General features: G+C 37.0%; 4 protein-coding genes across 4 annotated transcripts; 1 reads left to right on the top strand and 3 right to left on the bottom strand.

The window, feature by feature from the left end:
- The first annotated feature begins 18,115 nt into the window (after positions 1-18,115).
- LOC117403342 (cystatin-F-like) lies at positions 18,116-22,765 on the top strand. The gene is made up of 4 exons (XM_034005418.3): positions 18,116-18,374; positions 19,986-20,161; positions 21,330-21,446; positions 22,269-22,765. Exons 1-4 carry the CDS (start codon positions 18,314-18,316, stop codon positions 22,344-22,346), a joined length of 432 nt encoding a protein of 143 aa, XP_033861309.2. The 5' UTR covers positions 18,116-18,313; the 3' UTR covers positions 22,347-22,765.
- A 589-nt stretch (positions 22,766-23,354) lies between these two features.
- Positions 23,355-34,820, bottom strand: apmap (adipocyte plasma membrane associated protein). Its single transcript, XM_034005416.3, has 9 exons — positions 34,596-34,820; positions 32,753-32,869; positions 31,849-31,964; positions 31,332-31,424; positions 30,673-30,789; positions 28,687-28,861; positions 25,531-25,665; positions 25,133-25,325; positions 23,355-23,681 (listed from the first exon to the last, which is right to left on the bottom strand). The coding sequence occupies exons 1-9, from the start codon at positions 34,682-34,684 to the stop codon at positions 23,472-23,474; spliced, it is 1,245 nt and encodes a 414-aa protein (XP_033861307.2). The 5' UTR covers positions 34,685-34,820; the 3' UTR covers positions 23,355-23,471.
- Positions 34,821-37,798: 2,978 nt separating this feature from the next.
- LOC117403330 (acetyl-coenzyme A synthetase 2-like, mitochondrial) lies at positions 37,799-57,202 on the bottom strand. The gene is made up of 14 exons (XM_034005398.3): positions 56,650-57,202; positions 55,241-55,337; positions 53,133-53,332; positions 51,431-51,606; positions 50,694-50,846; positions 48,808-48,955; positions 48,213-48,350; positions 47,845-47,937; positions 45,948-46,060; positions 44,003-44,129; positions 43,278-43,405; positions 42,667-42,730; positions 41,696-41,817; positions 37,799-40,664 (listed from the first exon to the last, which is right to left on the bottom strand). Exons 1-14 carry the CDS (start codon positions 57,002-57,004, stop codon positions 40,482-40,484), a joined length of 2,097 nt encoding a protein of 698 aa, XP_033861289.1. The 5' UTR covers positions 57,005-57,202; the 3' UTR covers positions 37,799-40,481.
- Positions 57,203-61,895: 4,693 nt separating this feature from the next.
- Positions 61,896-65,480, bottom strand: vsx1 (visual system homeobox 1 homolog, chx10-like). Its single transcript, XM_034003534.2, has 5 exons — positions 65,036-65,480; positions 64,050-64,131; positions 63,309-63,432; positions 62,905-63,085; positions 61,896-62,653 (listed from the first exon to the last, which is right to left on the bottom strand). The coding sequence occupies exons 1-5, from the start codon at positions 65,418-65,420 to the stop codon at positions 62,406-62,408; spliced, it is 1,020 nt and encodes a 339-aa protein (XP_033859425.1). The 5' UTR covers positions 65,421-65,480; the 3' UTR covers positions 61,896-62,405.
- Between the last annotated feature and the right edge of the window lie 6,609 nt (positions 65,481-72,089).

Below are 72,089 nucleotides of genomic sequence, written 5' to 3'. Positions count from 1 at the left end.
TTTATTGAAGCCGCTCATGCAATTCACACTCACTTTACTTACTGATTTAAAATAGATTTGTGGTTTAGAGGCGAGATTAAAAACCTGACCTGTCTTAAAGAGTCCTGGAGTTATGGGGTCAGTTGGCAACCCTACCCACACGCTACACAAGCCATCTATGACACTGTTATACATCAGCCTCATCATTCACAGTAATCCCTGCTTGGATTGATAAAAATTGTGCCTGAATATTAAAATATCAGGCCAGGTACATACTGATTGTAACAATATATGAAATCTTTATTTTTTCCCACAGCATCAGCTATATGGTAATGTTGTATTACTGCTCACTGGAATTAAATTATTTTCCACCACTTTGTTTTTACACTGTCAACATTAAGGTAGAAATACATGATCTTAACATCTGAATCAAGTAGCAGACATGTTATAACAGCTGTTGGGTAATCTATTTATCAGAAGGAGTGTAAACGGTAAGTCCCAGAGGGTAAAATGTAATTTTGCATTTTATGACAAAGTAATTTTAGTTTTTTTCTCGAGGAAACATGTTTTGCAGTTTGTCATGTGGGGCTAATTATGTTAGTTTGTTTAAATAATTAATTTAAACACTTAATTAACTTGTATAATTAATACAGTTCAAATTAACGTGCGTTAATCAACTTGAATGAATACTATATGACCATTACCATATTAGATCACCGACTAAACACAGACAATCTATTAGTTATCTGTTAAATAATCGGAATATTCATTCACGTTAATTAAGACCTCATCAATATTATTTTATTTAATGACGTGTATAAGATCGAGGAATTACAATGAACACACAAAACACCCTCAACCACAACAAGGTAGGTTAAAATATTGTAGCGGTTTATTAGATAATAAGGGTACAGAAAGTAAAAACTTAGAACATCATCATGAGGTAACAATTCTCATACATATCAATGCAGCATACGTCAACACCTATTCTTTGAATGAATGTATATGCTTCTATAGATATTGTTTTTCAATAATGCAATTAAGCTACAGTACAAGTAGAATCCTATTGCTCTCCTAACATTCAGTATAGGTTCAACATCTCATTCTAACACAGTACATCAACTCGTCTGTCTCAATCTCAGTACGGGCTGCGTGGATCTGCCGGCAGGTGATGACGTCACTCTGCAGACAGTTCCCTCAGCTCAACTACCTAGGCAGTGGCCCTGCGTCTACTGCTCACAGGCAAAATAATTTATGAAACACAAGCACTTATTATTGAAATGCAAAACCAATTTCACAATTACAATTCTTCTGATAACATATCACAGCTACTGCTGGACTACAATTGCTTACTTACAATTACACAAGTATACTTTTGCAACACGTCATATGACAATTTGAGTTAATCAACTTAGTTACTTTTTAACAAGGTTCAAACTATGAGGTTTTTCATACGTGCGTTAAAAGCGCAATTTAAGATAACTATTTTATCAATTTCTATGTGTTGTAATTATCATTAATTACTCTGGTTCCACAAGGGAAAGGTAAGGGAATTATACTCAACGGTTCCTTTGAAGAAGACCACAAAGTCTGCTGAACAAATCTTCCATTGTAGTTATATTCTCGCTTCGTCTCCGCAATTCTTCAAACCCAAGTTGGGCTCCTTTATCTTCAAAACCAAAGTGGGGGTTTCACACACGTCCTGTGTGGTTTCTTCTTTGAATACTTCGCCCCAAAGGTGGACACAGTCTCGTTATACTATGTGTTTCTTCTTTGAATGCTTCGCCTTGCAGGCAGACACAGTCTCGTTATGCTGTGTGTTTCTTCTTTGAATGCTTCGCCTCGCAGGCAGACACAGTCTCGTTATGCTGTGGTTACGACTGGGAACAGAAGCTTGTATCCGAGCCGGGAATGGTTCGTTTCGACGCGTAGATAAACTGACTCACAGACGTCTCTTCCTATTAGCAGGAGTAGGATTTTCGCACAAAGACCTATAAATTTCCCCTATAACTGTCTTCCGTTGTTTTTGGACTATGATTGACTCACCCTGCATGGGATGACTTCATTATCTAATTTATGACTTCCTTCAGTCGTCTCCAACTTTTGCTTCCTCAATAAATCCTTATCTCGGGCCCCAATCTAATTATTATCTTGTAGAGACACTCGGTGTTAGGTTCAGCTAAAGTCCCCTGATTCTCCGCTCATTAACCCCCCTCCTCCTTTGTGTAGGATGTTTGAGGAATTTCTCCAGCCAAAAGTCCACAAGCTGCACTGCATCCTACGTGTTGAAGAATGAATCCAACAGATTAGTTCAGATATGTCCTTATATCAAAAATAGTTATTAGTTCCAGGCAATTGTGCCTACAGTCAGAAGGCTAGAAAAGTATAATGATGATTTTACAATAAATGTCTCCTAGTAATGTAAACTAGTTAAGCAGGAAGCATTACAAATGTTGGTCCCATGCTTACCTGAAGAGTTCTAATGTGTGTAATAAATGTGTTTTCCAAACCCATAGCATAGCCTTCATTCACATAAAAAGTTATTTTACTTTTTTCTTTCTCTTTTTTTATGATAAACATACTAGTGGCTACAGCCCCAACTAAAAAACCTCAATGGAAATCACATTGAACTCTTAATAAAAACACACTATAATTACTCAAACCAACTTTAATGTCAAGGTGCCGGTATATTACATTAAGTCACCACAGTAGTAGCAGTCTTTGTATTTTAGCTGAAGTTATAACTGGAGCATGGCAGCAGTTCTAATGCAACTTCTAAATGCAACCCCATAAACTAAACCTGCTCGAGACCTCATTGAGGTGGCTTTTGCAAGCAGCGCTCTAGACATAATGCATCTCACAAATCACAAGACCTTCCCTAGATGCTCTTGAAGTTCAACTGATGCCAAACTTGTCAACATATAAAACATTAACAGCATAGTAAAGAACATAGACGCATCACAGAAAAGAGTAACTCCAACAGGCAATATAAGAATGATGGACTGCACAATTACCATGCAAATGCACCATTTTGGGTGTGGCCATTCACAGTATACTTCTCATGATTTGAAGGCCCTGATTCAATATGTATCACAAAGCATGTTATGGTTCTGATGGATTAATTTGTGATGTGTAATAATATATACATATTTTCTGAAAATAAAAGATTTTTTAATCTTTTAAACTTTTTGTGTAATTTTTTTAAAACCCTTTTCTTTCATATGCCTTCAATTTTGTACACTGCAGCTTATATATATATATATATATATATATATATATATATATATATATATATATATATATATATATATATATATATACTACCGGTCAAAAGTTTTAGAACACCCCCATTTTTCCAGTTTTTATTGAAATTTAAGCAGTTCAAGTCCAGTGAATAACCTGAAATGGTACAAAGGTAAGCGGTAAACTGCCAGAGGTTAAAAAAAAAGTTTAGGTTACCAAAAACTGAAAAATAATGTACAATTCAGAGTTATACAAAAAGGCCTTTTTCAGAGAACAAGTAATGGGTTAACAACTTACAGCTGTTCTGCAGCAATGGAAGTATATTAAGCCTTGAAAGTTGATGCTAACAATTCCTACAGGTGTCCCAACTTTTGTTGATTACTTACAAACCCTCTGTCTGTATAAAAGCAGTGTTGGAACAGACTGTGTTACTACACCCTCTTAAGCATTATTTGGACAGTATTGTACTGCAGGAAGTAGTATATTGCTCTCATAATGGCGAGAAAAAAGGCAATTAACAAAGGAAGAAAGACAGACCATTATAACCCTTAAAAGTGTAGGTCTTTCCTTTAGAGAAATTGCAAAGAAAGCCAAGGTGTTAGTGAGTACAGTTTCCTACACCATCAAAAGGCACTTGGAAACTGGAGGAAACTCTGACAGGAAGAGGTCTGGCAGACCCAAAGCCACAACAGAATCAGAAGACAGGTTTCTGAGAGTCAACAGCTTGCGTGATAGGCGGCTCACAGGACAACAGCTTCAAGCACAGCTTAACACTGGTCGAAGTAAGCAAGTCTCAGTTTCAACTGTGAAGAGAAGACTTCGAGCTGCAGGTTTGACAGGTCGAGTGGCAGTAAGAAAGCCATTGCTAAGATGGCAAAATAAGAAAAAGAGGCTTGCCTGGGCCATGAAGCACCGCCAGTGGACTACTGAAGACTGGAAGAAGGTCTTATGGACCGATGAATCAAAATTTGAAATCTTCGGTTCATCACGCAGGGTTTTTGTACGCCGTCGAGTAGGTGAAAGGATGGTTCCTTGGTGTGTGACACCAACTTTCAAACATGGAGGAGGAAGCGTGATGGTCTGGGGCTCTTTTGCTGGATCCAGAGTCGGCGACTTGCACAGAGTGAGTGGCACCCTGAACCAAAACTGCTACCACAGCATTTTGCAATACCCTCTGGTATACGCCTAGTTGGTCAGGGGTTCATCCTACAGCAAGATAATGACCCAAAACATACCTCCAGGCTATGTCAGAACTACCTTAGAAGAAAAGAACAAGACGGTAGGCTTCAAATCATGGAATGGCCAGCACAGTCTCCAGACTTAAACCGCATCGAGCTGGTTTGGGATGAACTGGACAAAAGGGTGAAAGCAAAGCAACCTACAAGTGCAACACATTTGTGGGAACTTCTGCAACAGTGTTGGGAAGAACTTTCCGAAAAATATTTGATTTCCATTGTAGAAAGAATGCCACGAGTGTGTTCGGCTGTTATATCTGCAAAAGGTGGCTACTTTGATGAGTCAAAAATTTAGATTAAATTTTGTTAAACAAAACGATTCCATGATTTCTTTTTTATCTCCAATTGTTTATTTGTTCTATGCTTTAATTTCAGAGTACATTGAGACATTAAACTGCGTAAATTTCAATAAAAACTGGAAAAATTGAGGTGTTCTAAAACTTTTGACCGGTAGTGTGTGTGTGTGTATATATATATATATATATATATATATATATATATATATATATATATATATATACAGTGCCTATAGAAAGTCTACACCCCCTTTCCAAATTTTCACCTTTTGTTGCTTTATGGCCTGGAATTAAAATGCATTAAAATAGTATTTTTTTCATTTATCTACACATCCTACCTAAAATATTCTAGAAATTTGTAGAAAATTAATTAATAAAAAAACCTGAAATAGCTTGGTTGGATAAGTGTCCACTCCCCTTGTAATAGCAATCCTAAATTAGCTCAAGTTAAGTGGCCTCCACCTGTGTTAAATTGTAGTGATTCACATGATTTCAGGATAAATTCAGCAGTTCCTGTATGTTCCCTCTGCTGGGTAGTGCATTTCAAAGCAAAGACTCAACCATGAGCACCAAGGTGCTTTCAAAAGAACTCCGGGACAAAGTTGTTAAAAGGCACAGATCAGTGAATGGGTATAAAAAAATATCAAAGGCCTTGAAAATCCCTTGGAGCACGGTCAAGACGATTATTAAGAAGTGGAAGGTGTATGACACCACCAAGACCCTGCCTAGATCAGACCGTCCCTCCAAACTGGATGACCTAGCAAGAAGGAGACTGATCAGAGAGGCTACCAAGAGGCCAGTGGCAACTTTGCAAGAGCTACAGGCTTTTATGGCCAAGACTGGTCAAAGTGTGCACGTGACAACAATATCCCAAGCATTCCACAAATCTGGCCTGTATGGTAGGGTGGCAAGAAGGAAGCCATTACTCAAGAAAGCCCACCTTGAATCCCGTTTGAAGTATGCAAAAAAACACTCAGGAGATTCTGAAGCCATGTGGCAAAACGTTTTGTGGTCTGACGAAACTATTATCTTATGTTTGGCGCAAAGCCAACACAGCGCATCACCCAAAGAACATTGTCCCTACTGTGAAGCATGGTGGTGGCAGCATCATGTTATGGGGATGTTTCTCATTGGCAGGGACTGGGGCACTTGTCAGGATAGAAGGGAAAATCATTGGAGCAAAGTACAGAGAAGTCATTGAGGAAAACCTGCTGGCCTCTGCAAGAAAGCTGAAACTGGGATGGAAGTTCACCTTTCAGCATGACAACGACCCAAAGCACACAGCCAAAGCTACACTGGAGTGGCTAGGGAACAAAAAGGTAAATGTCCTTGAGTGGCCCAGTCAGAGCCCCGACCTAAATCCAATAGAAAATTTGTGGCGTGACTTGAAGATTGATGTTGCTGTCCATCAACGCTCCCCAAGGAACTTGACAGAGCTTGAACAGTTTTGTAAAGAAGAATGGTCAAATATTGCCAAATCTAGTTGTGCAAAGTTGGTAGAGACCCCTGACCAATTCAATTCTCTCATATTACTGAATTACAAATGGTACATAGAAATTTCGTTCTGTTTGATCTCAAAATCAATTATTGTAAGGTAACATTGGTTTTATGTTGGGAAATATTTTTAAGAAAAATAAAAAACTGAAATATCTTGCTTGCATAAGTATTCAACCCCTGTGCTGTAGATTAATCGGACCGATTAATCAACAAAAGATTTGATCGCAGATACATTTTTTTTACAATTTAATCGTGCAGAATCTGATTTTTTTTCTGTCATTATAAATTATTTTGGAGTAGCAGCAAAGAAGATTAGACTACTCAATTCAGATCATTGAAAAAAAGAAGAAAAAAGTAATGTATTGCATGGTCTTTACAAAAAGAGCCAGGGATAATTATGCAGTTTAACTCATTGAGGTAACTTAGATACATTTCACCCGCTTTCCACAAAGAATTGCACTTTGTATCAAATATAAACCAATGAACATAAACTGCTAAATAAGCACCACATTCCTGTGAATGTCTCACTTTCATCTAGGCAAATTTGTCAACAACATCCTGTAAGTCTAATGTTTTTGCCAAATAATACCAACATTTGCATACAACGAAAATATGTTAGAAAAAGAAATCCATTTATTTTCATGAACATTGCCTAATCATTTTTTCCATATTTAAGCAATTTTAAAACAGTAATTAGCATCATGAATGAAAAAAGAAAGAGGCAGTAACTGACCAGTTTACAATGAGATAGCGTGCCTCGCTTTGTCAACGTCGCTCTTATTCTTAAAATAAATGATACAAAATGTGCAATGCAAGTATTTTTAAAGCAAAGCACTGGTTTATAACAAATTCAAAAAAAAAAAGTTATGTATTGTATTGATTTTCATGTATAACATTGCCTACCAGAATGCATCTAATACTGTAGTGTACCACCTTAAATATTATTTTCTGCCAATCCACTGTGAAAAAGTTGAAGAGTTTATTGAGCAGCTATGCAAACCCGAAAACGCACAGCACACCCCTACACATGAGCCCAAATTCGTTTTCAAATCTATGGTACCTTTTCAAAGTTTAGAGCATATATAAATAATTGCACCTGGGCAGAAGCAATATTAATAGTTTCTTCCGCAAATGAATCCCTCCTTGTTGTCTCGCTGTGTTTAATATCTTTCGTTTTCCACTTGCTGTGACAAACATATCCGACATTTCACTTTGATTCATCATGAAGTCACTAATAGTATATTATTATTGAAACAATAGAGTGCAATGTAATTCCGTGTTGTCTATATAATCACTGGACAGTGATGAACTATCAATCAAAAATGAATGAATGTCGCAGATGCCTTGAGGCTCTAGGCCCTGAGTTCAAGCAATTACATCACATAGCAACCGTCGCCGACTTCATTCCAGATCCGGGTTAGATTAGAATAGAATGAATTTATTCGTTTGTGAAGAAAACTTAGACCATCTTATATGTGATTATGTGTCTGGGAAAAGACATAATGTCATGTAGATCGTCTGGGGGGGGGGGGGCAAACTAAGGTCTGGCAAATTACGCCCCATGCCCCTGCTAATACTACAAAGTACGTATTAGCAGATTAATAAACAGAACCTTCTAGATGGCGACTGACATTTATTTAGCTCTTACACCCCTGTAAATTTGTATAACAAGATTTTAAAAGGAAGGTTGTTTTTTTTCAATATTATTTAAGAGAACGCATGTGTAAATAAATTATGTGTAGGCTTTAATTTACCAGTAGACTTTTATGCAAATCGTGTGTTTAAAAGAATAAATTAATAAATGTCATTGATATCTTGTAATATGTCAACACAAGGGGATACTGTTTTTTAAAAATGGATTTCCCATTTCTGGCACTAATCCCTGAACTGTAGAGTTAATATAACAACATATTGGAATCTGTAACATATGTAAGCTGAGTTTTTTGTTTATTTATTATTATTAATGGTTTTGTTTTGTTTTGTTATTTGAATATAATATAAAAAAGGTTGTTTATAAGGAGCCCATACAGTGCCTTGCATAAGTATTCACCCCCCTTGGACTTTTCCACATTTTGTAATGTTACAACCTGGAATTAAAATGGATTTAATTGGGATTTTTACCATTTGATTTACACAACATACTTAACACTTTGAAGGTGCAAAATATTTTTTATTGTGACACAAAAGTTAATTAAACAAAAAAAAGACATTTGTTGGTTGCATAAGTATTCACCCCCCTGAGTCAATACTTGGTAGAAGCACCTTTGGCAGCAATTACAGCTGTGAGTCTTTTTGGGTAAGTCTCTACCAGCTTTGCACATCTGGATCCTGCAATTTTTGCCCATTCTTCTTGGCAAAATTGCTCAAGCTCTGTCAAGTTGGATGGGGACCTTTGGTGAACAGCAATTTTCAAGTCTTGCCACAGATTCTCAGTCGGATTGAGGTCTGAGCTTTGACTGGGCCATTCCAAGACATTCAGGTTCTTGTTTTTAAACCACTCCAGTGTAGCTTTGGCTGTGTGTTTAGGGTCATTGTCCTGCTGGAAGGTGAACTTCCGCCCCAGTCCCAGGTCTCTTGCAGACTGAAACAGGTTTTCCTCTAGAATGTCCCTGTATTTGGCTCCATCCATCTTGCCCTCAATCCTGACCAGTTTCCCAGTCCCTGCCGATGAAAAGCATCCCCATAACATGATGCTGCCATCACCATGCTTCACCGTGGGGATGGTGTTCTCAGGGTGATGTTGGCTTTGCGCCACACATAGCGTTTTGCGCTAAGGCCAAAAAGTTCAATTTTGGTCTCATCAGACCAGAGAACCTTTTTCCACATGTTTGCTGTGTCTCCCACAAGCCTTTTGGCAAAATCCAAACGGGATTTGATATGGGGTTTTTTTCAGCAATGGCTTTCTTCTCGCCACTCTTCCATAAAGCCCAGCTTTGTGGAGCATCCGGGTTATAGTTGTCCCATGGACGGTTTCTCCCATCTCTGCTGTGGATCTCTCCAGCTCCTTCAGAGTTACCATTGGCCTCTTGGTTGCTTCTCTGACTAATGCCCTCCTTAACTGGTCACTGAGATTTGGTGGATGGCCTTCTCTAGGCAGAAACACGGTTGTGCCATATTCTTTCCATTTTTTAATAATGGATTTAACATGTACAGTATATATATGATATCATGGGGCAAGTTCAGCAAGGAAGAGGGGGTCTTGGTCTCAGTTCAGCTCCTCCTACATGGCACAAGGCAGCCCCAGCTCAGCGGAGGAAGCTGGTAGTCAATGAGGTGCAAAAGCAGGACGTCGGATTCAGTGGCCAAGAGTTGCGTCGCACAGTGAAGAACGTATCTGAAGCAGCAGAGAGGAGCAGCAACTTGCTGTGGTTGAGACGAAAGGATTCTGGTTGGGGATCTCAAGCATGGGCCCTAAGCATTACTTTACTGTAAAGCTAGTTGGTAGTCTTAATTGCTAGTCTTAGTTGGTGCTTATCTTGGTCAGAGCCAAGTTCAAATTAGCATGAAGTTTTAACATCTACTCTCATGTAATGGAAATCATGTAGTGGGAAATATGGGTGAGTGGGATAGCCTACCAGTATTTAAAAAATGTGCTGTACTAAACATTTTGACAAATCATATTTATATCATTAACCAAAAGTACTGGTGTTTATAGTATATATGCACATGTATAATAGGTTAATAATAAATATATATACAATCAAAATAAAAGCAAAGCCAGTCTGATTGAATTAAATAGTTAATATAGGTAAAGAGTTAATACAGTATTAACATTGCAATACTAGGGATATTTGGGGTTTCATAACTGGAATAGCATTATTTTAATATGAAAGCAGTCTGCAATAAAGCTTTATTTGGCACAGATTCAATTGAATGACAGTCATGTAATATATTTAATGCTTGAAGTGTTTGCAAACTGCAATTTTCTTGCCAAGGAAAAATGTTATGGGTGACAATGAAGTCTATTTCCTGGGGGTTTCCAAGGTCCATTTAGTTTAATATTAGAACAAAAATGAATCTTATGATTTGACAGATAATACTATTGTACTTAATTGTAAATGTCTGTGTTTGCAATACAATTTTTTTCTATCTAATGTTGGTCTAGTAGAAACCCTTAATGTGTTTTTCTATGCCTTTGATTCCATGTCACCATGTAAAATACAGTAGCTATTCTCTAGAAATTTTAATCTGCGTTTTTCTTTTCCCCCAGACTGAATGAAACATAATTTTCAGACGATACATTTCTGAAGCACTCACATCTTGCTAAGTATGTTATGTTCTACTGTTTGTTTTTCCAAAGGTGGTTTCATTATCGTCATTTTTATTTCTGTTGTTGGTAGGCATGACAACAGCAGTGGCAAACATATGGAAACAAGCTAATAATATATATATATTAATATTTCAGCTAGTCTAATGGATTAGCACTTACTCCGGCATCTCTATTAGCCAGATGAGTATTAGCTAGTTTGTTGTACTGGCTAAAATGTGGTTTAGGGCTTTACAGAATTATACCCATATATATATATATATATATATATATATATATATATATATATATATAATGCTTCTCATACTGTCTTATTTACTGGATTACAAGATTTACAACGCTATATTTAACATTGAATTGGCCAGAAATTGTGAGAAACATGTTTGGATGTTGGAATCAAACATCTGTTAAACAGACTTGAAAAGGCTTGAAAAAAATAACTTGTCATTTAACCTTGGTGTGCTACAGAAAACCATGATGTGTGTCAACAGCATATAAAAAAAAAAAACTTCCTGTGTAGATGAATAAGGATGCTGTTAATCTTGGACGTTTGCCATTAACTCGTTTAATCATATTGTATCCATTTTTTTTTATATTTCTATCTTAACTTGAGATAGAAAGTACTGGAAAGGATTTCTAATTTTACTGTACCTACAGTATACCATGTTACATCTCCTGAGGGCCATCAGTTCTAAACATGTGTATATTTGATACAGATGCAAATCATAAAAACACTTGCTACACATGGTTCATTCCACAATGATTAATGGCAGCAATCTCATGAACATATGTTACTAAAAAGGTCAAAAACAGCAGATCAACCCAGCCAGCCAAGCAGATGCAGGGCATATATTATTTTATTGAGAGATACCAGCTGAATCACTATTGAGGAACAAAGAGGAGGACAAGGATAAACGAGAAGGAATATAGTTAGCTGAATGACAGTTCTGATATTGGTGTGAAATACATGGTGTTCTTCTAAACCTAAAAACTAGAATTGGAACAAACCCCCTATTTTGAGAAATGTAAAGGAATGTCAATGCTATAATCCTTGTTCCACTTCATTTCAAACCTTTAGTTATGTAAATGGCAGCTGAATCTTTGAAATAAAAACATAATACAGTTTATTATTTATACTGTGCTACAAAGTTACATCTGTATTTTTAGACCCCAGCGGATATTCAAAGCAAATAGCAACGTGCTTTCTAATCCTGCTTTAATTCATTTTGCACACCACATCAAGCTGGCTCCCGTAAGTTTCTCCATGGAAAAATATTTGATGTGGAAATAAAATATTAGCATTCAGCATTTGCGTTTAATCCCACAGGCATATTAAAACCATTTTTTAAAAAGTAATTAAAATGTCAACAACCCTAAAGCAACTGCTGATATTATTTTGTATATGAAAATAAGGGGGGAATCACCCAGGCGGAATATTACATGACAATAAAGGGAAATAAATAAGCTTATAACACAGTGACTGGTTACCATGGTATTTTTCTGAGATTTATACTTCAATGGAAAGAAAGGATGTGCTTCCATGTGTGTGGTTACTTTTTTATTAACGGGTATTAAAATATTCACTTACAGTCAAGTCACCATGTGGACCTGGTAACGATGTCCAGTAGTGGAGGAGCATAAAATGGAGCACTGGCAATCACATAGAGAGGTGATAGTGTTGTTTATGCAGCAGTCGTGCTTGGAATCTTCCTTGAGGAGTTTGCATGTTGACTTACTAACCTGACAATGTATCCTTGCTGAGTGTGCTGGAGAGTCCTAATAATCAACACAGGACAAAAATCAGCTCAGCATAATAGGTGAGAAATGGAAGAGGGAGCTTTTAATTATGAAGCCTGCTTGTAAGCAACTTCCAAGCATATCTATGTAGCGACACAAAATGAAACATGTGTCATCACTTATTACAGTATGTGTGCACTGGAAGCTCAGCGCATGAAATGGAATACATTAGTAAAGGTAATTTGCTTAGCAATCAAATGTGGTCAGTAAAATCATTATGGAGTAAAGGCACCTTATACGTTTTAGACTTATTGATGACTACACCTTATTGTATAAATGGTTTATAATTTCACAAAAAGGAAGTACTTTGGGAAAGTCGTTAGTGCTATAGCCTAACAGGTGCTGATTTTGCAGCTATCTTCTGCCTAGACAGCCCAGATCATACCGTCTTGACATAAATAGGTAAGGTTACAGTGTACTTTGCCTATGTGACCAAACAACAAACAACAGTGAGAGACCAATTGGTACAAAATCAACAGCAGGGCTGTGTTGTTCAAAATATGAGTTCAGTTTTGAGCACAACCCTTGAAATATAGAAAGACAAAATAAAAATGAAATATGTGTTCTGAATAATAAACATCTTGCTCTAAATATCTTTCAGTTGCTTGGACAGAGTTGGGCCTCAAGCTTTCTCTGGTCTGAGTACCTTGCAAAGTCACTTTGTGTTTCACTGTAAACATGTACTGTACAGTTTTCTAAAAAATAGTTTAAAAACCCCTAGTATAAAATGCAACATTGTCAAATCAAATAAGAATGTTTATACACCGTAAGGAGTGCTCTTTACTGATGCAGGTTGTGTATTTTGAAACATGTGCCATCTGCTGGAAACAAACACAATTACAGTCATTTTATACTTTATTGTTTATGAATGTTTCCAAATATACAGCCCAGGAGAAATAAGGCCTTGTTTTATCCACAGACTGTGTAGCCACATAAAAGCTCACATTCGCATTCAATCAGAATGGACACTCATATCATACATGCTGTACTCTTTGCATAGTCAGCAAGTCATCTCCTAAGCCATACAAACATGTAATTAAAGTGTATCAGGACAAAAAGTCAGTGTAGTAAGTGTGGTCTACGAGAACAGGAACAGAACCATTTTAACAGTGAAGCAAGCAGGAAACAAATGGTTTAGAAGGGATTTGTGTACTCTATGTAAAGCAAGAACATGTCAAAATGTACATGTCAAGTTTAAATCACACAGACTGATTTGTAACATCAAACAAATCTAAAGAAGCCTAAAGTACAACAATTCCATTTTGTGCAGCTTTTTAAAGATATTACTATTGTTAATGCAGAATAGAAAGAAAAATGATAAACAGTATGTGTGGGAGCTGTGAACAAAGTGCAACAAATAGTGTGGTAAACATGAGCAACAGATGATATCAAAACTGAAAAACTGTGGTTTCTGTTAAATTGCTTGCCTAGATGAAATACAGGAACTGTTCAGAGGGAAGCTCGCCCCTTGGGGGGGGCGGTTATATGCATCATGCACTTGGGGGTCATATGCAAAATAATATAGCCACACGACCTACATGACAGTAAACACAGACGCAATGAAGTGTTCTTACCTTTGTATACCGGTAAATTAGTTATCAGCTGCACGAAGAGCACAGCATGTGGTTTTCACTACCTCTACTGTGCAGTATACATTTTTTTTTTCTATGTGTAAATATCAGGACTTTCTTCCTATGCATCGGGGCGCGGGACATTTGCTAGGAAATCGGGACTGTCCCGACCATATAGGGACTGTTGGCATGTATGTTAAAACTGAAACAACACATTTAAATAAATCATGCGATGAATTGCCATTTGCTACTACTAGGAAATATATAACCTAATTGACTGAGAACGTTAGGTTACTTATTCGCTAAGCATTTTATGTCAGAGCTGCTGATAGGCCCCTCCGTGGAGTGACATACTCGGTCCCGCCTGCTGATGGAATAACTAGTCGCTCCACGGAGCTCACTTCCTCTTTTGCATCGAACCCGCAAATGCGAGTGATGCAACCTCGCAAGGTGTGTTGGTCGTCTTCTCTTTCAGGGAACCAGGGTTACGGTAAGTAATAACATTCCCTTTCAAACACCACCAACCAATACTTTTGGGAAAGTATACCAGAGCCGTCGCAATGGAGCGTGAGCCGACAGCATACGAGGACGCCTCGCTACCGCCAACTATTGTTGGTGGTGTTTGCATATAACCTCAAGGGCCCTTGTGCCTAATGAAGGCTTAGAGAGATCTACCACATTAAGTCAGTAGAACCTGGTGAATGTATGCGCCGTAGCCCAGCTAGCTGCAGTACAAACGTCAGTCAATGAGGCACCTTGAAAGAGAGTCCATGACGACGCCGCACCTCTGGTAGAGTGTGCGGCCACCCTCCCAGGTGTGGGTAGGCCAGCAATCGAATGGGCCAGTCGCTGCTTAGAGATGGCTTGACCTTAGGTCCTTTCACCATGACAGACGAAGAGCTGGTCAGACTGATGCAGCGCTCTCATCCTATCCACATAATCTCTCAATGCCCTAACAGGGCAATGGGAATTCAATCTCTGGTCTGACTCCTCCGCAAAAGGAGAGGGGTGGAAAGCCTCTAGTTCCTCTGATTGATTCAAGTGAAAAGCCGTAATCACCATAGGGAGAAAAGCAGGGTTCGTGCGCAACAATACCCTGTTTCCATTGTCCCAAATACGCATACAGGAACTGTGCACTGACAGAGCCTGTAGCTCACTAACCCGCTTAGAGTAGTGATGGCTAATAGAAAGGCTGTCTTCATAGAAATATATGGAATGTATAGGCTGAAACGGGACCATAGTGAAAGCCTCCACTACCATGTCTAGATTACATTCGGCAAGGACGTCCTATATAGGAGCACCCTTCAGAAAAAGGATCGCTAGTATATGAGCGCCCGGGACACTGAGTCAGTGGGGCCATGGCATGCAGATATGGCTGCTAGGTACACTTTCAACGTAGAGGGGGATCAACCTGCCTCTAACAGATCTTGCAGAAACTGCAAAATATTTGCTGTAGGGCAGTACATAGGGTCATGACCTCTGGTCAAGCACCAATTTTGAAAATACTTCCACTTATAAGTGTACAACGCTCCTGTGGAAGAGGCCCTAGCGTTCTGCAGTGTACTGACAACTGCATCTGAGAGCTCTAAGGTGGACAGACGGTCCCGTTCAGGGGCCAGACCCACAGTTGGAGTCTGCCCGGTTCTGGGTGCCAGAGGGTGCCTTTCGCCTGACAGGAGATCCATGCGCAGTGGGGTCTTCCAAGGCTGGCCCTGCAGCAGCTGGCAGAGGTTTGAAAACCAGAATCTCCTGGGCTATCTGGGGGCCACCAGGAGAACTGTCACCTTGTCTCTCCTGACCTTCTCGAGGAAGGCAGGGAGCAGTGGTATCAGCGGGAAAGTGTACAAAAGTGCTTTAGGCCACTCATGGGCTAGGGTGTCGACGCCTAGTGGACCTTCGCAGCTTCGGAGGGAGAACCACAGGGGGCAATGGGTCATCTATGCCGTGGCAAAGAAATCGACTTGGACTTCCTCGAAGCATTCCCAAATGCGCTGCACCACCTTAGGGTGCAGTTGCCATTCTGACGGGTGAGAACCCTCCCTCGAGAGGTCCACTGCCCAGTTCACCACTCCCGGGAGATGGACAGCCCAGAGGGATATAAGTGCCTCTGTGCCCAGATCAACAGCCGAAAGGCCATGCGGTGTAACCCCAGGGACCGAAGCCCTCACTGGTGGTTCACGTATGTCACTACTGACATGTTGTCCGTGCGGACAAGGACATGCTGGGGCGCTAAAGCACCGAGGCATGGAGCGCCTAAGCACTGAGGGCGCCAAAAAACACAGAGGCGAAAAGAGGTGCCTAGCCTTAACCGTGTGCAGTCAACACAATCCAGGGTAGTGCATAGCATACACTGGGGTGGATACACAGGCTCAAGTGGCTGTGGTAGGCAATCAGGAGAGCAGTACAGGGAAGCGCACAGTGCTGCACTAGGGTGCAGCGCGGCGATAACCTGGTTCTGGACCACGTGCAGTCACATAACAGTGCAGCGCATAGAGTATATCAGAGTGGAGCCCAGGCTCAAGGAGCTGCAACAGGAAGAAAAAGTGTACTGCTTTTTATTTATTTATTTTTTTAACTGCAAAGGAAGTAATAGGAAAAGAAAATAGAGGCTCACACACACACAGCAACTGAGCTATGGGAGAACAACAGTCACCACGCCAGGTGAGCTGTAAAATTGTATTATTATTGTTATTACCAAGCGCACCAAGTAGGCGGGCTGAAACAAGCCAGTGGATTCAACTCAACAGCGGGGTACAGCAGAGCTGTGTCCCGGTGAAAGATTCTCGCTTCTATTTATTTCTTTCTTTTTAAACAAACACATACACGCCTACAGCAGCAAAGCTGTGAGGCTAAATAGAACAGAAATAAATAATAATAATAGAGAGAGAGAGAGAGAGAGAGAGAGAGAGAGAGAGAGAGAGAGAGAGAGATCTGTTTCACACAGGCTCGATCCCAGCAACTGGACAAGGGTGTCTAGCCTGGACTACATGCAGTTACACAACCTGGGCAGCGCGTAGCCTGCAGCGGAGTGGAGCACCGTCTACAGGCAGAGGGCATCGAGACACCGAGGGCACCAAGCCCCATGCCGCTTGCCACGTGTACCGATCATCGAGGCGCTGTGTGCATTGAGGCACCGAAGTGCTGGGGGGCAGCTATAATGCAGCGGTGCCTACCCTAACCGCATGTAGTCATCCACCTGGTCATTGTGCAGCATGCACCAGGGGAGACACAAAGGCCGAAGCTGCAGCGTTATTCCCTTGGCAGGCGGGACCGAGGATGTCACTCCACGGAGGGGCCTATCGGCAGCTCTGACATAAAATGCTCAGCGAATACCTACCTAAGGCAGGCATACCCCAAAAGTATAGGTTGGTGGTCATCTTTAAATTGAAAGGGAACCAAGTTCAGTAATTTAGCTGTTAAAACATATTTCAGAAGGATGTCACCTAATGATCCCACATCTCTGTATAAGTTTCCTGCACAATGTTATCAGCACATGTATTTTGTGTGCACAAAAAGTTGAAGTTATCGCACAACAATTTGCAATACTAAAATATGATTAATCTGTTAATACATATTTTGATACATTTTTCTGTACACTCACATCATCAAAAGGAAACAAAAAAAGTTTGGTCACACTCCCCATTGATACAGGAAATCCAACCTTCCTGTTTACAGGAAATACCAGCAGCTTTTATTTTTTAATTTCCCCCATTAGTATAAAAGTAAACAAACTAATAAATATATGTTTTTAAAACATAATGAACTTCCTCATAACCAGCTTAAAACAACCTGCTCTTGGGTCCTATTTTTAAAACATATCAGGACTTTTTAAAAATACTTTTTTGAGGTTGCTTTAAAAAAAAAAAAAAATAGTTTGCTGTTATAAAATACAAAAAAAATTCCCTTCAATACTAAAATAACTAAATATAACTTCCTCACTGTTTCTTAAACTAGGCCAAAGTGTCAATTAAAGTCTGATTTCACCCACTGGACTACAAGCTTACTAAATTACTCAGCTGCTGAACCACCAAAAAAGAAACAATCATAATTATAAGTGTTAAATTGTTCATTAAAATACAATGGAAAACCTTTAACTCTGATTCACAAAACTACATTGGACTGCTGCTTAACAGTAACAATTACCAATTAAACAAGAGAAGTCAGTTTCAGAGAACCAATGGCTCATCAAGGCCAATAAGATTAATTAACGATCTCTGACACACCCCATATACACATTGCAATTTAAATACTAAGAGGTGGTGATATATGGTTCACAAAGCCACACTATATTATTTCATATGAGCTATCAGACACAAAGATCTATATTTAGCAAGTGTGTATGTGTTAGTGTGTGATGTAACAACAGTTCCATTGCAGGAAATTGAGGGTCCAACCAGCAGTGCTTATGAACAGTGAACACCAACAAGAATGGGGACTGGTACAAAGCTGCTTCTTTTAATTGCATTTGGTTGTGCTGCTATTTCCAATGGTAAGAGAAAACTATTTTGAATGGCATACAATAAAATAAGGTTTTAGTTGATTGGTACTCATTACAGATTGTAAAATGGAATTGTGTGTTGGAAGTAAATTTGAAATTGCATTTTACCTACTTGTAAACAGCGCAGAAACCATGGAAATAGTCCGGTTTGTTGGGAAAATGCATCAAAGGGAATGCTGTAAAAGAAGAAAGCTTTATCTTAGCTGGCAGGATGTATACGTTTATATTTTAGTTTTTGCAGAGTTGCACAAACTGTGGTTTTCCTGCTTGGTTTTTCTATTTGTTATAAGCTTCCGATCAGTTATTATTATTATTATTATTATTATTATTTATTTCTTAACAGACGCCCTTATCCAGGGCGATTTATAATCGTAAGCAAATACATTTCAAGTATCACAGTACAAGTAATAATACAATTAAGAGCAAGATAAATACAATGACTTTGGTTCAAGCAAGTACAAGTGTGACAAAATACAATTCAATAATACAGCAGATAAGTGTCAGTGATAGTTACATCAGGATATGATTAAATACAAAATACTACAGATTAAACACTTGGCAGATTACAGTACTCTGAAGTACAGGATTAAATGCTGTAAAATAGGGGGCAGATAAGAGCAAGTAAAGCACATTTAAGGAAGGGTGATAAGTGTCCCAGGGGAAAAACAGAGGAGTTCTACAGGTGCTGTTCTTGCTATTAATTACTCTGCTAGTGAACAATGATTACTGCAACAAAGCCAGTAATGTAATGCCTTAAACTTCTTTAACATTACTGGCCCATGCTGCTGTAATACTTGACCATTTTAACAAATCAGAACTACCACTGTATTTGCATAAGTTATTCATGAAACCTTTCTTGGTCATTTTATATAATAGGTTCAGTGTTTCTTCTTGTGTTTCAGATGTATTGATTTTCCAGTACATCTGAAGCAAACATCATTAATAAAGACATTATGAATCTACCAATGGCTATTTTGAAGGGATTGTATTTGCAGGGTGTCATTGCAGGCCAAAATAAGCAGAGCATGGTCCTTTCCTGTAACTGCAAAAAACAAAACTTGAGATTCAACAACAGCACATCGCAATAAAAAATACAACTGCAAAGATGGAATGACCTGAGTGTTATTCCAGTTCAAGTCAATCAAATTCTGGTGTTTGTGGATAATGATGATGATGCTGCTCACAGACAATAGAATCTGGAATCAAGAACATGTGGGAAGATAATTTGTATACAGTATCAAGTTGCCTAACAATTCGATTAGCAGTTTGGATATACTGTAGAAAAACAAAATGTGAGTACTCTGTGACATACTAAGTTTAATTTAACTGAGTTGACCCATTGCTAAGATACTGTGTAGCTTTCATGAACCCATCCAATCCCAAGCCGTAACCCATGAATAAGTAGGGAACCATGGCTTAGGAATTGATGCAAATGAATGTCCAGACCATCTTGTATTGTTCTCTAAACAAGAATGAAAGTTTAACACACATGTGTATGTACGAACACACATAGGCAGCCACTCTAGAGATGTGCATCCCCGGTGTGTTGCTATTCAGGAAAAGTTCCTCCTTGACACTTTTTCATTTTCCTGCTCTTTTTAGTACTTCTCCAAATGCACAAGCTTGACATTGTTGATAAACCTGGAACTGATAAGCCTGTCAGTACAAATGATTCAGGGGTTCAGACAGCAGCGAAGATAGCCACCTATGAATTTAACAACAGATCAAATGACATATTCCTGTTCAAAGTATCTGCTATTGACGAGGCAAAGGTTCAGGTAAGAATCGATTCGCACACGCAAGTATTGATATTATTAACAAATACATATTTGGTTATTATGACTATTTCTCCTCTGTGATCCACTTTATTTAAAGATGTATTCAGAACTATAAATGGTGTAATCAGATCTGGAATGAATATTCATATGTTCGGTTCAGATTTGGGGGAAAGCTTTTTGGTACATGTGACAGGGTACACTCCGCCCCTGTGTTTATTTGTATTAATTTTGTATTGTTGGTGTTATTGTTTGGGTGTGTTGTGTGTATTATTAGTGTAGGTGTGTGTGTGTGGAATATTTGGTGGCAGGGAGTGTTAAAATCCTCCCTACAAACACATATGGGAATGTGGCTGGAGCCGTCAATTGAACAAATGTTTAAATGATGAATTAAGCCTCCAGCCATGGGTGTATAAAATAGCTGTTCACGGGTGGTAATTTAGATTTCATTTGGAGAATTTAGGTCTGTGAAGGTATGTGTTTTGAGGTGTGTGTGTAAAGTAGAATGTGTATATATAATTATCGTGGGTGTTTAGGGGCGTTTTGAAGCCGTGAGTGTAAGTGAAATCAGCAGCTCGGTCTGAAACCCTGCAGTTTGGAAGTATATATTCTGTTTTATTTTATCTGTTTCTTTGGCCCTTGTGCCTATTTGTTTTGTGTTTTTTGTTGACTGTTAAAAAGCGCAACAGCATGTTTTTAAACCTGCAGCTCTCTTGTGCCTAAGCCTCTTCCTGGTTAGAAACAGACATTATTCTGAGAAGGCAACAAGGCTGATTCAATAGGATGTGATGTCTGAAAGAGAACATGATGCAGTGAATCTAAAGAACACAAAAATGCATTAGTTAAGATAACTCTAATATTTAACGCCCGTACTCTTTAATCATTAAACAGAGTGATTCAGGGTAACTCAATGTCACACTGAATCACAAGCAGCAGTAGCAATACAATGCATGGCACTGATCAATAATTTAATATGTATTGTGCCTTTTTGAAAGCACCTTGGTGCTCATGTTTGAGTCTTTGCTTTGAAATGCACTAACCAGCAGAGGGAACCTACAGGAACTGCTGAATTTATCCTGAAATCATGTGAATCACTACAATTTAACACAGGTGGAGGCCACTTAACTTGGTAATTACAATATTGTATTTCTATTTATTTTATTTTTTTAAGGTTGTAAAAGGAATAAAATACATCATGGAAGTGAAGATCACACGCACCGTGTGTCGCAAAAAAGGGAACCCTGACCTGGAAAAATGTCAGTTTCAACCAGATGGGAAACTAAAGCAGGTATTTCAGTGATCCCGGCAGCAATGAGAACGGATGGAGTTACTGACTGGGCCGAAGACCCCGGTCTTCAGTTCTGACCTCTAGGCCACACTGTCTTACTGTCTTTATTAACTCTAGCTATGGGCCATGAACTGTGGTAATACTGTAGGCTTAAAATTGAGAGGATATCTTTGCTGAGCAGGAATGGTAAACCTGGGTCATTCAAACTCAGGTGGGGGCTGTTCCTAGCCCCCTTGTGGCAATGGCTTATAATTCAACAGTTTCTTTGGTTGAAAGCCCTTGAATATTTAAAAAAATATATACTAACTATTTTTACTGGCCATTTACCCCTGGTCTAAGGACATCAAAATAGGTAATTCTGCAAATCTTCAACAAACTGTTTCAGGGGGAGAGGTTAGCAGTGGTCCTTTTTATACTGGCCTAATTACATAAATCCTTGGTAAGGCTTGCTCAGAGTGTCCCAAAGTACTGTAAGCTGTAGGCTTTATAAAACATATTTTAAAAATCCATGAATGCAAAAACAGTAATAACTGGGAAAAAAAAAAACATAAATTTTGCAAATTGAGAGGGTTGAGTATTTACACATACCACCTGTTAGGTCATAATATGGTGCTAAACACCATTTTCACTATCTTAGATTAACACATGTTCAAAAAATCAAATGGGAATTGTAGATAGGAAGGTTTTCATTTCCAATATAAAAGGGAGAAATTGGTCAACTTCTCTATAAAGAAAGAGGTATTTGTGATTTGTACAAGAGATTAACTGTGCAAAACAACTGCAATGCAATATAACCTTGCCTTTTTAATTGTGATTATTTAGATATTCAAATGCCATTTTGAGGTCTGGTCCATTCCTTGGTTGCACTGGATGAAAACCACTGTTCTGATCTGTCAGTAAATGGATGCTCTGTGGAGATGCCTGCCTTCGTGAATATCACTTGTGAACTGTTTTACGTACAAGCAGTACTGCGACACAGTAAACCACACTTAGCTCTCAGTAGTTCACAGTTTTCACTGTTCATTTGCTCATGCATATTTTGGGTGCAATCATTACAATCCCAAAGTATAATTATCTATTATCATTTACTGAATTTGAAAACAACATCCAACAGAGACTGTAGTGAATTTATGCTGAAAATGACAAACTCAGAACCATCCTTTTTTATTTTTATTTTATTGGCAAGTACATATTTATTACTTTCTGATGTCGGTGACTTTTGTATTGTAGTTGCTAAAATACAGTGCATATATATTGCCATTTTCTGTGAATCTGACTTTTCATTATAAAATAAAACATTCTCCACTGTTCTAAAGATACACTGAATTCAATTACACTTGATGTTTTGTCATTAGAACTGTGGGGATTTAACTAATTGGTCAAGTAGAGCTTGAGCTCATTAGAGGTACACTTTTAAATGTATTGCTCAGTATTTATCCAAAAAAAAAATTAAAAAGCATCTCACCAGCATAATGGGTCTAACATTAGAAGATGCAGAGGTTAGTTAAACAGACATGTGGACAGTTATGTTGGGGGTGGGAGGGGTGATGCACAGCATATATGCCATACAGCAAAGGGCAGATAGCACTAGGAGACGAGGGAATAATATAGTTGGAGCCTTGCCTCGATATGACAGCTCATTACATTTGCATAAAGTCCTGTTCAAATACAGTTTGAAAGCTGAACACATATAAGAGAAAATGACATTTGTCCAGCCATAAGGAATAGGCTCAGCACTTGGTTTGGTCACAAGGCTAAGGAGCAAATGGTCTATCTGTGCTCTGGGCAGGCAGAAATTAAAAGATTTCCACACCAAAAAGCCAAGAGTAGGAGATGGGTATTGAAAAGCAATATAAGCCCTTACAGACTGAATCTGCGAAACTCTGTCTCTGGTAAAAATGATGAGGATTGCTCAATGGGGGGGGAAACAAAAAAAAAAGTTTAATATTCAGTGCATTTAATTATTAAAAAAAAAAAAAAGCACAGCAACATTGTATAGAAACTGGTTCTCTCCCCAGGCTGGAATCACACTTCATTTAGATTAAGTCTGCAGAGGAATGGTGATCTGAAGGATCCCAGGTAGAGGTACCCGTCCTGTTCATGGGCTTCGCTGACGTACGTTGCCACAGTGCCATGTGGGTCATGGAAGCTTCTCTTACAGACGCCACTGTCATGCAGCTCCACCACAAGACTGTACTTTGGCACAAACTTCATCAGTGTCTCTTGACTAAGAAGCTAAAAATAATTATAAACAAAACAGGAGATATTCAATAGATTTATAAACATCCCATGTGTTAGCATTAAGTGTCACAGTTAAATTGTTATATTGTAGAATTTTCTGGATAATCAAAGCAATAACTAGTTTTGGACTGGTTAATGTTTTTTTAATCTTTTCTAATTACCATGACATACTGAAAAAACTACAATTTGACATAAATACAGTAAGCATGTGCAAATGTGGGAGTTTCAGATTCATTAAACTAAATTAAAAGCTGAGCAAAAGTGTCTGTTAATGACATAGTTTTTAAGGTTGTGCAAGAGTAACTGATAACATTTTGTGGTTTGTAATTGTTTCTAAATTTGAGGTAGTTTTGATGCAATTCCCTCCAGAACCCTTTTAAGAATGGTGTAAGCTAAATCCAGAATATACTTGTTTGTTGAGTTTCTTCATCAGTTTGAATCATATAGCAACCAATAATTCTAATTAAGAAAGATATATCAGTATTTATTTTCTGTTTAAAATCTTTGGCCTAAAAATATCCCTTAAATTTCAACTGGCACTAACTTATATACTTTTAACGAATAGCCACAAGAGCACATTCTCTATATTGTTTGAACTGTTAATTTCTGGTTTCACAGCTGCTTTTTTTGGCCTGATCGAGGCAGTGTCTTGGCGGTGCCAAACTGTTTCCACTTTACAGTGCCTCAAGGGATATTCAAAGCCATTGAAAGTTTCTTATAGCCTTCCCCCAATCTGTACCTTTCAATAACTTTATCCCGGAGTTCTTTTGGCAGCTCCTTGTTCGGTATGTTTTGCCATTTGTTTCAAATTCACTTCATACAACAGAAACAGCTTGATTCTTCATCCAGGAGTATTCGAATCAGTTGAACTACTGTGATTGGACACAGGCGGGCTCTATTTAACTTATGTGCCTTGTTAAACAAATTTGTTGTACCTGAGCTAATTTGAGTTTGCTATGACAAAGGGTGTGAAGACTTATGCAATCAAGACTTTTTGGTTTTTTATTTTTTAATTACTTTTTGAATATTTCTATAATTGTTCTTTCACGTTGAAAGTGTAGATGATGTTGTGTAGATCAGTGAAACAAACTCCTACTTTAATGCATTTTGAATGGTATTTTTTAGGCAGTAGAATGTGAAAAATGTTCATGGGTGTGAAGACTTTTTCAAGGCACTGTATATAGTAAAAGCTGTTTCTATGAAATTAACTTATTTCCAATGTTGTTTGTTATGTATCTATTGTAACACTGCATGTAGCTTGACATTCACAGGTAAATCATGTTTCACTGCTATTTACATGCATTGCTCTTTGGCACCATCTAGTGGGCAACTGGAGATTTCTGTTTTTTGTTTACACATAAAACATTCAACATCGATTTCATATCACCTGGACAACTGGGGTTTTTTTTAGATTATGCATCCCTTTTATTTCTTTTGTTTCTTACCTTGAAAATAATCTTTTTAATCCAAGGCTTTTGAGATAGGAAATCATGCATGGAAAATCCAGGATTGGGGCGCACAGCCGACATTGCAACCCAGTAACCTCCTGAGCTGCTTGAGCGAATATTGTCAGGAAAACCAGGAAGATTTTCAACAAACAAATCGAGACCACCTTTATTCAGCCCTGATACATAACACCTACCAAAAGAATGCAAAATAAGTAAATAAAGTAAATCAGAATATGTGGTTTTACTACAGCATCAGCAACACTGAAATTCACTTTTATTGGCATTGAAAAATACCAAATGCGCTATTGATATTGCAAATTTCATACCTATTACAGCTAACTACAATACCCTAAATCCAATCCCAGTTAAAAACAAACAATCACACAGCACTGTACCTCCGGATCCTTGCCATGGTCAATTCTGCCACCAGCACAAAATCCTCATTTGGGGAAAGCTGGACTCCATTGGGAAATCTTAGATCATCCATAAGAACAGTGACTTCTTTTGTAAAGGTATCATATTCTAAGAGGCTTAGAAGGAAGAAGAAATAATCCTATGTTAGGTTTGTTTACTGTTTAAAACTCTTGATGGAGCAAATAAATGATCTTCAAATTCAGCTGTGCTTCTGCTTATATATATATATATTTTTAAATATACATGTTAGAGTGCCAAGTTACTTTACCTCCCATTCAGAATGCTGAATTAAGTTTCCACAGCAATTCCCCACTAAGCTCAGGAGAACTGAATGGTCAGTGGGCATCCTCTGATCCCACCAATTTCCACTTTTACACTCGGGAAATTGAGAATGGATTTCAGAGAGCTACCACTTGAGCTTACCAAGTGCCTGGCCATTAGGGTCCACTGTAGCACGATGTGGAGAAACAGTCTCTGCTTATTTTGCCTCCCTAACCTGCAGGGTCACCAGAGCCAATGCGACGCAAGCTACGGAATCCCCAGCGAAGACCGGTAGCTTTGCACATCCAGCACACGAACCTGCACTCCCCTGACTGTATAACTCGCCCTGCAACCACTTTGAGGAGGGATTATACATACATATATATATATATATATATATATATATATATATATATATATATATATACATTATTTCTTAGCAGACGCCCTTATCCAGGGCAACTTACAGCTGTATATAAAAAATACATATCAAGAATGACAGTACAATTAAGAGCAAGATACAAAATGCAATGACTTCAGTCCTAATAAGAGCAAATACAAAACACAGTACAATTTGATATCGGGGCAGTTCAAGAGCAGATTACAGTGTTGATAGTTACATCAGGGTTAGATACGAGTGCAAGTGAAATACAAAATACTACAGATTGGGTTAAGTGCAGGATTAAATACAGTAAAATAGGGAGCAGATAAGTGAAAGTTAAGTGTTGTCTGAAGAGGTGTATCTTGAGGAGGCGCCGGAAGGTGGTCAGATATAGATATAGATATAAAACACACTGACACATAAGATCAGGGATAGAGGTTTACAGTACTGCTTTTTTTTTTTTTTTAATAACCAAACTAACAACAATAAAGTATCCCCAGCACAAGCATAGGGCAGCCACAATATTACCTTTCACATTTAAAAAAAACATGTGTACCGTACTGCAGTAAACTAAACAGACTACCTCTCACACTATGTCAGAACTAACAGTCAGAAAATGTGTGATTAAACTACATGTAAACATTATAAATAGAATACAGTACTTTATAGACTTAGCGACCAAAGCCTTAAAAGTTATGTTTTACTGTTAGGTAATGGCTAAACATTTAGTTGTAGTGCTTGTTGTACATGTTTGAACCTGACAGCCTTATTTTTTTGTCTGTTTTTTAAAGTCAGTTTCAACTGATTCTGCAGTTTTGCTGATTAAAAGATTAAAAGAAAAAAATAAAATTTATTTTTCTTGAATTCTTAATGATTTTACAATTGTTTTTTTGTTTGTTTTGTTTTTTATTCCCTTATCAGTCACATAATTTCTGAGATTCCAAACAAACACCAAAAAAAAAAAAAAAAAATCACCAAGACAAGCTCTAAACCTTTTTTTAAGCGCTTCACTTATTTGCAATCTTGTTTGAAGGCCTTGTTGTTTGGTCATGTGGCTCTGATTTATGATTCCAGAGAAGTATTCTAATTTTTTATCTCTGCTGGCATCATCTGTGGTATTGTATTAAAACTAGGGCTGTCAATCGATTAGAATTTTTGATCGGTTAATTTATCGGCATTAGTTGATTAAAATCGGTAGATTAATCTGTGCATATTTTTAATAAAGGTAACGATATTATAGCGGCTTTACTGCATAGTAATACTAAAAAATCAATAGAATCTAAAATAAATAAATATTTGGTCTTTTTAAAAGCATTTTTATTATTATTTTTATTTTAGTAAATGGAACACATTTTCACAGAACATTGGTTGCTTACAAAGCTACGTACTTGGCTTCCTTTTTGTACTTCTGAATCTAGCAGAACCTGAGGCACCGAAGAGATTAAGCCATTTGGAATCCTGTTACAGGTACCCGAGGATACTGTGGCTATTAACAAGTGATTGCTTAACATGCTGTCATAGTCAGAAATCAAAGAAAGTAATTCCACATAATTCCTCTATTTGAAGAATTAGTGCCTTCATCAATTCAGGTATTTCTGATGTATACTGTACCTCCATTTTTTCTGAGAAAGTGATTTGTAGCCAAATCGACTACAATGTCTCTGTTTTCTTTTGACATTTTTTTTTTTTTTTTTAATTTGTAAAAAGCTATTCAAAATATTACTTCTAAGTTCTAAATAACTGTCTCCATAATAAGCAATAGTGTGCGAAATTTAGCTATGCTTACACCCTAACCCAGGGGTGAGCAATTCCGGTCCTGGGGAGCCGATGTCCCTCCTGGCTTTTGTTCCAACTTTGGCCTAAATTACTTAATTGGACAATTTTTTCCGCATCTGCTCACTAATGATTGGACAGCTGTAAAACCAGGGCAGATCTTTGACTTTCCCATTGGTTAAACTCCCAGTTATGTCCTGCCTCTGCTCACTCATGATTGCACACCTGTATAACCAGGGCCAATCTCTGACTCTCCCATTGGTTAAACCTACTAACCTTCAACTGTTTATGTCCCGCCTCCGCTTACTTATAATTGGACTGCCTCAGAGAAAATGCAGATCTTCTATTGGTTGAATTTATTTTATATACAAAAAATTAATCTGCGATCAACTCTTTGGTTAATTAATCGGTCCGATTAATCTATTAAATTGGAGCAGCCCTAATTAAAACAAATGACATTTTAAAATTATTTTCTGGTACAAGGAATCATGGACACATGATCAGATAACAAGGCCTTCAAGAAAGCTCAAAGTTTGAGACAGCTACTGTATAGTAAAAAGGTAATATTCTTAATATTGTAACTCGGAACCAATCAGAAAGTTTGCAAACATCACATGAAAAAGGGAAGGGTGAAAACTTTTTTTTAGAATATATTTTTTTAGCTCTGCACCCTTTGCTGCAAATACGTTTTAGCCTCAGAAACTGAAAACTTAAACATTACCGTCCATCATTAATACCCTCCATGAAAAGGTAAGCGTAGTCCCTCCTCTGCCATTTACTGCTGGAGTCTGTGAAGTAGATCTTTCTACCATCCCGTGTGACATCAAGGTCATTCACAAAGGACAACCTCTTGCCATTGACTGGAATCTGAGTAGAAACCAGCTCTTTCACTTCACCTGAACAAAAGAAGATGGAGTAACAGCAAGCATGATTAACAAATTAATAAATACGAAGGGGTGGCTTTATATGATCAGGTACTTTAATTATAATTACTTTTCATTTTAAAAAAAGTGACCCAGACTGTGTTTTGTTTAAAGACAACTGTACATAACCCAGTTTGAGCAATATAATAAAACACTTTTGTATGCTGTGTAAAACAGTGCTGTCAGCATACACATGGGTGCTGCTGGGATCAAAGGGTTCATGCAAGTCATTCATGAATAAAGATAAAAGATGATTCAGGGGTGAAGAAGAAAAAAGAATGGCAACTAATGCATTTCCAAACGTGCCTAATGGTGTGTGATAATGGGAAATGTCAATACACAAGTCATAATACTTTTGGGTAATGTTAGAATGCTGTGAAAACTTTTAGAATTCAAAGAGGACAGCTATGACATGAAGATGGGAAGGCTAAAGAATGTATCACTAAAACAAATATATGAATTATATTTTATTAGTAAATAGTCTAATCTTAAACCGAACATATAAAATGCCTTGATTGTAGTGTTTCTCTATCTACAATTAAGCATTAAGCAGGGGTCTTTTTGACCATGTAATTCTAGAACAGGAATGTCTATGCAAGTCAAAGTGGCTAAGTTTTAGACTTTGAATCCAACTTTGGTTTAACGATCCATGTATAAAAGATATATAAATATAAATAAGGTTTTGTAAAACTATATTGCTGTAGGATAGTATATTTCATGTCTAATATTCTTTATAACAGTCTTCATAAAATATTTATAGATGGCCAATTGGTTGATTATAATTAGGGATGTGATTTTGTCACGGTAAAAATATGTAAAAATCACAGCATGACTGCTACAAATAGACAATTTCACAGAATAGTCATGGCTAAAGAGATTTGAACTTAAACATATATTATTCCTGTGATATGCTAATTTTTTAGTATTTGTGCAAAGTAAACACATATTTACTTTGCACTTTGTATTTAACATGCATTTAATGTGTTTTCTTTTAACGCACGCTTCTAGTCAAAAGTAAACAGATTTTTTTTTTTAACAGTACCTTTTACAAAGCAACCCTATCAGGAATATGCTTACCTTGTAATTGTAACATGTATACCTTGGTGTCCGATGTAAAAAAAAATAAATAATCTGAACACTGAAATTCAATTTTTCTTTTTTTTTTTTTAAACACATGTTCTGGTTGTAAATTGATAATTTTACAAGATCCTTTTCGTTAATGTCTTTTTAACACAGCTGTGGTTTTGGTATTACAAGATGTAAATTAAAAGAGTAGAAGGATCAACCTGCATTTACACTGTCGACAGGTTAAGCACCTCAGGGGAATGACTGCAAGAGCTGCAAATTGGGGTTCATGCTTCTGCAGAACTGTAAACCCTTTAGGTTTTGCATTATCTAGTGTATGCAGGGGTATATTTTCTGCACAAAAGGCTTCGGTTTGTTTGTCCTTAAAGCTGCTCCTTCCACTTTCATGAAACTGTTTGGGATATTGCTTTGCTAGTTACTTGGAACTTAATTTTGCCACTTTTTTATAGTTCTGTGTAAGTATTCACCTTTATTTGACGTTTGCTAACTGCTTTAACTTTTTACTGGGCAAATTCAAAAGACCTGCTCCTTTTCTATTTTCATGGTGAGTGAAAACAAATGGGTTCCGTGACCGCCATGACAAAATCACATACCTAATTATAATTTCTAGCATGTTACAATACAGTCTACCATTTTGTCCACGGATCACTTTAACAGCATATTCCCTCAGTGAGACGCATTAAAGAAACCACACCAACCTGTGAACGGATTCACTTCAAATAGTCCAAGATAGGCATCAGCAACAAACAAGGTTCTATTTTGACTGGCTCGAATGCCAAGGGGTCGCCCACAGTTTGGTTCATCCTTTTGAGTCCCTAAGGAGAATAAAGAAATCAAAGTGTTACCACTGTGACTTCCTACAGAACAGTCAGCACTGACAGATTTGGTTGTAACGCCCCACCAAATTTTAGAAGTAACCAAGTAAGCCAACTTTTGTTTTTTAAAGCAGCCACAAATGAGTACTTTCATAGTGGACCACCATCACAAAGCACTTTACAGGGGTAGGCTGTGAACTGTGCATTATATGCATAGTCACTTACAATAGGACATTGATTTAACTCATCTCATCCGCAGGATGGAGCACAAGGAGGTTAAGTGACTTGCTCAGGGTCACACAGTGAGTCAGTCAGTGGCAGAGGTGGGATTTGAACTGGTGACCTTCTGGTTACAAGCCCTCTTTAACCACTGGACCACACTGCCTATTAAGGTATGAAGTAAACTCTTACCCTAAACTGGTGTAATGTAACTGATGCTCTAAACCTGATGTAATGCACCTATGTTGTGTGCATTAAAAGGCCCTATCAACAATTTACAGCAGTAGATCAATATTATGCATTACTGTTGATAGTTGTCTTACCACAGGGAGGTCTTCCTAATGTTGCCAGGGTATGAATTTTACCATCTTCTATTTTTACAATTTTCCCATCTGCTGTTCCGGTATACAATACACCTGCAGACAAGACCAATAATAATGGTTTGTTAAGACTGTAAATGCTCTATGTTGAAAATGGCTCAAAAACAGCTGGCACTGGAAAGGCAGTCTGTTTCTTAATCAAGTGGGAGCTGCACTCACAGGAGGGAAAACAGAATTGGAGGTAGCTTAACCCGTAATTTTGTGCAAAATGTGTTACTGCTTTTTTTTTCGTCATCAATGGACCCCACTATGTCTAGTGCACTTCTCTCAGCTCTCACTGTATGGCAGAATCAAGCATCATGGCTTTTCACAGTGAATCAAATTTTGATATTGCAACAGTCAAAAGCTAGATGAAGTTTAAATAGCAAAATCCTAATACAACGTTGACATGTTTTGAAAAACCTTTGTAGAAACCATATCAATTACTATAATTTATAAAACACCCTTTAAAATATTTTACCTCCAATATTTGCCATAGACTCTGGCCCAATAAGTTGGCCTTCAAATAACCTCTCTGCCTGTCTCAGTTTAAAGTTTGGCTCCAAAGCCCCAGACATAAGAGGAGGTTCCAGAAAGCTGAAATCATAAAAAAAGATCAGTAAAGTGTCAAGATACCATAGCATTAGGTAACATAACACCAGCAACACCCCTGGCAGAGTTGTAGCACTTTTGCAACCAGTTGAGAAATAAGAGAGTTCAGGACTAGACTTTGTTTAGTCAAAATAAATGTTACTGTACATACTGTGTTGACAAGGGAAGGGGGGGGGGGGTGTCACACAAAACTTCACAAATTAAAAGGTTGGTGGAACAAAACCTTCACTTTTATCAAAAATGAATTACATATAAGAACAGAATACTGTAGTAACCACCTTGGCTACAAGCTGAATTAGCCTGTAATTTACCACTACAGAGTGCACAAAACACTGCAACAGTACTGGGCTCCAGTCCAAATAAAAAAAAGATGTCACAAAGCCACCCTAAAAGTTAGCATGAAATCGGCAGTTCTGTGGTCTCTCATTAATGCAAAGGTTAGGCTTGACATATAGACTGAACTACCCATCCACCCTCCCCGATTTGTAGCTTTGATTAAAATCATGTACCCAGTGAGTCAGTCATACAGTGCCATGATATTCCATTCATAAAGTTAGAACACAAAACCCCAAATCCTGGTTAAAGGCAATTACCTTGACATAATTATGTTGTTATGCTGGTTTAGTTTGTATTTCTTTTTTTTTTTAACATGAAATCAACCTTTCAATTACGACAATGACAACAAATCTCAAAGAATATCCCCATATAGTATATTGGTCAAAATAATAAATGCTTCAACAAATGGTATCTTCAGAACCTTGCACTACACTCACCTTAAATACTGAGGCTCTATTGGAGACTCCAGCAGAATTATTGCACCAATCAATGGAACTAGCAAAGAGACCGCCAGTGTCACTAGCGTCACACGAAAAACCTTCCCGCTGTAGGAACTGAAAAACATTAGAATACATGCTTTATGCATGAAGTAATGACTCTTCATTTATTCATAACCTTGAATACTCAAGCATAGCAATTACTATGAAAATAAAGAAAGGACAAGCAACTTTAAGTAGAGGCCAGTTTCTCTCAAGCTGTAGCTTTTTGCATTATGTCCCCTTGTAAAAGTTGACTATGGCAAACAGTGGTAAAATCGTAGCAAAGTGTAGTAAAACATAGTGAACACAAGGTAAAGCACAGGCAAGCATGGTGAATAAAGGGTGTCATTTTTACCTCTTGACAAATTTCATTTTTTATTGACCATTACAAATATATTCTTGATACAAAACATCAATCATTTGTGTCCTTTTGTATTTGTTTAGGTATGCCACCTATTTGCTGCGTGTTTATATACTGAACTTTGGGTACTGAAATTTAGAGTAACTGCCTTCAAAGTTTATGGTGCCAATGTCAACAATATATCATATGATACAGTAAACTCCTTATATTACAATAAAACGTAATACAAATCTTGACTGACCAGAAATTATACAGGTAGTTCTGAAAAAAATTTTGGAGAAGTTTCGAATAAAGCCTTCATTTTCTGATTTCAACTGTGTACTTTGCTCTTGTTTCAGCTCCAGGGACCATGGCCATATTGCTTTGTAGACAATACAGACAATGTTGCAATCTTGGGTGAAACTAAGTTAACAGAAAAGAAACAAGCAGGGCTGGCCAAAGGCAAGTCGACGAGTTCAACTAGACCTCTGTAAGTATGCATCACCTCAGCGTGTAAAGCCCTTATTACTGGTATAGTGATGTTTGCTAAGGTCTCCTTCAGTGTTCCCCTCACCTGCACACTTTGTAACTGATTCCTAAAGATGTAAAGTGCCTCTAATTTAGTGGCACTTAATTTGTGCCAGTATTGTGATGTGTTGTATTGATTATTTTGGTATTATACTTTAAATAAATTAATATTTGTAAATAAAATAAACTATGTTAATAAAATAAATAAACATGCTTACTTTATTTTAGGTTTATATTTTAGTTGATGTTGTTCTATAAAATTTGTACACTCAAATTGTTATTTTAAGTATATTTTTTTCAGGTTTTAGGTATATCTTTCCATTGCAGTACTTTCCTGGTTAGTTGCAGCAGCTTGTATGTTTTAAAACGAGAAGAAATTATAGTACCTATAGTAAATTGTAGAGTTTAAATAGACAAATGCTGCGCATGAAAAGCAAGATGTCAACTTGTGTAGTCATTAAAACCAAAATGCATTTTTACATTTGACCTTGAAAGCACTGACCCTTTATCTAATCTGCAGTTCACCGCCTTGCTCCACTTGGGGCAACAAAAATGTAAATTACCGGTAATCAGACAACCACTCCGATGTTGCGTATTTCGTATTTACAATTAATTAGTCTGAATATGGTTTGAAGTGAAAATGTAGCACTAGCATATCGTTATGTTTTGAGAAAATCTGCTAACCATGCAGAATATCGTCGTAGCCTGTTTGTCATTTTGAAATATCACTAGCGTATTATTACACAGAATATTTGTAAATTATGCAACAACGTTGGTCTTGTTTCAGGACCGGATATGAATATTGAATACAATTCAAATAAGCGTTTAACCTGTATATCAATTTAAAGCACATAGATTTATTAAGAAAAACAAATGAGTTACTATTAAGAAATAAATCAACTGTGTTGCAGCTCAAACCCTGGTTACCAGTACCTGTTCTTGTTTTCAGGCGCCTGTGGCTCGTCAGTTATTATCTTAGCTCTGTTCAACCTTCGATACCGCAATCCATCTGTCTCATTCATCTTGAATTATTATTAAATCTGTATTAGTATTAGTTTCACAGACAAAACAAATGCAGCACCCCTACACTGCAGCGCTGTCTGCAGACTAGTTGTGTGACAGGACCACAACACGAGCGAGGCGCAGGACGATGACGTCAGTGAAACGTCACTCCGCTTTTAGGCCCACGGTACTATTAAACACCACCCACTTCATTTAACCCGTTGCACTTAAACCTGCTAAATCAAATTTTCGAATGCTTTCCATTAATTATTATTTTTTTTCCTATACTTTTAAAAGCAATCCTAAAACTTATTTCGACGGGATAACGGGTTGCTACTCTTCTTAAAATGTGTGTCTATACCCTGGCATTAAATGCAGTAGCATTTTTCACTTCGTCCAAACATAACTGAAAAAAAAAAAAAAAAAAAAACTCACAAAGATATTTGCCACGTTGCATCTTTTCCAAAAAGACTTACATTATATGTTGTTGCTTACCTTAATGGTAATGATTTTTGATATGCTTTTTTGTTCCATGTGTATTACACAGATTTAGCTTGTTAAACACACTTTGTTGACCTTGTCACACTGTGCCCACTCCCCACCCTTGATATGCCACGTACAGCATAAAAAATGACATGTATGTAACCTATATAATATTGTATACTGTGCAAAGGTGAGCCTGAACTTACAGTTTGTATCTAATGTATCCTATTTAGCTATATATTATATATTCAAAACAATACATAATTGCCTTCAGTAAGATTGCAAGTTGTTAATGTCAGTGCTTTTTCACACTTATTGTTAACAATTAAATAAAACAGTTAAACAAAATAATTAAACAAAACACAGTCTTCTGGTTTTAAGGCTGGGAAGACACAGTGTTTCTGGATACAAAATTATTTATTTCTTCAAGCATTTATATCAATGCTGGCCACACTTCTGATTTAACCTGTCCCCACAGCCTATTGCTAATAACTAGGCTTTTATACTTTATTGTGGGAATGAACAGTTTTACTTCTCAAGTCATGAAGTTCGCCCTCAAACAGGGCCGCCGTCAGCTGCCATGGGCCCCGGGGAAGGATTGGTATGTCCCGCTGCCCCCCCCCCCCCCCCCCATTGTGTGAAAGGAAGTGTTTAACAGCGCCTAGAACATTACACCACAGAAGCACATTGGCTCGGTGTGCAGTACTGGAGTTTTTCACATTGCAAAACCACTGGCACTCACTTTGCCCTTTATTACAATCAGAACTAAACACATGTCCACTTGACTAATAACTATTGGAAATTGCTCAAACAACTGGGTCTAAACCTGAGGTAATGCAATAGTAAAGGAAAACAGAAAGGCATATAAAAATGGGACATGCAATGCCCAGATCTCCAGTACTGACGACATACTGCACATTACTTCAACCTTTTTGAGAAATACTGCAAAATATAATCTGGTTAGTATGAAAAGATAAATGAAACACCAAAATTAAATTAATTTAAAAAATACAACATAAATTAAAAATTGCTAAACCATATTAATTAAGAGACTTTTTAAAAGTATTTTACCTTAAACTAATTTTTAACACTGGTACATTTGATTAAAATTTAATTTAAGCTCACGTTAAAGTAGTATATAGTATGCAATATGGTTCATAGAAGCTGGAACCAAATTGGAGCTCTCAGAGAATTATATTCAGCATGACATGTTGAAACTGTTGTGCACAAGAATTGTAAAATTTACACAATCCACTAGGTGGCTCTTTTATGTACTACTGTACTACAGTATCACTATATTACCGTTAATGTCGTTAACATTTTCAGTTTTAGTTTGTGGTTTTACCTTTGATAGTGCATTGCCGTGGGTCTCTTCTGTCTCAGGATACTGTATACACACTGATTAAATGAACCACAATCCCCTGTCATGACTCAGTTCATGATGTGTCACAAGCTGGAGGCTGCCAAGTTTAGAAAAGAACCATGATTTTAATAACCCTGAGTTCTCTATTCGCAAAGCTTTAACGTAACAACTTTTTAAAAGAATAATTTTCTATTTTGATGGAATAAATAGAAAATGATTCTTCTATTACGTTAAAGCTTTGTGAATATATATAGCGAGAGAGAGAAAAAACACACAACAACTATCTACAGTAGAACAATTTCACAAATGCTTGCCTTTTATCTGAATTCTGATTCTGCATGTATCTAGTTTTCTCAGATAACTTCGAAAGAGACCATACAAAGTCCTGTTTCCAACATTAAATCACTTTAGACAGCATGGACCATGTGCACTTATGCTATTTTCATATGCTGTATATGACAAATGTTTTATGAGCACCTCAAATTGCAGTGATACCCTAACTATAATGGGCAATAATATGCACCATTCACAGTCATTATGCATGTATTCATCAATCCCAATATCCAGCAGAAGATAGTATGTATATGTGACTGTGATATTGTAGGTTATATATAAACAAGGTTGCTTCAATGTTGTTATAACCATTTTCTTTACAATAGCTTTAATTTTATAATGATTTGCAAAAGTCTACATTGTGTAATGTAAATAGGTAGGTAAATAAGGTTTTTGGTTTTAACTGATAAAAAACAAAATACCACAGGAATATAATTCTTAGTTTGTGATCACTCAGAGCATTCATGGTGGCGTTTACTGTATTTATTCAGGCAACAGAGTTATAGTGTATACTGTGATTTCAATCTGTGCTGTTGTTTGATTGGAGCTGTTTACAGGAGATCTGTAGAGCAGTACATTAACAGAATCAACTTTCAATTCACTTTTCAGACTATAACAAAATCAAAAAACCCTGATACTCCCAAATTGTGGGGATAAAAGCCCAACAGATTCTGAAAAGGGGAAATAAATACAAAAAACAAAGCCTTTGTTATATATCAAAATGACATAATTAAGAAATAAACATGGAATATGATGTTTACTGGAATACTGTCTGTCAAAGGTTATGATACTTTTTTATCCTACCCCTATTCTGATCAAAATATTATGTACTAATATTCTCTATAGCTGTCTGTCAAACGGGGATCCCACTTGCGCTGTGGGGGTGGGTAGTACTGTATAGGCAATATACAGAAACATTCAGGAGCTTAAATTAACCACACATGAAACAAACATCAAGACTTTGATTTGAAATGTAATAAACAAAAACAAGAAATATATTTCACAGTTTGAATATAGTATATTTAGGATTTGTTCATGAGAAATACCCTTTTTAAAACATTTGACTTTAATACTCAACCTTCTGTGAGAGTGTAGTCCTGGGGGAAACGAAAACAGGACTACATCTCCCAGAAGGACATGGGCTGAAAAACCCTAAGTTCATTGTAAATTTAATTGGTTAATTGTTTTATTAGTATTGATCCCCTGCACCTGGCTATCATTGTCAATTACAGCCAGGTGCAGAGTATTTAAAGAAAGCAGCCAGTCTGTTTGTGGCTGCTGTGTGGAGAGCCTGCTTGCTAGGGTGTGCAAGTGTATGAAGAGGAAGGGACTGTGTTATTTATTTAAAAAGTGTGTGTTTTGTTTATTAATAAATCTAGCGCGTCAGCGCTTATACCTCAATTTCCTGTGTTCTGGGTCTATTTTTAAAGGGGCAAAGAACCCAAATGGGTGCGGTTCTGTTACACTTGTTTACACAACAGACAAGAACTGATGCACAGTACAATTTCATATGATTTTGAAAACACTGACAGGTTTTTAACCAATGACAATGATATTCATTTATAACTAATACACATTGGTTAATATAATCATTACCAAAATACTACCAATGAAGCCAATATATATTATAATTAATTTCTTAGCAGACGCCCTTATCCAGGGCGACTTACAAATGTTATAAGATATCACATTATACATGATTTCACATTATACAGATATTACATTATATTTTTACATACAATTACCCATTTATACAATTGGGTTTTTACTGGAGCAATCTAGGTAAAGTACCTTGCTCAAGGGTACAACAGCAGTGTCCCTCACCGGGGATTTAACCCACGACCCTCAGGTCAAGAGTCCAGAGCCCTAACCACTACTCCACACTGCTGCCCTTACGTGGCATATTACGTGGTACGGCTTCCAAATCGTTGATAGAAACAAGAAAAGTATGAGCATCAAAATAAAATTACATGAACAGCACTGCATGGAACCATTAAGACCTTTTTTAAGAGTTTGTAAGGATATCATCAATGCACTTAAGTTATCTTTTCTATAAAGGAAGCTGCTGTGTTTTCCAAGCATAAACATGAGGTATTTCCGTCTTACAACGAGTATGAAAGGGCTACTGTAATGGCATTATTGAACAAATGGAAGCCACGACCTTACCGTGTTATAACCGATTCCGCAATATAACGAGGCGTGTTATAACAGGTGAGCACTATATGTGTGTGTATACATCAGGGTGTTCACTACAATAGGGTTTGGCATTTTTCTGTATCAGAATAATGACAGAACAGTAAATTTGAATTGAACATCCATATATAGTACTTTTATGAAGATTCCTTCACATTGATCAACATTTAAACGGTATTGTGACAAGGTACTCATGTCACATGTGTGGGTAACTGCATTGCCAAGACAGATGAGTTGGAGCAGAAACGCAGGCACAGGCGCGCAGGATTTATTAAACACAAAATAAATGACATATACACTAATTCTCCACTGTGGTATGTTTAAAAGAAAACAGTAAATAAATGAAATGCTGAATACAGTAATTACATGGCCTTTCTCTTGTAAAAACAATCCCGCATAGATTGCTCCTCACGCCCTTTGCCATGATTTCATCATGCATGATTCGTATTACAATAGGTAATCTTTGAATTAGCGTTATCTTTGAATTAGTCAACCATGATCGTTCTAATAGGGCTCATTTGCATTGAAAAAATCAGTTCTTGCTGTTGGGATCGTTAAAAACGTGTGTTCGTTATAAGAAGGGTTCGTTATAGTGAAGTTAGCCTGTAGATACATAGATAGATAGATAGATAGATATATTATGACAGATGGGGGGGGAGAAAAATACATGTAGTTCAGGTGGGGCTAACAAACTACATCCCCCAGAATGCCACGGGAGGGAACCAGGATGGGATTCACCTTGCTCCAAATTATAATGAATATCACCTGCCTGTGATTAGCAGGCAGGTATATTAAGGAACCAAAATGTTGGTCGACACAGTCTCCAGTCTGTGTGAAGCAACTTGGGTGGGTTAACTTAAAGGTACTGTGTGAGCCTTCTGGTTTGTGTGCGTTTAGAAACTGTTTTGTTTTACTGGTAAACGGTGTAGCCGTCCGGTTTAGTTAGGGATTTTCCTGAAAAGCTTAGTTAGCGCTCCAAAACTGAGTTAGGTTTTGTTTTGTTTTTGTTCATTTGTCTGTAATTAATAAAAATGGCATGAAAGTGCTTTTTAAAACTTCAAATTCTTGTGTCTGGGTCTGATTTTAAGGGGCTACTAGCCTTAAAATAAGTGATATCTTTCACTATATATATATATATATATATATATATATATATATATATATATATATATATATATATATATGGATATTTGTTGAAAAATGAATGCAAGAAATTAGGAATTGTGTGAAATAATACCTGATTTTTTTGGGGGGGGGGTTGTATTTGCCCTTAAATGTGTTTAACTAAGTGGCTACATTTGGTCAGTGCTGCCAGCCAATACTTGGATAAGCAGGTACAAGACAGTATTTGTTTTAGAACCATTTCTCCCCCAAAAACATGCCATTACTCAAATTAGGCTCCAACTTTACTGTTCTCAATATGAAAAGGGAGAGCTAATGTTTTGTTATGATGACACCTTATATGACTGGCCTTTGTACTTGTTATATGCCTCCACTATCTCTGTGATCACACTGGGATCATCCAAGGTTGTTATGTCTCCCAGCTCACTGGTTTGGTTGGTTGCTATCTTCCTCAGCACCCTTCTCATGATTTTCCCAGATCGCGTTTTTGGAAGTCGTTTCACTATCTGGAATGAGGAAAAGAAAAAGCGAAACTTTAAAAAAGTATAAGTTCATTTTTATTTTACAGCATTATGGGATTCAAGACTCCTGGAATGTAAAATCAAATAGTCCCTTAACCCTTACTGTACATTACATACTGTATTTTAATTAGGGTTGGTGTTTTATTGTAATTTTAATGCAGTAGTTTGCATTACTGATCACAGTCTCTACCGTAATAAAAATGCCTTGTCTAGTCTTTTTTATGTTTTTGTGTAATGTATTTAAATTATGCCAATAAGTTATGGGCACATTTGTGTATGTATGTGCCCCCACTATATATGTATCCTAGCCGAGGGAGGGATAATAAATGTATAGATTGAACAAATACTTCTTGATACAATTTTATTATCCCGACATGACTCCTCTTTCTTTTTTTAAAAATAAGCCTCAATCATCCATTTAGTCCTAAAGCAGCTCCCTTAGCCTCAACATTAAGGAGATTATTGATGTAATAATTACTTCTTGGAAACACACAAGCTGCACTAAGGCAATCCCTGGAATTGCCAGCTTTAGAGCATGGGGTTTCAATCGGAGGATGTTTGTGTTTAATTACATTTCTTTTTTCAGCAGTGTGGAGTAGTGGTTTGGGCTCTGGACTCTTGACCGGAGGGTCGTGGGTTCAATTCCTGGTGGGGCATACTGCTGCTGTACCCTTGAGCAAGGTACTTTACCTAGATAGCTCCAGTAAAAACCCAACTGTATAAATGGGCAATTCTATGTAAAAATAATGTGTACAAAATAATGTAATTGTATGTAAAAATAATGATATCTTGTAACAATTGTAAGTCACCCCAGATAAGGGTGCCTACTAAGAAATAAATAATAATAATACAATTTGATTCAATTTGCCCGTTGAAACAGCTGAAAGGCTGCTTGACTATAGCTAGTGCATGTGTCTAAGTGTTTTTTCTCTCATGAGCTGGCCATCAATTTATGGAAATATTCGTAGGTTGAAATATATTTCTGTCAATATATTTCTGACTTAATGTTTACTTACCAAAACATGATCAGGCACAGCATATTTGGCTATTTTGGAAGCCACAATGGCCTTAAGTTCATCAACAACTTCCGACTCAGTAAGGGAAATGTTATCTTTTAATACCACAAACGCAAATGCAGCTGGAACAGACAAAATGAGGAAGAACGTTACTATAGTTAGCAGGGCATGGCATATTTCACATTTTCACAACACAAGACAGTACACTACACAGAACAGGGCAACTATTGCTAAAATGCATTAGTTCACAATATGACAGTATGGAAACTTTCTCCAGTCAGTAAACCAGCACCGTTTTCAGTTTAAGGGAATAGAAATAACATAGCAGCAGCAGTGACTAAATTGATATCCCCTGTCCTACCATAAGGGGGTGCTACAAAGGCAGTGATGTCTGCTCTAAAATGAGAAAGGTGTCCTTTTATCATTATTTACTTTTCTATTATGATAATTCTCTCTGTGATGGCAAACCCCTTCTCTTACTTTATATTGGTTAATAATTAAACTCTACAGTTGTTCTTTATTGCTTTGTTCACAGAAATATCTAACTGTTCTTAATTACTGGAGCTGGCCCCAAGACAAGGCCGTCATAAAAAGAGTTCAAGGAGAGGTTAAACATGTTTGAATAGTAAACAGGCACATTAAGTATACTGTAGGATAAGGTACATTCTAGACATGTATAGTATTAATAACCGTATACTGATAAGGACACCCTTTCCTTGGAATTTTGTTATCACAGTGATGGAAACATAATCAATACATGACCCATGTGAGATCAACATGATGATGCAATTGAGAAAGTTATTCTTTTTGTAAAAAGAATAACTATTTTTATCATATGCTTTGCACAGGTCCCTGTGTGAATAATTAGAAGTCTGAAGATGTCAAGAATGATATTTGCATATTGTTAGTTAGGTGAGCAACAAGAAATGTGTGTGCACCGTGTTGCAGGGGTGTCCACTTTTTCGACGTACCTTCCCCTTTAATATCATGAGGAAAGCCAATCACTGCTGTTTCTGGAACATCAGGATGCTCATCCTAAAAATGAATATATAACCTTTTTATATGCATAGAGTTGCTTTAACGTATCATGGATGCAAATATATATAAGAAGGAATTACAGTGGAAGAACCAACAAGAAAAGTAGGGCTCTATTCATAAAATGTTTGAAAATCTTTAACAGTCTAAAAGTTGACTTTATTTCCACAGCATCAGTATGAAAAGAAACATGAACTTATAGTTAAAGTTTATGGAACATTGCCCCTAGTCAATACAAAGGGAACATCTCAACAGTAAAAGTTTACCAAAATAAGTTGTTTTTATTTGTTTTCCCTTGTACTGCATCTTGTCAGACTTTTACAATTTGAAATACCTCACCCATACTCTCGCCTTACTAGAAGATGTACATCTACAATGCCTTAGGTATAAAAATGTGACTCATTTGTATGTCCGTGGATCTTTGAAATTCCAATTTTACATCCAGGTTTATAATGTTTGCAATATTAGAGAATGAACTCTCCTCCCCCCCCCCTCCCCCGGCCCCCCATTGCTTGTTTTCATTTGGCATTGACTGCAAGTGTCTTACCATGGCATCCTCAACCTCTGCTGTACCCAGACGATGCCCACTGATATTGATGACATCATCCATCCGGCCCGTAATCTGGTAATACCCTTTCTTAGATCTGTGGGCACCATCGCCAGTAAAATAGTACCCTTTAACATGAACAGAAGTGGATGAAGAATCAATTAATCAATTCTGTAAGTTTGCTGAATATTATTGACGATCAACCTAAAATGAATCATGGGTTGTGAGTGGGTATAGTGCCCTTTAGAGAAAATGATGTTAAAAATATATATATATTTTAGGGGATCCGGTTAGCTCAACTGGCACAACTGCTATGTCTGCAAACTGAAAGCAGATATATCTACGCCATAATCAAAATGTTTGTGTACACCAGTGGTGGCCAATACGTGGATCACGATCCACTAGTGGATCTCAAGAGATTTTTGGTGGATCGAGGCAAATCTGAACAAGCATCAACACATAAGCACAGAACAGTTTTAAAAGGGTTGATTGCGTATTTAAAAATATAATTCCTGACTATGAATACACAAATGACATTCATTCCAAACAGTAGATGGCGCTAATAACTGTACACTGGCTTCTATACCAAGCTTCCTGTAGTGTACAGTTGCGAATTTGTGTTTGTTGGTTGCAATAGATAGATAAAACAGATATTAGTAATTAAATTTTGATAAAAAACTAAGAGAAAATGAAGGACAATGCTTTGTGCTTTCAGATTCACTTACCTGGATAATCTTTAAAGTAAGCATCCACAAACCTCTGGTGGTCTCCATGAATAGTTCTTGCCATGCCAGGCCACGGCTGACCAATGCACAGGGCTCCAGAGACATTATTCCCTTCTACTCGGTTGCCCTGTAAGTAAACAATGGCATATTGTACATTGGCCAAGGTGGAAGGGCTATTTTCTGACCATCGAACAAGGCAATAGCGACCAACCTTTTGTTTTGTTGAAAATGTAATTCGGCCAAAGGTTTAGCTGCAAGGGTGGAGATGGGGGAGGCAGTGGGTTGTGTCCAGTACTCTTAAAAGGTACTGTTCTTTATTACTGTATTTTGTGTGCTCTTTAAAACTAAATACCAGAGAAATAAAGGACCCCAACAGTAATACACAACTTACTTTTCCCCCCTAATAAGATCCTACGAAACGAACAAATCAGATAAACCAAGACGAAAGCAGGCAAAAGAACAGAAAGCAAAACTTCAATTTTTTGAAGCTGATGATCTGTTGCTAACCTGGTTCGTTTTAATTATTGTTAAACTGGTCAAGATGTTCTAATCAGTCCGATCTCTGGGGTCAGGTCACTGTCCCTCACAGCACAATAAATGAAAAGGCAAGCATGTATACCTAAAGCACCACAGACATATCAAGATTACTACAGAATATCTCAATTATCCAGCAGTTTAAATACCTGATTGCATTGCGCAGAGGGTGTTAAATACAGTGAGCAGATTGGAAGAGTTTCCTTTGGGTTCATCTGGAAACTAATAAAGTGACTGAAGTAAAAAGGAACCATGGCTGTAAGCATATGTTATTCCTGGGGGAGCTTTTTGTTACACTTTTAAGGAGGTAATGAATTAAACACTTGGGATGCTATTATAGTGACTATACCAGAGTGCAGATGTAGTATCTTGTGCTTCAGGGCTGAAAACGAATCACTCTAAGTAAATAACATGAATCTATTTGTTTTCCATTTTTACTACTTGATTATGCTTTGATTTAATTATGCAAAGTGGACAATAAAGATATCACAGGTCAGCACCCACCGCTCAGCTTGGAGCAGTTACTGCTGTCAGGTATTGTTCATGGTATTCATTTACTTACTTAAAAGAGGGGCATCAACTTATTAGAGCATATGTATTCAGACTGTGGTGGTTGGAGTGCAAAACAACAAAAATGTGGAAACAAATAAAAAAAAACACTCTTTGCTACTGGATTTGCCTCTCATATTCATACAATTTATAAAATATTTTAAAAATAAACCCTACCATTAACACCTACATTTACAGTGTATGTGTTGCTGTATAGAACACATGGTGCATAGCTAACCATGTAAAACACATGCTATTTCCCACTGTGACTACATTGCAACCAACTTGTGTGGCATTTTGATACATACAAAAAATATAGCTCATGTTTTCAAGTAATGCTGTAGAGAAGGAAAACAGTGGTAGACATGAGCACACAAAGAGGTCAAAACAGGATCAACCACCTACAGTACCTAATGAATGCAAACACTGCTGTAACCCCACAGTGCTCTAAGCATTGCTACAGGAGACAATATGGGTAGCACTCTGCCCATAAGCCACTTTTAAAGAGATTATTCCCAGTTGATTATCTCTCAACACTGCTCCCTCATTGCTCTTTGACAAGCAACAGGCACTGTCGTTTTTGTCATTAAATACATGTTTGGATTTTCTTATGGATTTCCTGCTTAACTTTCAGGCTTGAGGTAACTTCTAGGTAAGTTTCGTATACATTTTGGACACTTTATATTTTATTACTTTGCCGATTTTAGAGCGATGTTGTGCGCCTGTTCTTCTGTCTTGTTATACTGTATCTTGGTAACCCTCCTTTCTTCAACACCTCATTGGGGTCACTCAGAAATGTTTTCTTGTGAATTTGTCAATTGTTTGAATAATATTCCATTCCTATTGAAAAAAAAGCAGTTACCTTTTCATCCATCAACACAGGCTGGATCCCAAAGAAGGGCCTCATTGCCATGGCAGGGACGATCTCTGCTCCTTGCTCGGATGGTCTCGGGCTGATGCAGATTCCTCCAGTCTCTGATGATAAGGAGACAGATACAGCAGGACTTTAATTAAGTACACTAATTGGAGGGGAGACCAGTGGAGAAAATGGAAAAGCACATATGACTGAATAACAATTAATCAGCCACTCTGACGGTTTCTCATTCTCTTTATTATTTTAAAGGACTTGCACAGACTTGCACATTGTGTGTACATTTAATCACGTACAACCATTAGATTTGATCTGTGTTTGATGGAACCAAAAATCAAACCGGCTTACTTATTTAATGGAATGCCCACTTAAAAAAAGGAGAGAAAATCCCTTTGAGGTCTCCAGTAGTCGTTTCATGATAATGATCAGCTTTAGGGTCTTACAAGCAATCAGATTAGTAGAACTTTGCAGGGAAACTAAAACCACATTCATAAATTGTTTTAAGGTATTAGACAGAGACTCTTTACGATGCCCTTAATAACGCAGTTGGTGTGAAGCCCTTAATTCTTCTTACACTAACGTATGGCATTAAATGGAATAGATTCATGTATTTTACGAGACCAGCATGTACAACCTTATTGGAAACCTTGTGACCAGATGATCTTTAGTCCTCTAAAATTATGTTAATTCATTTTCAGTGCAGAGTGCAGATGTTGTTTATGTTCATCGTAAGTTCATCGTAATAAATAAGAGTATCAGACAGAATTAGTGTAGATATTGCATTGACCAGTATAAAATATATATCCACAAACGAAGATTTATACTATAAAAAAACAATTAAGCTATTGCTAGTAAAATACAGGGTACAATTGTACCATGGTATTTTGTTATATGATGTGTTAATTCAATTAAGTATAATAACCTTTAAAATTTTAATATACAGCCTTTTCTGAACTTGTATTTCTGTTTGTAAAAACATAGAACATCACATGCTCATTGGAAAATCTAAATTTGGATGCCGTCACAGCCATCATCAAGCTATTGCAGCTCTGTAAACATTTATTTAATTTAGGCCAGAAGCAGTTTAAAATGGTCTAATCCTTTTAGATCCTTCAAACACAGATTCTGATTCGTATTCAGACACTTTACAAGCAATTCCAATCAGCCTGTTGCCCAGCCTGCAACCTGAATTGCAGCTGCATGCTTTCAGTTCAGCCACTTCCCCTGCCAATGATCAGGGTGCTTAACTTTGACATGAACAGAAACAATACAGATTGGTGGCAATCTGAAATGTACTGTATGTACCGTACAGCCTGTGTTTAAAATTCTATTTAAAGAGACGAAAACAGACTTTGACATAACACTCTTGGTTCACATCTGAGAGGGTTGTGCTGTTACCCTCTTTATAAAGACCGTATTACTTGAACCAATGGTTCATCTACTGCATATTAAAACAGTGGCAGATTTAAAGCGCTGTACAATAGCTTTGTTCACAATGCAAGCTAAAGCTTAAGACATGTATTACTCCAGAAAGAGAACATTTATTCACTATTTTAACTTGTCGCTGTCTCAGTTTGAAAACACTTTGTATGCTATAAAAAGAATCACTGAAACGGTATGCTTTAAACTGAAAGGCACACATTTTGAAAGTATTTTATCAAGACTAATTTCCCCCTACTGTAGGCTACAAAATGAGAAACACATACGTGGCTAAGTGACCTGAGAATAATATCCTTTAAAAAAGCAGAAGTAAATTACAGACTACAGTAAACACTTGCCCAGTTTTAACTAGTGCATTCAAACACATGCAGTGCTCATGCATAGACATCTCTAAGTTGTAAATGGATCCATTATGTGGTCCTTGGTGATTGGTGAAGGTGCCCCTTACCCGTCTGCCACCAGGTATCCACCAGAGTGCACCTCCCTTCTCCAACTACATTATAGAACCACTCCCAAGCTTCGTTATTAATTGGTTCACCCACTGCAAGGGAAGAATAGACAGAAAGAAGAGCTCTATTGGATTACATTTAATCATCACTACTTTTGAAATCCTAATAAAAACAGCTTAAATTTTTTATATGTTGGTAAAATAACTTTCACAATATTGGCATAGTACAAAATAACAAATGGCTTTGCGTGGGGCCCATTACTTTGGGAGAGATTCCCATTTTTTTAAGCACAATACAATTGACAGTCAGTCGATCTAAGGATAAAGGATAAAGAAATCTTCTGCATTTTCATTCTGACTTCACTTACCAGACCCCAGTGTTTTCAGGGAGGACCGGTCATACTTCTTCACCCAGCTCTCCCCATACTTCAGTAAGAGACGGATAGCAGTGGGGGCACCATAAAACTGATTAATCCTCAAACGCTGCACCGTCTCCCAGTACCGACCTGGAGCATCCCCACACACCCAACAAAAAGAGTGATCAGAAAACGGGAACTGAAAATGGTCAGGAGTCAAAATAAAGCTGTCTGCCACTTTCTTTTTTACATGAAAACCTTTCTTTTAAATTCCCATCTTCTTTGATTAAAATTCAATGCAAAGTGGTGACAGTCATTGTTATAAAATATTAATTCATTAATGGGGGTTATTAATTTAACTAAGAAAGTAATCATACTCAATGTGTTCAGTGTATGTGTATGCATGTGAACTTCATTCCTATCCCTGCTACTGCTACTAGGAACACAGCATAAAAAAGGGTAGAAGTACTGAATAACATTTTCTCCAACCACAAGCAAGTAGTGTGTAGTGAGTGATGAAGATGCTTCCCCTTTAGGCAGGCTTGCAGTGCACAGCAACAAAATCCTTAGCAGTGGCACAGAAATCCTGTCTACTTATATATCTCACCAGGGTCTGGATAAATAGGAGTGCTCTCGAAGAGGACAGTGGTGGCACCATTGCAAAGCGGGCCGTACACCACGTAACTGTGGCCTGTGACCCAGCCGATGTCTGCCACACAGCCAAAGACATCCCCTTGCCGGTAGTCAAAGACGTACTAAAAGGAGGAAAAATAAACAAGAAGGGATTTTTTAATACAGCTGCCATAAAATCAGGGTAATTTCCTGGATTATCTGATTTTTTCATTAGAACATGTTCAATGTTGAAAAATATTTACCCATATTAACTTTTATCAGAAATTCTGAGGTAAAAATATAAGTGTAGACAAGCGCTGTATTGATCAGTCCACAACAGTGTGCAGGGACCCTATGCAGGTAGTTTTTCATCAACTAAGGGGCCATCCCCCTTATAAAGGTGGCATCACATTTAGACAGTGATTTTCAAGAAGGCATACTTATATAAATAAACAGTATATCAGTATATAAGTGTATTATTTTGGTCCTTTTTTTTTTTTTTTACAATTCATCACGATCAGCTACTCAGTAAATTACTCTTTCGTGATAATGAAGAACATAGGTTAGGGGTTTGGCTGGCGTTGAGCCATGTGGGCATATGGTTGTTTTGCATGGACGATCTGTAAAGCCGATTGATTTGCAGGCTGGCTCTAAACAGACCCTATGCCAAGCTGGGACAGGTCCAGGGTTTCATGTTTATACCCATGGAGATATGCAGAAATAATTATTTATGGAAAATAAATGTAGGCAGTACTCCCTCTTTGTTTTGTTTTTTTAAATTATAGCTTAATGGATTAGTCTGTCTTCAGATCAGAGGGTTGAGGGCACAAGTTCCTTTCGTGGTCATGCTTTTATTAATTCTATTTTAATTTTATGTTTTGCTTTAATCATTGGCTTTTATTTATGCATATTAACAGTGAATAACCTAAAAAAAAACAAAAAAAAAAACAGAATCAGCTGTACAGTATATCAATATATTATACAATAATTAATTTGACGCATAGCTGACTACCCCTTCTCATTTACAAAACTTTGAACTTGGCCTTCAGCATTTACCTTAAATAAGAAGTTACTTATAAATTCTAATTTAAAAAAAAATATATATATATACAGCATACTTTAGTCTGTCATAGACTATTAATGTCATGGTTCAATTTGTTTACAACATACAAGAAAGATAAGAAAGTTCCACAGTGCAAACTTCTGGCAATATGGGAATTGATGTTTTTATTCCATTCCAGGCATTGTGGATAATTCCTAGCTAAGCCATCTGAGCGATCAGGGATTCTGGTAGAATGCCAACCTTCTCTCTTCAACCACAGGGGTGACCATTAGCCTCAGAGTCGCTTGACACCAATCAGGATGCAGCCGCCAGCCATCAGCTATGTTACCCATTACATTTTACAGCCCCCGGGGATCAGTAACATATGGCTCTGGAGATTTTATGGCCATTTAGCAACATTCACATTTTTGTAACCCAGCTGCAACTCACCCCACTGCTCTCTTAGGTTCCAAAGATCATTTCCATTGAATGTTAATGCTATGTTTTGCCAGTCGATCCACTTGTCAGCAACTATTTCTCACCTTTTTAAACTTGTATTATGTATATTTCCTTACACTGTCTATTGTTGTTTCTTCTTAAAGCGTTATTTATTACCGTGCTTACTTACTATTCCAGCATATTAAATACCCTTAACACTACTTCTAAATGCTGGATTTCTGAACTGATGTGGTTTGAAAAATGACTACTAGGGGTGTGCAGCTGTTATTTCTGTCCCCTCTGAAATTTTGTATAGCGATCTTCCATTTAATAACTCACAGTTGCCACAGTTGCAGAGGAGGCAGCAATAACATAGTGGTAATTTCTAGAATCTGACCTACCTGGTGTGTGAGTGCAGCATACAGCAGATACCCGGCCTGGGTGTGGACGATTCCCTTGGGTTTCCCGGTGCTTCCTGAAGTGTACAACATGAAGAGCATGTCCTCACTACTCAGGACCTCAGGGTCGCACACGGGAGACTCCTTTGCCATTTCCTGAGGGAGATTCAAAATATAACAGCAAAACTTTTATTTAGGAGAACCCTACTTGCTTGTAAGGTATTATGTTCTTTTTCCTCTTGCGTTGCTTTTATACAGTGCTTTCCTGTCTCTTAACAGCAGTCTTCAGGACATAACAGCCCTTTAACCAAAAGCCCTCAGTGGAATGTATCCACTATCAGGTACTTTCCAGGTAAGGAAGACCCTGTTAACATTCTGTATAACCGAAATGAGCAGCGGGGTGGAACCTAATCACCAGTAACAGAGATTTGTATATCCATATACTGTACATTGAATGTTTTTAGGCAAGACCTAATATATTTAACAAACGAATGGAAAAAGCTTTAGTGGAACATTTCAACAAGGCCTCTACTGAATCAACTCTTGTCATTGCCACTGGGGCCATGAATTGGGTTTTGGTCAGAATTAGCAAGGGAGCTACGATGAGAATTTGAGTAATAACAGGTTGACAAAACAGGTTTTTGACACTATTCTGGTTTTTATAAATTACAAATTGGGAAATGAACTTGAAATGCCTCACTGGAATTTCTCAGGGAATCGTATGTTTTTACTGCACTTACTTCCTCAAGCTGGATATCGATTTCGCTCATGGGCACTTTGTTTTCTGTTCTGTTGGCCACAAACACATGCTTCACTGTGGGACACGTCTTCATGGCTTCGTCAACGGTCTTCTTCAGTTCTATCACCCTCCCGCCTCTCAATCCTTGGTTACTAGTGATAACAGCCTTGCACTGGGCTGCAAAAATATGTTTAGAATTTTTTCTAAGGACAATGCTAACTTACTCCTACTGCAATATTACATTTTTCCAGGGGCGCTAAACTATTCAAGAATGCATTTTCCCCCCGTGTGTAATGACATTTACTGTAAAATACTAGAGCTATGGCCAAAGGTTTTGCAGCACCTAGAATAGGAACATAATTTTGATCATGTAATCAAAGAAACTACAAAAATGATATCACAAAAGTCTACTAGAAGCCAGAATAGCAGTACAGTATTTCATGTTAGATTTCGAAATGTCACATTTTTCTATTTCTGCCAGTTTTCCGTTAAGTATCTGGAAAACTACAAAAGTGGTATGTAATTCAATATGTTAACGTAACATTATTCAGCAGGTTTCATTCAACTTTATGATGCAAAATTAGTTCATTCTTTTGATGCAAAACTTTTGGCCATAGCTGTAGTGGGCAAGTACAATATTGTAAATATCTGTGCTAAAAAATATATGCTTATCAGCAATATCACATATTTACAATCAAAACGCATTATATAGCAGCATATAAGTTTTGCAAGTCACTGGGGATTTCACTGTATTTTATCAGCAGGAATTTCAGTCATGCAGGTGACAGACTTGCTGGAGGTTAGTTTGTTTAAAGGTTCCCTGAGTGGAATTTAATTCCATATTTATTAGAAACTGTGTGGAATTTGTAAGGTTAGTTAAAAAAAATGTAGTCACACACCATTTAATTTTAAATATACAGCAGCCTTAACATTTAATTTTGTGACTTGCAGTGTGTACAAAATAATACATACACAATATGCTTCCTCTAAAGTCATTTCAAGTCAATAATTACCTCATGTGATCTGCAGTAAAGGAGGAAAGATAGGTCATGTTACTACTACTACCCTTATAAAAGCCTACTATGGTATACCATGGTTAAAGCATAGCAGTAAAGCACAGTAAAAGGATAGTAAAAACATGATAACACACAATCAAACACAGTAAATAACTGAGAAGTAAGATACAAGAGAAATGCATAGTAAAAAGATATATACTAGTAAACAATCACTCAGGAATTCTGTCTTGTTGACCTTCTGGTTTAAAAAAAGGGCTACAGAACCTATTGTACATTTCCCCACAATTAAATAACACTCTAACCTTTAAAGAGTCAGTACTGTAGCTTTGAATTCATTTTGATAGGTTTTTGTTTTATTTTATTTTTATTTCCTTTCCATTATATGAGGTTTGCAATCATTCGGAGAAGTTCAACTCTGCTAGCCCCACCTACTGTATATATATATATATATATATATATATATATATATATATATATATATATATATATATATATTGAGGGAAGCCTGGTAAAATGATAGTAAAACAATGGTAAAACACAGGCACACATGGTAAGCCACAAAAAACAAAAACAGGGTTAACCTCCATAAAGCATATTAAATGCATAGTAAATAACTTGGTTTAACTGCAAAATGTGTATCTCCACTCCACTCAACCTTTCTCAATTTCAGTGTCTCAAAATACCCACCATCCTGAATTCTCCCAGCTAGAGCTTCAGCACTGAAGCCAGCGAAGACCACTGTGTGCACCGCACCGATCCTGGCACAGGCCAGCATGGCAGCCACGGCCAGGGGGGAGACGGGCATGTAGATGGCAACCCGTTCCCCTTTCTGCACGCCATATCTTCTCAAAGTGTTAGCAAGCCGACAGGTCGCTTCTAAAAGCTCCCTGTGTCAAATAATGAAACGAGTAAGGGTTGGGGTTATGAAAGGCTTATAATATGTTAAAACCCTGCCATTTAACATTTAGTAATAGAAACAAAAAAAATTAAAAATGAACTTAACTCTCACAAAATGTCATGCTATAAACTGGGGCATGAAACTGTTGAACCATCCGCTCTATACATGAATGAGATCAGACTCCCTGCTCTGGCTCTGATTAGAAACTACTGCTCTAGAAGTTAGGGAATGTCTGTTTGGAAGTGTTGGCGGGCATGTGTTTAATTGAAACTTACAGATTTTGTGTGTGTTTAGGACTTTATATAACTTCCATATTGTACAGATGCCACCAGTTAAATCAATAACAGTATTATCTTTATTTTCATATTTGTTTATTTTTGGTATAAATCAGTGGTACACAACTCAGGTCATGGAGGGCCGGTGTCCCTCTTGGTTTTTGTTCTAACCATACCCTAAATTAGTTAATTGGACTAATTAAGCTTCTAATAAGGTCAAATAAAGGTGCAGCTTGAATAAAAACCTGCAGGAAGACCGGCCCTCCAGGACCAAGTTGTGCACCACTGGTATAAATGTTTTAAATTGTGTTTTTGTTAAATGTGTGCATATTAAATTAACCCAGGAAAGGGTTCATTTTAAGCCTTGTTTAAAACACTTAATTTCCATGAGAGAGTGTGATTAGAATGGAGAAAACTGGGTCATGATTGGCTGTCCAACTGATTAATTATTCAATCTGGTTTAAATGAGGCAGGTGTGTAAAAAAGGCTGCCGCTAGCACCAGTGGTACTCAACTCTAGCCCATGAGATCCATTCCAGTCCTGGTCTTTATTCCAAGCAGGTCCTAAATTAGTTAATTGCCTCTTAACAGCTTCAATTAACTACATTAGAACCTGCTTGGAGTAAAAACCTGGACTGGATTGGATCTCAAGGGCCAGAGCTGAGTATCACTGAGCTAGCCTGTATGTTCAGTCTTGTAGGGCTTATTTCTATTACTATACCTGTATCTATCTACCTTGAAATCTGCTACTGTACTTATACACCAAACAGTAACTCCCATACTGAGAACATTTAACAGTTTATCTGTTTTTGTGGTTAAAAAGTAATACAGAATTGTAAACTTTAGCAAAAATAATTATTAAGGTTATGAATATTGACTATGGCTCTAGCAGGGCTCGGCACTGCTGTATTATTTTTAGTGTGCTGAACCAGATCCAAGGTTTGTGAGAAAGCTGTGTTTTTGGCTTGGTGTCAAATCACATAAGAATGCTTTTAAATTAAGTAACTTTCAGTTTCATGTGTGTCTCCTGCTCTGACATGCAATTTCCTGTTTGCGAACACTGTTTGACTATTCTTAAAACAAGAAACCCTGTTTCTCTGTATCTAACACTAGTATATGAAGAAAGTACTTTGATCTCGATCTATCCTCACTAAATTAAGCCTAATATGCACTCTGTTTTTATCACAAACCATTTGTTAACATTACCTAAGATAGATTTAAATGCAGACACACTAGCTTTTGCCAGGGGAGTGTGAAATGTCATATATAAGGACATACATCTATGCGTTGTGGAATCTGAATTTTAGACACTAAAATAAAAGTAAAGCCACCAAGGATCAAAGGTGTCATATCTCTTTTCCCTGATATCATATATCAACCTGTAAGCAATGGGTTGTGGGGCACACACCCCTGCACCATTCTTCACTGAACATTCAGAACAAAAACAGTGGCAATTTCGTGCTCTAATTGTAGGTTACACTCCATGTCTTATCAAGCCACTTTAAAATGCAGGAGCTGACATTAAACCTTTAAAATGCAGGTGCTGACAAAAAACAGTCTCCACTGCTTGAGTTTAACAGTGCCCAGCATATGAATGTCACACAGAGGAGAAACATGCCCTACCTATATGTTATCTTGACCTCCGTGCCAGGCTCATCTTTCTCCCAGATCAAAGCAATTCTATCAGGTGTCTTGTGGGCGTGCTGATCTAAGCAGTTCACTGTCAACAAAAAAGGTTGAGTTATTAAAGGGCTCTACGTGTAACTGGATAACTATCAAGGCACTACTATAAAAGTGAATCACATAACAAATGCATACCATACATATTAACTGATTTTGTTTAAAAAAGATATCGATTGAAGCAATAGGCTTATTAACTACTTGCAACAAACAAATGATGTAATACTTAGTGTGGCCTTGAAATTTAAAGATATAAAACAAGTAAGAAACAACTTAAGACAACTTACAAACCCCTCAATTAAATGTCTGGGTGGTTTTTGTTTCTGATAGCTGTAATTTACATATAATTGCATGTAATGTGATAACCTCCTACTAAGGAAAACAAACCAGCCCACTCATCATGGTAACTTATTATTAGTGCATCGTTTTGGTCACTGCGACCTCCTGAGTGACATTAATTTACAATTAAATACTGTAGTCAATTACCATTATTCCCATTACCTCCCACAACAGTTTTTATAGAGTATCACTGGGTAATCACATTACAGTTAACAAAACGCAGGGTTAAACCGTATTCTATATGATAGATTCGTTTGGAATAATGAGTTTGCTATTCTAAAAAGGTCGCTTCGAATTTCCCCAAATGTGACAGTCAATAGAGTTCGACCTTGCATGTTTAATTTTCATTATATTAAAGCATGTTTTATTTTTTTTATTTATGGATTTAGATCCCGATAATAAACATTCCATCAGTGAGTAAAACATGGGACTATGCATAATCTGTAAGTAAGTCTTGGTTAATTCATGTAAAATAAACATAGCCATAGGAAAATGATCGTTGGTGGTGGTTGTAAGACCTTAGTAAGTGTGCAATTAAACCCCAGAGAGAAGAAGTAGAGTTCGATGTTAGTGGATAACTGACAGGAAATGTGTTGTTGTTGTTTTTAAATAACGCAACAAAGCGTTACTTCTTGCATATCTACTATAAGATGTACATTGAACATTTTACAAACTAATGTGATGTGTGGACCAATTCGCGAGCAACGTATAAAAAATAACTATTATTATTATTATTATTATTATTATTATTATTATTATTATTATTATTATTATTATTAAAGCATTATTATGCCCTTTGCCAAAGTAAACTTGCACTGTGTGATTATAAAAGTTTTACATTCAAATCGTTATAATTATGCTGTGCATTTGTTATGATTTACCATAGTATAGTTACCTTCTGTTTACGATTTACTACACTTTGCTATGTGTTGCCAACGGTGAACTTCTAAAAGGGTGATGTTCAGTAGTATCCATAATGTACATTTGTTTCTTGCGAATTAAAGATTACTTACCCGACACATTTAGCTGCCCTCCACAAAACCAGTGTATCTTGCCTTGTCTGAAGTCACAGTCTTTTACCTGATCGAACGGTTTGCTCCACAACAACCTTTCTTTTGCAAGAGCACCCCAGAATGTTTCTGGGTCTTGTACTGAAAGTTCATAAAGTTCTTTGTAGGATCTCAGACCATAGGGAGAACTGGCTTCAGACATTAAAAACTTTACATTTCTGCCGGAAACGCTGCTGTGAGTATTTCTTGTGTGCGGAAAGTTTGTATGTAAAGCAGTAACCCCTCTTCTGCATTTAGTTAGGTAGATATAGTATTTGCCAAGCAGCTGCAACATACTTCCCTTACTTGACGCTGCCATCTTTAATCTGTACGTTTTCCTCAAAACTTCATCAGGTAACACAAGTAAGGGGCGTGGCTGATGCCTGGAGTCTTATGAGCCAGTCACGGGCAAGAGTCAGATCGCATACGAATGTACCTGGCGATCGTTTCTCGCTTTCCATCCATTTACCGAGCGACTTTATAAGGGAGAAAAAATGGTTTTCCATCCACTGCAAATTCTAGCGAGTCAAAGGGAATTCCCCGTGACGTTTCGTGATGTCATAGCCTAATTTGCATGTGTCGCTACGTTTTCAGGTTATTCGCAAGAAAAATACTCGTTAGATGATTTTCCTTATTTTTTTTCAATCGCACATATTTTCCATATTTTACTTTTCTTGCTGCAGCCTAGTATTATAGAGTTTTGGCACTAGTCAGGATTTTAGTTTGTTGGCCCCAGGCTGGAATAACTCAACTCTTTTCGAGCCAGAAATGACTGTTGCTCTTGAAATGGTAGGCACGAGGGCGAGTCCACATCTATCTTATCTGAAGAAAGGCTTTATCTATACAGCCAGTTGTATACAGCTTTGCTGACAGTGAAGACCAAGCTGGAGTCGTTGTCCTTCAAGTCACCATCCTTGCTGGAACTACAGGAAGAGCAAGCAAGAACCCTAGCTGTAACAATCTTGCAAGCTTCAAGGAGTTTTCACAAATGAGATGAGAAACCGAATTTTGAAATGTTAAACGGTTTCTGGGTTTCTTTATGTGTTGTGACACTGGGTTATCCCAGCTCTGTTGAGCTTTATAGTAATGCACCAACTGACACTACACAATCCATCCCACTTGAGGAGTGTTTGCTTAAGGTATTCTCAATGGCTCAGGCTCTTGCATTTATTAGGTGCAAAAGATCAGTAAAAATGTCAGCACGAATACAAAATCATGTCATTTTGGTTTAAGCTGTTAAAATGTAAACCCTCTAACTTTGCTGAATTACACTTAAGAAAAAAGATTGTAAGGTATGTTCTCAATCGTATAACGAAACTTGCCATGTTAACTGTCTTGGACCTTGGCACACTTGGGTTAAGGTGCTAGTTCCAAAGTAACTTTTGGAGATTTACCCAAGGAGCCTCTTGTATTAAAAATAAGAATAATACATCTGAAGGGTAACTCAATGATATATAATCAAGGAAGATATTTGGACAGTCTGGACTGCGTTATTATAAATACAATTATTATTTCTGCTGTTATAAAAATAGCTATTATATTATCTGATCACAAGTGCCACTGTGAAGTTAACTATTGGTGCATTTCAACACAGTTGGCAGCCAATCACCCTGGTATATTATTTTCATTTGTTTAGTTCATCATTCTTTTTTAACTTATCTTTTATTCTGTTTAATTGTGGAGTATTTTGTTGCTCTTCAAAGCTGGGTTTGTTGTCTATTTGGTTCAATATCATGCCCATCCCATATTTAGGTGACCTACAACCAATTTTACATGTCACCTAGCAGGATTTGAACTCATGCCACCAGAGGTGAAAACTGACTTACCTTGTTTACCATAGAGCTAACAATTGTAAATACCGTAAACAGAGAATGGAAATAAACATAATCATTGAAATATCGACAGCAGTGTTTAATACAATGTGTTTATTGTATTATATTTTAGTCAACACTTATGCGCCATCTAGAGGATGAATAAAATATGTGTGATTGGCAGTGGTGCTGCCATTAAGATGTACAACTAACTGTATTTGATATCGTTGTGAGTGGATGTGGAATGATATATGATAATAACAAAGGATATAACATCAATCCTTTCTCCCTCATGTCTCATTATTATTGCAAATGCCTGTGGTGAGATGTGTGCAATAACTCTGGTATTAATCTGTCCATCAGGAAATCAAATTTAGGTAGTTGTTTCATTATTAAGAATTACTGTAGTATCTATTTAGCAAGTGACTTATTTATTTATTTATTTATTTATTTATTTATTTATTTATTGGGAAATTCTGTTTCTCAGTGAAATAAAGCATTTTTGGAACAGTAAACAGAGGATGCAGATACTGCTGTACAGTGTGTTCGATGGAAAATGTTCCAAGTACACAATATACGTGCAGTGCAGCTTGCAGTGTAAAACCAATTTTCCAGCAGAGAGCTTTTAGGGATCGAATGGGCTGTATACCGTTGTTAATTAACAAGATAATTTCTGCTTTAGATCTGTTTAATAACCCCCTCCCTCGTTGTTAACATTAATCATTAATTTGTACTTTGAAAATTAAACTGCAAATGCAAAAAACAAACAAAAAAAAAAACTCTAAACCCCCTTTCACATTGGCAGTGTCATGCGGGTTGGCTACGCGATTTCACACTATTTTTTTGGAGAAGCCCGGTGACAGAAGCAAGTAAATGCAGGTACACAATGCCACTGAAGCATCTTTTACAGACACTTCCATCCAAGCTTCTCTTGATTGAAATGTCGGCCCAAATGTTGGCGAGACCACGTTTGCTCATCCCTGCTGCAATCTGGCTGATGGTGTTTCTAAATCAATTGAAATATGTCTAAACAGAATAAACAGAAATGTTCCTTGCTGAAGTGAAACCTTCACGCAGGCGTGGCTGTTTGTTACTTCGTCCGTCTATAAACGCCCACCTTGCATTTTGTCTTGTCCGACCCCGGTACGTGGTTTCACACTAGCAGGGTTGTGACCCGGGTAGCCAAAACCCAGGTAGGGAGCGCCAGTGTGAAAGGGGTTTAAATGTTACAGTACTTTATACCGTTTTTGAAAGTATTCAAATCAATGGTGCAATTCTTTTGTAAAGCTGAATACTACCCATTATATACAGGAATAGCTTTTTAAAATATGAACAGCTAAAATTGCATTAAAGAAGTAGATACATATGAAGAGATAAAGAAAAAAAATGCCTTTCTGTATTTTATAAGTCATGCCTTTAGTTCTTCTATTGGCATGGAACAGCCAACTTTAAATTACTGTTCTTATTCAGGTATCTGAAATAAAATAATAAAACAAGCTTTTGATCTGAAGCAGTTAGACAAAACAAAGAGTTTTAATCAGATTTATAGTTTTTTTTTATGTTTTAATTTAGCACACAAGACAGCACACCTAAAGCAATAAGAGGTGTCCCAGTAATTTGTATAAAGATATAGGCTATAAATGACCACATAGATTAGATTTTCATATAAAGGGAAATCCCAGACAAAAACAGAAAAAAAAGATCAAAATGAATTTATATGATTTAAAAAAACAAACATTTGTAATGAGAATTTCAGGCCTCTTGTCACTTTGTATTTTGTATCATATTCCAGTTTGTTTACAAAGCTTCTACTTATCAATTTACAAAACATGTTCTCTTTTTTTCAGGATCCTGAGACAACAGAAATCCTGGTTCACACTGAAACTGGATTACTGTAATTCTCAATACTGATGTGTTGCTGCAATTATTAATTTGCATGCCTCAGGTGGTCCAAAATGATGCTCATGTCCTTCCTACACAATACAGACAACCCCCTTCTCCCAAGTCCTTTTTATTTTGCCATTAATATTTTTTTTATTTTTTTTGATAATATTTTAACTTTTATGTGAAGCCAATTTTCCTATCAGAACAGTGTATTCACTTCTGTGTTACAGATAATAGGAGCCCACCTGAGCCTTACACTCATGTTGCATGCTGCACAAACTACAGTATGTGGGGTCAAGCGGAACCCTATGAAATTCATTCGTAGAACAAACTGATGACTTCAAAAATATGGCAGAATACTTCAATAAAGTATGTAAAGCCAACGGCCCAAAAATAAGAACACAAGCTATTGAGGTCATTCTGTTGCCATTGCTGTTTTTGTAGAAATGGCATGGTAATACTAATTGTATTACACACTGAACTAACATTTAGCATGATGGCAGTTTGCACATCATGCAGCCACACTCTAAAGCAAGGCAGGGTTTTCTTCTCCTTAGCAAGAAGAGAATCAACATCTACACCATTACAATGAATTCTGTTTTTATTAACAGCAGGTTTCAGTATAAAGTACTCAAAGTCATGAGAAGGTGTTTGTGGTATAAACAGTAGCACAGAGCTAGTGTAATGTATTGAAGTATCATATGTAGGCGTTCTATATATAATCACATGGTTTCTGTAATCTTCCACTCTTGTGTTTAGCATCTATATAGACCCATTCTGACGTATTGAACACCAGGTTTATACTATGGGTTCAATATAAAACCAAACATTCTGGATCCTTCCCATACAATTCAGAAGAGTGGTTTTACTGGACCAAGTGTTTTACAGAATATAATGTAATTTAGAAAAGTAGCTTCAAGTGTATCTTAAATTCCATTCTACGTTCATCGGAAAGCAGTCATGAAAAATCTGTTTCTTAACCCATTGTGTACCAATTGTTTTCTTTGAAAAGAAAATCAGAAAGCAAGCTGTATTTATGTAATTTGATACATTACATCTGGACTTCACTTTTGTGGTTAACACAATTAGAGTATGTTATCATAACTAAAAATTAAAAATGCTCCAAAAAATTATAAAGTAGCGTGTCCTCAAGTGAGGACAATGGCACTTAAAATAAAAGAGGTATCTGCACTGCAAAATAAATATATGTTTGGATGTAACAAGAGTTTAAAGGCATGATACTAACACACATGGGGGCTGTGAGCTGCACTTTTGGACATTCTGAATAAAGTTCTAGACAAAATACATTTACACAAAATGTTTTTTTTTTATTATTAATATTTTTAATGCATAGTGATGCAAAGTTTTTGTCACAAACAAAATTACCCAATAAAACATTCAACATTCATATAGCTAAAGTGCTTCAGATATAAATACAAATAGACCAACATATATGGTCTATATAGTTTAAAGTTGTTCCTACATTGATTCCAAAAATGTAGGCATATATATATATATATATATATATATATATATATATATATATATATATATATATATATATATATGGCTTTGTTTTTATATTAAAAAAAAAGATCCACTATTGTGCATAAGAGCATTCAAAGGTATACAAACTCATTGCATAACAATACATATATAGAGGTCTTGCTGGTTTTTTATCTTTATTTATGCTCCATTCATTCTAGCCTATTAAAAAAAAAATATTGCTACGGGTGTTTCTTATAAATCTGCATATATAGAAAGCTAAAGCTTTATAGGAACTACATTATATACAACAAGTGAAACACTTTCAAGAGAGGTATAGTTTAAATGTAACATTTATACATTTCTTGATATTCTGTATTAAAAAGAAGTGCTTTTCTCACAAATACTGTTTAAATACAAATGGATCCAATAACCCCTATCACTGATATTTTAAATTAATACACATAACATTACAAAATGTATCTTTTTTAGAAGATACTCATAGTCAGTGTCCGTTAAAACTGCATAATCTATACGCATTTAGCTTTCGCTGTCTGATTCATGTTGTGACTTCATGTTAGACGGTTTCAAAGTGCTTTTGTTGTCCTGTTTTGCAGTGCTGGAAAGGTCAATTGCCATATCCTCGGACTCTTCCACTGTATTTGCATTATTTGCCCACTCGATGTTGCTGTCTTTCACTTTCATTTCTTCTAAACCAGATTCAGAATGACTTGATTCTGATATGTTGTTGGGCTTCTTTGCTGGATCTAAAGACTTTTTGTGCATACCTAATAAAACAAAGTAAGAACATTTTAGGTCACAAATGTACTTGTATTGGCGACCAGTAAGCTCTAATTTAGGCAAGTTTGTTGTTGTTGTTGTTGCTGCTGCTGTTGCTGCTGTTTTGTAGAATTTCCCTACATTGCTTAGACAATATTAAGCTAAATGATCGAATATAATAATTTGGATAATCATTGCACTCTGTATGACGCAGTGAGTTACGCAACATTTTAAAACAATAATATAAGTATTCTCTCACCGAGCAGCCAGGGGGCGCAAGATCCCATCATTCCAGTTTTCGCTGAGTTGATAATTGATTCTGGAAGCGGTATGGAATGCCTCACCATTGCTCCATATAACCCGTATTCAGCCATCACGCTGCTTCTACCCCAGCATTTCTCACGCTTCCTCCACTTTGCTCTCCGGTTTTGAAACCACACCTAGAATAGAAATCACCATAACAGAAACATTTCAAGCATGGCTGAAACAACTTGCAAATTCGAACTTGCAAACTCAATTAATCTTGGAATATGCCTACTATATATATATATAGTATAACAAAGAATAAATGTATTTTAACAATCCTACGCTGCAATCGTCTGGACTGTTTGCCAAACTAAACCGCACGTTCAAGTTTAATTCCACGTCTCCTTATGTTATTACCTGTATTCTGTCTTCAGGCAATTCCGTTTTCATAGCTAACATTTCTCTTGCATAGACATCGGGGTAGTGAGCTTCGTGGAACGCCTTCTCCAACTCTTCCAGCTGAAGAGCAGTAAATACTGTCCTGAAAATCACAGGGAACACGTTGAGAAAAAGAATATGCTACCAGAAACGCATTGAAACAGTACAAACATTCACACTGTTTATCAAGTGTTCAAAAATCAAACATGTCTTAAGCAACAGATTATAAACCCTGTACACTGTGAAGCTTATTTTGAAAATATGTGTGTTTTTCTGTGTGTCTAAAGTATAGTCTAAAACAATTAAAATAAACATTAACAATGTTTTATATAGGCTAATTCTTAAACATTTAGTTTTACAGCAGAGCTTAGCGTAAACGTTTTGTTTTATCTGTGCGCTTGTGTGGGCTATTGATTCATAGTATTTTCAACAAATATATACACATCCGTGCCTTAATAGTTGAGAAAAAAAGTAAAATCTATGTGTGTTGCTAATTAACTATGCACATGTAACATAGAACACGATGATTGATGTCTCAAATGATGAAAAAACGAAAAAATAAGCATAATGTCTGGTCAACAAGTGTCATGTATAATATTTGTGTTTTATTTAGTTATTCTATAGTAACTTTTTTTTAACACTAGCTGGTAAATTGTCACATTAAAAACGTGTAAGAAAACACCAGAAATATATATTTTTTTTAAAAAAACGGAAATACACCTGTGTCGCCTCTTTTTCCTCTTATTCTGGGAGTTTGCTGAGTTTTTGAGGTCGTTGGTGTCTCCGGAAAAACTGTCATCGTCTAAAGGATTACAAGAACTACATTTTAAATGTTGCCTTTTAATATTACAGTACCGGTATTTAGATAACTATTAATCTGCGGTTTATAACACAAGATGCCATTAAATAGATTATTTCAATATTGTCAATGTGGCACATGCAAGTTTTTAACAAAAATCAAAGTTAATTTACATGTGCACGGTTGCCTACGGTATTTTTATTTCCCACTAAATGTATTTCATAAAGGCTATATGGAATACAAACCGCGTTTCAAGATGCTTTCAAGAAATGCATTGTTACAATAAATGCACATGGAATATAATTCTAGTTATATTGAACATGGTGTTTTAAAACGTGCACTCTTTGAATACGATTAATTGTTGCTGATTCTTTACAAAACTAGGCTACTATTGCGCTATGTTCATGGTACACAACTATTCTGAAAAAAATGAATACTATAAATTATGTATGGATTCTTAATACAACGTTACTACTAAAATAACTATACAATGAGATTGTATCTGTACAAACTGTGTCAGGTCATTTTGGAGTGGTATTGATACACGTTTTGTTTCAGCACCATTGAAATGCATAGCACTCAATGGATAGCTCCCACGACAAATACGCCAAAGTGCGCGTTTCATTTAGAATTCTCACAAATGCGGGTAGTTTTCAACTTTCGTTTTAAATTACCTGCCACTATTTTGCAATATAAAACGAAAATGTTTTAATATAGATTTCTTAAATATTATAATATTATATTTTGAAACATAGTTATGTAGGCAAAAAGTACCCATTCGTTAAATAATTAATGTTACTTATGTTAACGTCTCACAAGCGAAAACTCGAAATAATAATAATAATAATAATAATAATAATAATAATAATAATAATAATAATACATCGACACCATTAAAACAAAGTACCGGAGTAGTTTTCCTTGTGTTGCTCCACATTCTGCATAAACTGGCTTTCTGTCCTGGTTTGAAGAAGAGGGATGTGACGCGGAAGGAAGCAGGGTGCTCCCGAGGGTTGCTGGGCTGCCAAACTGCACAGGAACCCCAGACCGAGGGGCAAGGACCCCCCTGCAAACGCAAATCCTCCCATCCTGGCACCGTGACCCTCTCCATTGGAACCGACTCCAGGACCAGCGGAGGGCTGCAACTCCGTCTCCAAACCAAGGAGATCTGTGATGGCGAAGCCTTTAGATTTAAAACCAGATCCGTTCAGTCTCACTGATTTCTCGTTTCCAATACTAGGGGCTAAGGTTTTCCCCTTTGGTTTTCCATCAGAGGCCTCTCTTCCAGTCATGGCTCTCAACTATCTCTTAACTTTCACTTTCTTGACCTGAGGATCAGAACGATGGAACTAAAGCAGGTATTGGGAGAACAATTTATCCTGTTCCCAATCCTGAAGTATACGTCCCAAGTCCAATCAGCTCAAAGGGGGGACCTGTCACCGTTAAGGAGGCGTTTCTCCTTTTTCAATCCAAAAGGATTAATTGCCTCCAATTTTTACTCAAAATCCGATAAGGATTTTTTTTCTCAATTGGTCATAAGTCTTTTTTCTCTTGATGACAGATTTCACTTACCTCTACATCTGTTTGAGGCATATTACCATAAAAGCACTGACAGTTTATACTTGGTTTATGGGTTAAAATATGGGTATAACTCTGCACACTCAATATTTACTTCACCTTTTAATTTAGGTATGAATAACATTAAGTGGTACATTGAACCTACTAACAGTAATGTAAAATCAATTATATTTTATTTTTTGATTAGAGACTACGAGTTCAGACTCGCTTTTATAGACAAGACACAGACAAATACAAACCTGCGTACATTTTTTTTCAATGAACGTGTAGCTTAATTTAAGATTGGGGATGCTCTGTAAAATACATACTTCCACTTTTTACAGTGTGCAAACTCATTTGAAAAAAATAATTAATTACATTATTAATGTTCAATCATGCACAAACCAATCAGGCAGCGTGATGCAAATATTCTTTAGTGTGTAATTAAACTGTACACTCACTAACCCTTAAAGCTGTCAGGTCATAAAATTAATCAACACATTAAGTATTTAATAAATTACTCTTTAAAACACATTTTCTGGTGACATACATTTTGACACGCAAACGCAGAATAACCAGCACAAGTTAAACGGTAAATCACAGGCGTAGCAGAATATTTCACATATTTAAACTGTAGTCAAACTTGCCCAAGGGTTCCCCAGAAAATTCTTGAAACTCCAGTCTTTCGTAAAACACCTATATTTAATGTATGTACGTGGTTTTTCATTGTTGCGGTGAGAGAGAAAGGACTAAACCACAGACAGTATACAGTACATTAACTGTGCAAACATGTTAATTTCATTGCAGTACACTTTCTCTTTCTTGTTTGCAATTTGCCTTTTCCATTCGTTTTTAGTTTGTTTTTCTTACCATTCACTCAGTCCGCAGTCTACTTATAGGCCAATATATAGCTGGTCTGTACATTTTTCTTATCTTTGTTTACAGGTGTTCAATTTATATATATATATATATATATATATATATATATATATATATATATATATATCGTATTACATATTACATTTTAGGTGTGTCTTAGTAGCTTCAAGTGAAGTGTATCCTTAAATTACATTCTACGTTCATCAGAACGCAGTCAGAAAAATCTATTTCTTAACCCAATATGTACCAAATACATTTTTCTTTGAAAAAAATCAAAACGCAAGCTGTATTTATATAATTTGACACATTACATCTGAACTTCACTTTTGCGGTTAACACGATTAGTGTAAGTTATCATATCTAAAAAAAAAATGCTCCAGAAAATTACAAAGGAGCTTGTCCTCAAGTAAGGACAATAGCATTTAAAATAAAAGTTAAATGCATGATACTAACATATATGTGACTTGCACTTTGCACATTCTTAAATAAGTTCCAGACAAAATGCATTTACACAAAATGTTTTCTTTTTAATTAATATTTTTAATGCAATCACAAACAAACATTAACCGGTATAGTGCTTCTGTGCAGATCTCTTTGATAAGGCTTCTTTCTGCTAAACATGTAGATTAAGCAAGGGCCCTCTGAAAAAGATAATTACAAGGGGAGCACGCATTAACTTTAGATTATTAAAGAAGGACCCCAATCTCCCTTTACAAGCTGTTCCCGGGATTAACAAAATAATAACTTTCATTTAGGATAATTGTAATTTGAATTGCAAGGATATTTATGGTTTGTTATTCATGGTTCCAGTTTATGTTAGGTCACAAAGGAGTGGCGTTCAGGGGTTTAATTACTTGGTCTTTGTTTAAGAGAAAAAAAGGGCGCTGCATAACAGAAATTATGTAACAATGTAACATTTTCAATAACCTAATTAATATAGCAAGATGCATAATTAAGTATTTAATAATAAAAGGATTCAGATATTATAAGAATATAGGAACATGTTTTTTTCTCTCTCTAAAAATATTACTTGGAAATATGTTTGAACTATAAAACTCTTTTAAATAGTCTAAGAATAGTCTGAATAATGCAATTATTCAGAAAGTTAACTCATTACAGTATGTGACGAATCTGAGTAGAACCTCTTGATGAGTTACCTGATTATTACGTTTATTGAATCTGTTGATCCCAATTATTATTGTATTGGATTTGAACCGTACGCTGATAAGAGCACGTTAATTGAATACTGCAGTGTCTGCGTCTTCCTTATTTAATATTAGTGTTCTTATATAGTAAGTACACAACAGTTGGAGATAATAATTTTGTTTGAGCACTCGCAAGCTTATAAAAAAATAAGAAAGAGACGTACATCGCTTCATGCCAAGCTATTGCGCACAATTGGCCAAGCGCTGCCTGGACGGGGATGGGTTAGGTCGGCTGGGGAGTTCTTGGCTCACTGCACACTAGCGACCCCTGTGGCTGGCCAGGTGCCTGCAGGCCGGCCTGTATGCAATTCAGAACTGCATGGTCCTACGACGCTGTAAGTTCTGAATATGGCTGCACGGCGGACTTGCAGAGCGAAAGAAAGCAGACCCGAGTGACGGCACTCGTTTCGGAGGACAGGAGTGCTCGTCTTGGTCTCTCCCGAGTTAGTTCAGGGATGGCAGCGGGGAGCCAGATTGAATTGGACATTCCAAAATTGGGTGAAAAATTGGAAACTGAATAAAAATAAGTGTTCAAAAAAAGAAAATACATAAAAAAAGAAAACACATCCCCATCAGAAAATGCATCCCGGTAGCATTTTCGGACTCTTCTGTATATCAAATTTTGCACCCCCTTCTGAAAATGTATCCCATACTATTATGCAGGTTCATTTATGATGTTACAGCTTTTACATGGAAATATGCACCTCCTGCAATAACAAAACTTTTTTTTTTTAATTAACTAGTAATAAAAGAGTCTGTTTTCAAATGCATAACTTAATATGAATGTATATTTAAAATAGCATTACAGTTTTGTAGGCGTCTTTCATATATTGACACTAACATGTAAAAATAACATATGTATCTGTAAATACAGTGCCTATAGAAAGTCTACACGCCCTTGAACTTTTTTCACATTTTGTTGTGTCAGTGCCTCAGAGTTTCATGCATTTAAATGAGGATTTTTTTTCCCACTTTTTCCACTTATCTACACACCATACTCCTTACTCTGTTAAGGGGAAAAAAGTTTTTATTGAGAAAAAAATTATATATTAAAAATACAAAACTGAAAGATCATAATTGAATAAGTCTCCACCCTCCAGAGTTAATACTTGGTGGAAGCACCTTTGGCAGCAATTACAGCTGTGAGTCTGTTGGGATAGGTCTCTACCAACTTTGCACACCTAGATTTGACAATATTTGACCATTCTTCTTTACAAAACTGTTCAAGCTCTGTCAAGTTCCTTGGGGAGCGTTGATGGACAGCAATCTTCAAGTCATGCCACAAATTTTCGATTGGATTTAGGTTGGGGCTTTGACTGGGCCACTCAAGGACATTTACCTTTTTGTTGCTTAGCCACTCCAGTGTAGCTTTGGCTGTGTGCTTTGGGTCGTTGTCATGATGAAAGGTGAACTTCCGTCCCAGTTTCTGTTTTCTTGCAGAGGGCAGCAGGTTTTCCTCAAGGACTTCACTGTACTTTGCTCCATTCATTTTCCCTTCTATCCTGACAAGTGCCCCAGTCCCTGCCAATGAGAAACATCCCCATAACATGATGCTGCCAACACCATGCTTCACATTCGGGATGGTGTTCTTTGGGTGACACGCATTGCCAGTTCGGGGAAGATTTTAACAATGAACGAATAGTTGATTAGTATTGGAATCTTAAACGAAAGCATACAGAAGAGGCTGTTAACTGAAACAAACCTCCTGTTTAAACATGCTGTTAAATGACCAGAATCAATGGAAATGGCAGCAAGAGATGCAATGGGATTACAAACGGGAGTGAAGGCAGTGACTAACGTACACAGAGCAGACAGCAAACTACAGTACAAGCAGATACATGCTATCGTTGTAGGAGAGGCCCACACACTCTATTTGAATGCAGATTTAAGAATGAAGTCTGTAGGATGTCTAACAAAAGAGGACAAATAAAGAGGGATTGCCGTTCCTGGAAAGATAAAGACAAAACCAAAGAAAACAAATGTCACAAGTACAATAATAAAAGCAAAAAAGATATATGCTGTGAAAGATGACAGTGATGATACTGACTGTGAGACTGGCCTGGCTAGCTTAGAAACATTTTAGTGTAAATGGAGGTGACAAAAATGCAATCTGGCTAAAACCCCAAATAGAAGGTCAGACAGCGAAGCTGGAGTTAAACACTGGAACTGCAGTATCTGTGATGTCTCGATGTGAATTTGTGAAGCTATTAAAAAATTCCAAATTAAAGAAGACTGCTGTCCTGCTGAAAGCGTACACTGGGGAGTAGATTGTTCCTCCGGGTGTGATGCAGCGCACATTAGACCTGTACGTTGTTAAAAAAGACAGACCAGCATTCTGGGGGTGTGAATGGCTATGGAAAATTCAGTTCGACTGGAGATTAATTAAAAATCTTCAGTCCTTTCAACTCATCACACAAGCTACTGAACAGAAATTGAACATGCTCTTAAAGAGTACCAGTATTTCAAGATGGCATTGGAACCCTGAAGCATGTCAAGAGGAAAATCGTGATTGTTGAAGGGGCAGTGGGGAAGGGCAGCTGGGGCAACTGCACTGGGGCCCTAGAGGGGTCCAAAAGTTTTGGGGAAAAAATACTTAACTGTGATAATATCCTTCACATTTATATTTGCAGATGTTACCTTCATATTCAAATAATTGTAGCTACCAGCGCCAGTAATTAAGTTTTTATTCTCCGTCGTTTCATCAGGTACTTCTATTCTCTTAATCAGTGGTGCACAACTCGGTCCTGGAGATCCAGTGTCCCTGCAGGTTTTTATTCCAGCTGCACCTTAAAGTACTTTATTGGACCTTATTAGCAGTTTAATTGGTCCAATTAACTAATTTAGGGTATGGTTAGAACAAAAACCAAGTGAGACACCGGCCCTCCATGACCTGAGTTGTGCACCACTGCTCTTAATTATGTTTTAATGGTGGAATTAAAATGAGCTGCCTAACTTTTTTTTCCCTTGTATCTGTCTTTGCATGGAGGCGGGTATGAGGCACTGTTTTATGTTTTGACAGTGTCTCTTTTTTGAACTCCACAACCACTTGTACTTCATCCTAGTGATTTCCTACTGTCTTCATGGAAGGTTTTGGGGTGCTGTTCAACACTTATATTCTGTGTGCACAATTCATTCTGTAGTTTAAGCGAAAGCTGTTAACGGGTGCTGCTCAGTAGCAAAATAAACAAAAGCAAATTAGCATGCCTGTATTTCTGATTGAAAAAAAAAGATTTTCTATGCGAGAAAATCTCTGTTAATTTCTGTGGAATTGTCACCAGGATGGCTTGAGCAGTGACGTCAGAACCAGGAAGTAAATGTACGGGTGTTGGATATGGGGTGAAACTGAGGCGCTATGGCTGTGCTTAGGATTTTTATTAAACAAAATAAACAGACTTTGAAACAAAACAAAACAAATGGTGCAAGGGCCAAAACAAAACAGAACACGAAACAAAACAATAAACAAGTATATTTTAAATATATAGTAATTGTTATATTTCTCCAGACTCACGACTTTCGCCTTGCCTCCCTGACACTTCCCCCGTGTGCAGCCAAACTGCGGATCTTTATAATGGTGACCGAGGGATTAAGAAGATAACAATTATCTTATTATTCCATGGTCACATTTTGCACTGGTTTATTAAGATGCGTGGCTCTCAGCTTATTATACACTTAGCAGCTGATCAGTCACGCATCTTCACGAGGTATTTAAAAACACAACAAAACAATAACATGGCGGACGGCACCTCGCTCGTCCAAACTACACAATAATAACATACATTGTGATTAAAAAGAATGTAGTATTGGAAGTAAAGATGCACGCAAAATGCAATTCAAGCAGGGGAGTAGAAAAGCTTCTTATTACATGTAGTCGTATACTGTTTCATACATGCTAACATTCTGAGAATAAAATATTGTTAAATATGAACACTTCACTTGACATGTTTTATGTTTATAGAAGTATTACATAAAGGTCGGACCCACAATATGGTCCTGCACCTGGGCCCATCTTTCTCTTCCTCCACAGAAAAACATCCACTTCCCAGAATTGAAGATATCTTTGCAAATCTATCATGATGATCTGGCAGAAGCATACTTCCAGATGGAAATGGAAGAGTCGTCTAAAGTGTACCTGACGATAAACACACACAAAGGCCTATACCAGTATAACAGGCGAGTGTTGGAGTGACTTCAGCACCAGCCATCTGGCAGCGAGCCATGGACTAGATCTTGCAAGGCGTTCCAGGCACTCAGTGCAATTTAAATATTATCGTAACAGGAGCCAGTGACGAGAAACATTTGGAGAACCTCAGGAAAGTCTTA

This window comes from Acipenser ruthenus, chromosome 5, assembly GCF_902713425.1.
Source record: "Acipenser ruthenus chromosome 5, fAciRut3.2 maternal haplotype, whole genome shotgun sequence".
Lineage (NCBI taxonomy): Eukaryota > Metazoa > Chordata > Actinopteri > Acipenseriformes > Acipenseridae > Acipenser > Acipenser ruthenus.
This window is presented reverse-complemented; position numbering and strand designations above follow the sequence as displayed.

Excerpts from the sequence above, each read along its gene's own strand:
- LOC117403342 (XM_034005418.3), top strand. The coding sequence starts at position 18,314 with ATGGGGACTGGTACAAAGCTGCTTCTTTTAATTGCATTTGGTTGTGCT. Across the intron at positions 18,375-19,985 it reads TTGTGCTGCTATTTCCAATG|TACTTCTCCAAATGCACAAG; the intron begins GTAAGAGAAAAC and ends TGCTCTTTTTAG. Across the intron at positions 21,447-22,268 it reads CAGATGGGAAACTAAAGCAG|ATATTCAAATGCCATTTTGA; the intron begins GTATTTCAGTGA and ends GTGATTATTTAG.
- apmap (XM_034005416.3), bottom strand. The coding sequence starts at position 34,684 with ATGAATGAGACAGATGGATTGCGGTATCGAAGGTTGAACAGAGCTAAG. Across the intron at positions 28,862-30,672 it reads TGAAGTGAATCCGTTCACAG|GTGAAGTGAAAGAGCTGGTT; the intron begins GTTGGTGTGGTT and ends TCTTTTGTTCAG. Across the intron at positions 23,682-25,132 it reads TTAAAAAGATTATTTTCAAG|CTTCTTAGTCAAGAGACACT; the intron begins GTAAGAAACAAA and ends AATTATTTTTAG.
- LOC117403330 (XM_034005398.3), bottom strand. The coding sequence starts at position 57,004 with ATGGCAGCGTCAAGTAAGGGAAGTATGTTGCAGCTGCTTGGCAAATAC. Across the intron at positions 53,333-55,240 it reads GAGGTCAAGATAACATATAG|GGAGCTTTTAGAAGCGACCT; the intron begins GTAGGGCATGTT and ends TATTTGACACAG. Across the intron at positions 44,130-45,947 it reads CTGTGTTGATGGATGAAAAG|GGCAACCGAGTAGAAGGGAA; the intron begins GTAACTGCTTTT and ends GTTTACTTACAG.
- vsx1 (XM_034003534.2), bottom strand. The coding sequence starts at position 65,420 with ATGACTGGAAGAGAGGCCTCTGATGGAAAACCAAAGGGGAAAACCTTA. Across the intron at positions 63,433-64,049 it reads AGGAAAAAGAGGCGACACAG|GACAGTATTTACTGCTCTTC; the intron begins GTGTATTTCCGT and ends TGTGATTTTCAG. Across the intron at positions 63,086-63,308 it reads TGCCTGAAGACAGAATACAG|GTGTGGTTTCAAAACCGGAG; the intron begins GTAATAACATAA and ends TTTCTATTCTAG.